General features: G+C 40.4%; 1 protein-coding gene across 2 annotated transcripts; it reads right to left on the bottom strand.

Moving 5' to 3' along the window:
- Positions 1–35,792: 35,792 nt before the first annotated feature.
- Positions 35,793–67,692, bottom strand: SLCO4C1 (solute carrier organic anion transporter family member 4C1). Of its 2 annotated transcripts, none has more exons than XM_063321249.1 (13): positions 67,435–67,692; positions 61,885–62,148; positions 55,271–55,465; positions 52,533–52,629; positions 51,513–51,634; positions 50,487–50,602; positions 50,032–50,176; positions 48,261–48,456; positions 43,435–43,588; positions 41,251–41,438; positions 39,120–39,184; positions 37,779–37,916; positions 35,793–36,643 (listed from the first exon to the last, which is right to left on the bottom strand). In XM_063321249.1, the coding sequence occupies exons 1-13, from the start codon at positions 67,646–67,648 to the stop codon at positions 36,519–36,521; spliced, it is 2,019 nt and encodes a 672-aa protein (XP_063177319.1). In that variant the 5' UTR covers positions 67,649–67,692; the 3' UTR covers positions 35,793–36,518. The 2 variants fall into 2 exon arrangements, with proteins under 2 accessions (XP_063177319.1, XP_063177320.1); XM_063321250.1 differs by lacking the exon at positions 67,435–67,692 and adding an exon at positions 66,282–66,380.
- Between the last annotated feature and the right edge of the window lie 4,397 nt (positions 67,693–72,089).

Genomic DNA, 72,089 nt, shown 5'->3' with positions numbered 1-72,089 from the left:
ACTTGTTTACGGTCAGGTAATGAGTCAAGGTTCATATATATAGGGACTGCCAGTCCAAAGTACTGCTAAGCACTTAACTGGGACTTGAGTAAGCAACACTTAAGTCGAGAAAAAAAAAAGAATGCTGGTTCATTCATGATGGTGCCAGTTATCAAGACTATGTAACTCCATAGAAGTACACTACTGTGGGAGGTACATTACTGGAAGCATGCACAGACAGTAATTATTTGAATGCTACATTAAGTTAACTGTAGCACAGACATCACACCAACAAGAAGAAAATATAACACTGAAGGAATTAACACTGAACAAAACTTATGTCAGCAAGTATTAATTTAATCTTGTACACTTCTCAGAAGATCTTCAAATTAATGAAAGTTTGTTTATCTAAAACAGATTCCAAAAGTCACTGAAGTACATTTCCTTGAATCTCTTTCTTGGCAATAGACCTACTAGTATTTGAAGTAGATTCTGACATATAAAATCATCTCTGTGTTATAACACATTATGAATTCCTGTTTGTAATATCTATGGCTTCGATATCCCATAACGACTTCTCTGTATGCCTGGATATTTTTTTACACTTTGCTATTGATACTTGTAAATATGATGTTGATAGCCTCTGATGGGGTAACCAAAGTTGATGACATCTGTTGGGGGGAAAGACTAAGCAAAATAGTCCCCATTAACCTAGAAAAGAGATGACTGAGGAAAGTTAAGACACATGCGTAAAACCATGAATGGCATGTAGAAAGTGAATAACAAATGCCTGTTCAGTATTTTTATGGACTATCCATCTTTTATTCTTGAAAAAAATGAAAATCCACTGAAGTTTAAATCACAAGATGCATAATCTTAGATCCTACTCATTGTAATAATTTTACAGCAACAGAATCTGTGGGGCCTAGACCCCAAACAGTAAAGCTTGTCATGTTTTATGTGTGTTTCAGCTGCCATAACACTGAACACAAGGGAAAGTCAAAAAGGACAAGCTTATACTCTAAATCTAAAAAACTGTGTTATCATGAGGTTAATCAGAGGTTTCAGAAACTCGAAGTGTGACAATTTTAAGCCAGAGTTTACATTAACTGTGTGGTCGATTTAAGTACTAAATTGGTTTATTAGCCAGTTGTGAGGTAATAGAAACAAAAATATGACAGGTTTGCATGGTACTTTCTGAATTAGGACAGGAAAATATATATATCAAATATGGGTTAATAGATAGGAAATTTGCTTATCATTAACTTTTCTTTACTGCCCTTTCCCAGGCTAATTAAGGAACAATTTTTCAAATCAAAATTTTGGAAACAGACCTTAGAGCATCATCACAAACCTCATTTCTGTTACTGAGATGAAAAGAGTCATATTATGCATCAATCTTTTGTTGCACTTTTGTTGCACTTTTATTCATCTGTGTGCTTTAATGAGTGCATAAAGTACATCATCTTCTCGCCAAGTTCTGTAAATAAAGATCATAAAGTTTATTATTGCTTAACGTATATTTCACTAGCTGGAAAACAAACTCTAGTTGCAAGGCCACAAATATTGGCATACTTCCATTCTTTCTCTTTACATTGGCCTGCATTCATTATTATTTAGTTGCTTCAGCCTTGTTGAAAAATGTGCCACTGCACCAAGGAAAAATAAATTGCCTGTTCGCTGCAAGTCCTGTTTGCTTTCAGAAAAAATGGCAGCAAAATGGAGCTCTTTGATGTAGCAAATACAAGCACTCTCCAAGTCGCAGACAGTCTTCCCTCACAAAATGGGTCAGACTATTAAAGAACACATCTGAGCTAATTAAAAAAATGGTAAGCCTTGTTCTGTTAATTAAAACATATTTTATTTAAGTGGGCAACTTTGACCTCCAATGTGCTCTGGGAGTTGACTCGTTTTCAAAGACAATGTAGAACTATCTCAGTCCCAGTGAAAAGGTAGCTGAAACTTACAGCCATCATATTTTTAGATGACTGGTTTTACCATCAGTATGTCTTCCTCTGGGGGCGGGGAAGGGAAGCATGCATATTTGAGTATTTTAATCCTAAAGGACTCAATTTTTGCAGCAAACTTCCCTGAAAAACAGGACATTGTTTCATGTTGTAGGGTCAGAACAAGGGATTGGGAGGAGACCTGTCAATACAATTGAAGATAGTATCTGCTCTCCATCGATATTTTCTAAGAGATATTTTCCATATCCCTTAAATGATCCTTCGTCAATATCCAGGAAGTTTGAATGATGAATGCGAGGTTCAGCTCCAGATGAGACAAGACTCCACGCTCCGCAAATCTTTGGCATCCTTGTTGCAACCATTTGGTTGCACTCTGTGCCGTAATTCATTTTCATGTCAGTGAAATACCCATCCCAAAGATCTGTGCAAAAATGAAAACAATAGGATCCTACTTGTCCAGATGGCCTCTCTCAACAGCAGCAACACCCAGTCCTGAGGTACTAGAACTTCAAATATCAGGACTACCTTCTGCTAGCTGCTCTGGAGGGGTGCAACATACAAACCCTGATCTCTTCAGAGTCCAGACCCTACTAGTCCCCAGGAAGGATGTGAAAACACCTACTGATGAAGAGGACATCACACAGGGCAAGACTCAAGAGCCACCAAGTGGTCAGGGATTCACCAGAACTTTCCCCTAGAGGGGAGAATAAAGCCCCCTTTCTGGCATATATCAGAACATTGCTTGATATTTGAGGGCACTTTATCCAAACGAAAAACACTCCATAAAACATCATACAAATTTCAATGAATCATCATGATTGTGTGGGAAAATTCTGTATCCATGTTCTCCCATGATTTCCCTGCAAGTAATGCCACTCTTGGTAATCAAATGTGTGTATCGTTGGCAGGTGGAAGGGTGTTGTTTTATTTCATTTTTCCTTAACTCCCGGCACTGATTGGATGATTTCCTGATATATGCTGCTGCAGGAAGAGGATACATAGCAATACTAAAAAGCATGCCAGCGGTCCTCACTTAGTACCTCATAGAAGCTGACACAGAGATAATAGAATCAATTTTCTTATACATAAAGCAGAATCTCAGTTGCTCTGCTAACCTGCGTATCTCGGCTCCTTAGTCATTACAAAGACAGTGAAAAGACATCACCACTTCTTCCCAAAACCCTTCAGAAAGTTCATGTTTAAGGAGGCTGAGAATCTGATGCAGGAATTCAGACATGTAATCCATTACTTAAACATATGAAGAAGTTATTATGGTTCTGCTACTGTTTTAGAAGAGAGTCCTATAGTCACAGCTGTGATCTGCCAGCCATAACATCTGTAACCTATAGATTTCTAACATGAATGAGGCAGTAATTACTTTTTAGATGGCAGTGGGGTCTTTAAAATCTGTAAAATGCAATTATTGGTGCTACAGCCTAAGTAGTTGTATATTATTGAACATACATTATAGCCAACTGCGATAAGTACTTATGTTGTAAAGAAGTTTATAGAGTTCAGTAAAGTTGTAAGCAGAAGCACAATAATGACTGTGTATTGAGATAGCCTAAATGGACTGCTTGGACCAAAGCCAGCTGCCAGCAGGCTATCTTTCAGTGCTATCTATTAGAGTCAGCTTCATTATTGCTTTTCTGTTTACTGCCACAGGAGAGAATACATAGTAATTTACAGATCCATACCTTCATTCAATTATCTGCGCAATCTAGCTTCGCTTGAGATTCTCCTGTGCTTTAAACTAGTGCATCACACTGTTATGATTAGCTGCTTAAAAACTTACTTGTTGCGTTCATAAATTCAGCCCACAATCAGCATCTGCTTATCAAAAAAAAAAAAAAAAAAGACAAAAAGACCAAGGTTTGGTAGTTCTGTATTAATATTTCTCCCAACACATACTTTCCCACTTTAATTACAAAGTCTTTGGATCATTTCAAGTTGATAAATGAAACTACTACTAACAAAAGATTGTTTAGACTCTGCTGAAGCTCTCTTATTTACTTAGCAGATATTTCAGCACCAATTAATCTCAAGGACAGTTCAGTGCTTTAAATTCAGTGGTTTATATGATCCCTGGATATAACTACCATGTCAGCTTGTTAGGTCCTGCGGTACATTCAAGAGAGCCACTGCTGACACACTAATGTAAGATCAGTACCATCTTCATATACCTATTTCAATTTCAGTAGGAGGTATTTCAACATACACTGTTGGCTGCGAAGCTCAAACTTTTTACTTCTTTAAAAAACTCCAGAAGATCCTACTAGAAAAGAGAAGCAGATGGCTAGTCACTGGTTGATAAGGAGGAATATAGGAATCTACCTACCTCTAAATATAAAAATATCTGTTCATAACACTTCTTTATTTATTTACATTTTAGTATATGCAAAGAGATAACCTTGTATGTCCCATCCAGACATTAGACACTTTCGATATTTATAGCCAAGTAGTGAATTGGCTTACACTACTTACACACTTACAAACTTACAAAATTACAAACACACTTACAAACATACAAACTATACACCATTAACTTCTTTTCAATGAATTTACTTCTATGCATTTCATAAGAAGATTTCAGCCCCTTCAGGTAGTCGTAGTTACTCTAAAAAGACAGTTCCTCAATAATCTCTGCGAAAATCGTTTCAGCATGTAAATTATGGACAAGCCATTAACTATGAATATTCACTCTATTGGTTTTGACTGAACATGAAAATGTCATTATAAGATTTTCCTTATTACAGAGCTGCAAAACAAATGTGCCACAGCTTTTCTTCCCACAGCACATATGCCAGTGACTGCGCTACTATTGGCTGAAGAGGGGAAGTTCAGGCTGCTTTGCAAATCTTTTCCTAAATACAAAATACTAAAGACTTAGTTCCAATTATTTAAGAGTTAATAAGGGAATTTTATCTCCACTTGCTATGTCACACTTTGAACTAGTAGTCCTACTACGACATTAATATTGCTGAAGATACTACAGGATTACTTATAGCAGGTGAATATCTAAAGTCTTATAACGCTGGCAGTCCATTCCAGTGCTGCAGTCATAATCTACTCAACAAAATGCAACTGAAAGCAGATCAAAGTTTCCCTACGAAAAAAAGAAAGGTACTTGTATTTCACTAATTATTTTATTCCAAAATCTTGGAAATTGTTATTGATAAATGACAGGGGGCCTGCAGGAAGGACAGGGAGGGACTCTTTATCAGGGAGTGTAATGATAGGACACGGGGTAGTGGCTTCAAACTGAAAGAGGGGAGATTTAGATTGGATATCAGGAAGAAATTCTTTATGGTGAGGGTGCTGAGGCACTGGAACAGGTTGCCCAGGGAAGCTGTCAATGCCCCATCCCAGGAAGTTTCAAGGCCAGGCTGGATGGGGCTTTGAGCAGCCTGGTCTGTTGGGAGGTGTCCCTGCCCACCACAGTGGGGTTGGAACTAGAAGGTCTTTAAGGTCCCTTCCAACCTGAACCATTCTGTGATTCTGTGATCATGTCATTGAACACAAAAAGTGTATGTTGGGAGGAAGCTAACATTTAGATTTAGAAGTGTAAAGCCCTGTATAAAATGTATCCATTAACTTAATGCACAAAGTGCCAAAATTCCAAGCTCCCAGTACATATCCACATGTATTTGAACTTCATAAGTAGTGTCATTGCAGAAAATAACAAAAAAATTTCGGCACAACCCTGAGTATCACAACATGTTCTTATATAGCGTACACGACTGACACCTTTTACAGAAGTATGTCTGGCAGTGCCATTTTAGTGCTTACTTACTAAATTTCATGCTATGCAAAAAGACCAAGCACCAGCTCTGTTGGATAAATTGCACTATATTACTTAGCTAAAGTGGTTTTAGAGAATTAACTGTCATTGCTGGGTTTTGCATTGTCGTTTTAGGGTCTTATCTCCACAACTCTGATATATTCAGCATGAACATGAAACTAGTCAAGTTTATAAAATGTTTAAAATATTAAACATAATATAGTCATTTTATGCCCAAAACCAAGTAAAAATAAATCTAAACAGGTAACACTAACACTAGAATTGAGGTCAAGCCATCTGACAAGCCATAATTCATTTTATACCCTTAAAGTACTGTTTATAATACTACTCTCTGCAGTTAGGCAAGCAGCAACCCCTAGTTAATAAAACATACAGTAATCTCTGTCAGTTACCTCACCAATAACTCCAAAAAGCTAAAGTACATGAACAGATTTCACATGGAAAAGACAGTCACTTTTAAGAGAAATCCCAGTAACTACCATAGCCAAATGATCAATTACCCACCTTCAAACAAGCTTAATCTTTAAAATGATGGATAAAATGAAACCTAAGTCTGTATTTACCAACTGTATTTTTATCATTCACAGTGGAATAGAAATATGAATTTTATATGAGTACATCAGTAACATTGAAGTGTCTCAGCAGTAGTAAGTACCTATCCCAAAAAAGGTTTAATCCTTGCATTTGCATAACATCTCTGCCTTACCAGGGACACCTCAGTGAGAATAACTGTTTAGTCCACAGAGGATGAACAAAAATACTTTAAAATATGTGTATACACAAAGATCTGGGGGTTTGGGTTGATGGCAAGTTGAATAGGGGTCAACAGTGTGCCCTAGCAGCCAAATGGGCCAACCATGTCCTGGGTTGCATCAAGGACAGCATAGCTAGCCAGTCAAGGGAGGTGTTTGTCCCACTCCACACTGCACTGGTGTAGCCCCATCTTGAGTACTGTGTACAGTTTTGGGCACCTCAGTACAAGAAGGACATCAAATTATTAGAGTGTGTCCAGAGAAGGCAAACCAAGATGGTGAAAGATCTTGAGGGCAAGACTTATGAGGAGCAGCTGAGGTCAATTGGCTTGTTCAGCTTGGAGAAGGGAAAGCTGAGGGGTGACCTCATCACAGTCTACAACTTCCTCAAGGAGAGCAGCAGAGTGAGAGGTGCTCCCAGAGGTGATCCCAGCAGAGGGAGGGAGACAGTGAAAGGACACGAGGAAATGGTATGAAGCTGTGTAAGGGGAAGTTCATATCGGACATTAGGAAACATTTCTTTAATGGGAGGGTGGTTGGTCACTGAAACAAGGTCCCCAAGGAAGTATTCGTGGCACAAAGCCTGTCAGAGTTCAAGGAGCATCTGGATTACACTCTTAGTCATATGGTTTAGTTTTAAGAAGTCCTAAAAGGATCACAGAGTTGGACTTCATGATACTTATGGGGCCTTTCCAACTCGAGCTATTCTATGATTCTATGCATTTTGAGGGGTGTTGTAAGCAGGAAAAGGGAGGTGACTCTATCCTCTCAACTCAGTCCTGGTGAGACATGGGTCTCACCAGGGTCTCACTCCATGGGTGCTGCATACAGGTCTGGGTGGCCATGTGCAAGATAGACATAGACGTACTGGAGCAAGTTCAGCAAAGGTACACAAAGACGATGAAAGTTCTGTGAAGCTTCTGTCGTATGGGAAAATGATGTTCAGCCTTGAGAAGAGAAAGCTCAAATTCTCAATGGGTGCCAATAACGAATGGGGAAAAGGAGACATAGTGAAATATAAGCTATCCCACTTAAACATGAAAATTCCATTTAAACATAAAAAACCTTTTTTTTTTCTTTTATTGTGCGGTGGTCAAACACTAGAACAGGTTTCCCAGAGAGTTTGTGGAGTGTCTATTTGCAAAGATATCGAAGAGTGACTGGACAGCAGCATGGGAAACCTGTTGTAGGCCCTGCTTGAGCAGGAGGATGGAGTATGCAATATCCAGAGTTCTCTGCCAACATCGGTCACTCTGTGATCTTGGATCCGAATTCTGAGATATGATAGTCATCTGTGATGAGTTTTGAAAGTTTAGCACTGAAAGGAGTCTGAATTGGTTTGTAATTACTTGTTTCTTTCATAATATTAAGAAAGGCGAGTGTGTCTACACCTAGTTAACTGGGCTGCCATTTTCTCCCATTTATCTTGAAATTTTTTTGCAATTTTCACATTGAAATATGTAAACTAATATTATTGCCATCATTCCATAGTAAAAGAAAGTAACCCATCAGAATTAATCAAGCACGCAGAGATGTTAGACATACTCTTATGAGAAAAAATCCTTTTTAATATTTTCAGACTAGCAGACTCTCTTTAACAAAACAAAACGAAAAAAAAAGCCCACACGACGTAATTCAAACAGGGCCCCTGCAAGAGCACAGGGCTAGGCGCTATGGCACTTGGCTCAAGGGAAATGGGCCCTGCAAGAGCAGAGGGCCAAGACCCACGGGCCTGTGCTCTGGGAGAGATGCGCCCAAAGAGCACAGCTCCAGGCCCCACGATAGCCAAAGCAGGGCAAGGAGATTGTGACAGGCCAGATGGAGAAACTCCATGGTGTTCCTCTAAGAGCAAAGAGAGGAAACAGTGGGCACAGGCCCAGGAAAAAGGGGAGAAGTCAGCACGGGTGAGGACAGCAATGCCACCTGCATTATTAGCAACACTGAGAGTTCTTCTGTAGCTTTCATGCCTGTATTTTGTTTCTCTGAGCCTTAGATCTAGACTACTAAGGAGAGACTTCTGATCTTCTTGGGGGCCAGCTGATGATGCAGCCCTGGTTTCAGCAGCTCCCAGGATGTTCTTCTAGTGCCGCCTGAGGGCTGGCCTCATGTTGGGTGGTGAAGAGGCCTCAGGTGATGAAGCAGCCCTGGTTTCAGCAGCTCCCAGGATGTTGTTCGGTGGTGAAGAGGCCTCAGGTGATGTTCTAGTGCCACCTGTGGGCTGGCCTCTTGTTCAGTGGTGAAGAGGCCTCAGGTGATGATGCAGCCCTGGTTTCAGCAGCTCCCAGGATGTTCTTCCAGCGCTCCCTGCGGGCTGGCCTCATGTTGGGTGGTGAAGAGACCTCAGGTGATGATGCAGCCCTGGCTTCAGCAGCTCCCGGGATGTTCCTCTAGTGCCGCCTGCGGGCTGGCCTCTTGTTAGGTGGTAAAGGGGCTTCGGATGTTGATGCGGCCCTTATTTAACCAGCTCCTGGGATGTTTTTTAGCTCTCCCTGTGGTCTGGCCTCTTGTTTGGTGGGGAAGAGGCCCCAGGGCTGCCAGCCCTCCTCTTTCGCGGTCGCCGTGGCTCCGCAGGGGAGCGTTCCCTGCCCTCGCTGGAAGTGGGGGGGATCTGGTGCGGTCTCCTCCTGAGGCTCTTCTTGCTCCCCCAGGATGGGAACGGGGGCAGAAGGGCGGCTGCCAGGATCCCCACCAAGGGCAGCCGTGGAGGTGCTGGGGAGCTCATCCACATCGTGCCCCGTGGCAGGGCTGCTGGAGGGGGCTGGGCTGGGTGCGGGAGAGGCCCCTCGGGAGGCAGAGGGGCTGTGGGCAGCTGAAGGGCTGCCCTCCTGCTCTCCAGCAGCATGGGCATCCTCCAGCCCCAGCAGGCGGTGGGCCTCCCTGCTGCAGAGCCGCACGACGGCATCAATCAGGTCGTTCACAAATGCCGCCGTGCGGTCATGCAGGAAGAGCCCCAGCAGCCTGCCCAGGACCTCTTCATCCAGGCCGACGAGGACTAGGCTGGACATGATGAAGTCCTGCACGATGGCTGCCTGCAGGTGGTCGTCCTCAAATATCAGCCCCAGCACCTCGTGCAGCCAGGGCAGCAGGGGCTCGAGGAGGGCTGGGGGGACCCAGAAACGTGTCGCCCAGGTCTCGGCCTGGAGGCTGCCCACTGGAGCCCTGGGCACCTCTCCAGCAGCCGGTGGTGGGGATGCTGCAGGGCTGTGGGGGACGTGGTGGACGGCCAGTGGTGATGCCAAAGGTGGTCTCACGACATACTCTTCAAAGTCATCGTCCCCCCTCACTGAGTGCACGATGGACTCCACCTTCCTCTTGCAGAGGGGGCACTCAGGCTTGGTGTCAGCCCACTGCCGGATGCACGTGAAACAGAAACGGTGGCAGCATGGCATCACGAAGCTGGCCTCGTCCCAGCTGTCCAGGCATATTGGACAGCAGTTGTCCAGCTCCGTGGCCATGCTTTCCGTCTGCTGCAGTGGGCTGACGAGAGCCGGCGATCACGAGCCGCTCCTTCTCACTGGTGCTTGCAGCAGCCGGTGTCGCGCTAGAAGAGGAAGAGAGGCCGTGGTCATTGGCTGGCCTGGGCAGGGGTGAAGAAAACGCTCAGGTCCCTCAGGAAGCAAACCCTCCCAGCTCCCCAGGGTGAAGCTTCCCTGTACAGCTCACCTCTGCTGCTGCAAGCGTGCCTGCGTGTCCCGGCTGCCTGACTCTGGCAGGGCCGCGGAAAACCACAGGTAATATAAGTTGCCTCGTGTCATCAAGAAACAGAGAGAAAAGACTGAATGCATTCCATTATCAAAAGCCATAGTCTAATTTGATGGTGGACTTATAACTTGCTGTGCAGCACAGTCACAAAGCAACCAACAAAGACAAGAAAAACAAGCAAGCAAGCAAAGTCCCACAAGCTCTCGCCACACCCCAGCACTGCTGGCCAGTCCTCTGGGTTCCCCTGGTTCCTCCGGTGGGGAGTCAAGGGCAGCACTTGGCTCTATTGCAGGGAGTTTTTCCCGTCTTTCTTTCCTAGCCAGAGGGCACAAGGCTGATCCTCTCTCTGCTGAGTGCCCATCAGGCCTCACCTGGGCACTGTGTCCCATTTCAGGTCCCTCCTTCAGCAATGGGCCCACATGTTCTCTAGTGTTCTGGAGAACAGAACTGTAACTGTAGCATTACAGCATTGGCAGGTAAGGGAAGAGCAGCTGATATGATCTACCTGGACTTATACAAAGCACATCCTGATCTCTAAACTGGAGAGACATGGATTTGACAGCTGGACCACACGGTGGATAAGGAATTGGCTGGATGGTCGCACTCAAAGAGTTGCAGTCAATGGCTCGACGTCCGAGTGGTGACCAGTGATGAGTGGCATTCCTCAGGTGGTCGGTATTGGGACCGGCGCTGTTTAACATCTTTGCCGGTGACATAGCCAAGTGCAAGGTCCCGCACCTGGGTCAGGGCAACCCCAAGCGCAAATACAGACTGGGCAGAGAATAGATTGAGAGCAGAACTGAGAAGAAGGACTTGAGGGTATCGGTTGATGAGAAGCTCAACCTGAGCCAGCAATGCGTGCTCACAACCCAGAAAGACAACCACATCCTGGGTGGCATCAAAAGAGGTGTGGCCAGCAGGTCGAGGAAGGTGATTCTACCCCTCTACTCTGCTCTCGTTAGACGCCACCTGGAGTACTGCATCTGGCTCTGGGGCTCCCAGCACAAGAAGGACATGGGTCTGTTGGTATGAGTCCACAGGAGGGCCACGAAGATGATCAGAGGGCTGGAGCATCTCTCCTATGAAGACAGGCTGAGAGAGTTGGGGTTGTTCAGCCTGGAGAAGAGAAGGCTCCAGGAAGACCTTATAGCTGCCTTCCAGTATCTGAAGGGGGCCTTCAAGAAGGAATGATTCATCCCCGAGTTTCATCATATGGGGCTTTTTTGGCCTGGAGGAGCTATACACATTGTCAGTGGCAGGGTGAATTTTCTTAATGGCACAGGAGCACGAGTCTGTGAGTTAGACAAAGCAACTGTTCAGCTGGAAAAGCTTATGAAAAAATACTAGTTGCCTGAGTCTCCAGGCTCAGGCGAACAATTTGAAGAAAGATGGGGAGGGACTCTTTATCAGGCGAGATGTAATGGTTTGAAACTGAAAGAGGGGTGGATTTAGATTTGATATCACAAAGAAATTCTTTTCTGTGAATGTGGTGAGGCACTGGAACAGGTTGCCCAGAGTAGTTGTGGATGCCTCATCCCTGGAAGTGTTCAAGGCCAGGTCATACGAGGCTTTGAGCAACCTGGTCTAGTGGAAGGTGCACCTGCCCATGGCAGAGGGATTGGAACTAGATTATCTTTATGGTCCCTTCCAACTCTAACCATTCTGTGATTCTATGAAACTCAGAAGTCTTCAATTTTTATCATCTTTAAGCCCACCCACATAAAATTTTTCCTTTTTCCTGCAAGACACACTCCCATGACTACTTTAACACATGATGCCATGGATGCAAAAGGTTTCTAGAAGTTAAGGAAAGAATGGACATGTTAATGGAAACCTCATCTGCTAATAAACGCAGAGTGCAGTCAGAGAAACCACTCACAAAATCTCCATGTCAGAAAATTGCCCAAGCCTGGGAATAGTCCATATGAAGCATTACTGTTTCCTGTACTGACTTTTTCCCTTTCTATTGCTCCTCCGTAGATTTCCGGTTTGGACCATTACAGAAGAGAGCAGAGGGAACTCAGCTGGGCCCGGCAGGGCTGTCTTATAGAACATTTGCCTTACAGAACATTTTAGTTTTCTGTCGGATGCAGATAGAATAAGGAACCAATGACGAAACACAACTACAACAGTGAAATAAATGTCTTTGAAAAAAAGTTGCAAGCCCTAAGTTGCAATATTTGCTATGCTTTCTCAATAAATTCTTTACTCTTTCCTTCAAATAGCACAGTATGATACATTATGATACAATGGGATGAAATATAATCAGGTGGGGTCCAGGTACAACAGCATTCTGGTCAGTTCCTGTATGTCCCATTCCAACCTTCTAGGTCCACTTTGTGACATTCCTGCCACCTTTTCCTCTGATTGTTTTCTACTTAGTGCAAGTCCACAAGATTCTCTCTGGGGCCTGTCTCAATTTCTGCCTTTAGATCTATGGCAGCACAACAGTGATTTGACTCCCTTTATTATTCCAGTGCTGTTCTTCAGCAAGGATGTGTCTTCCTTCATCAATATTTTGCTTAGTAGCTCAACCAATTGCAATTTTCCAGCAGAAAATACAAGTTCCCATTTCCTTCTTTCTAGATTTTGCTTTACTACTTTAAGACTGAATAACCCAGGCATATGATATTCTGCTTCAACCCCAAACAGCAAGATATTTTTTCATAAGCTAAGTGTTTTCAGGTCAGCCATAAAGCAGACCAGACTGAACAGGCCTTCTCTAATTTTAAACAGAACTGTTCAGAGTTTGTTACATGTTATAGTAAAAGAAAAGTGATTACTCTTACTATACCTCTCTCTCAGCCAGGATAGAAGTGTTTAAAAACACCTTTACATCTTTTACATTTTTACACATCAAGCTCAGCATAGAACTTCAACTACAAAATAGTCTCTTATTGTATTTTTTTTTAAATCCATCATTTGGTTGGGTCTCCTATGAAGAGTAAGTCAATGAAAACAACGTCCGGGACTACATTTTGCCATATCATTTTCAAAATTGATATGGGAAATCTGAAATATGGAAGCCGTTTCATTATGAATTATGCTATGGGTAGACATATTGTAATATTATGGTGTAGAAATACTACCTTTTATACTAATTGAAAGAGGAGGGTTGGTCTAATGTTTTAAAGGAAGGAAAGAAGGAAGGAAAGAAGGAAGGAAGGAAAGAAGGAAGGAAGGAAAGAAGGAAGGAAGGAAAGAAGGAAAGAAAGAAGGAAGGAAAGAAGGAAAGAAGGAAAGAAGGAAAGAAGGAAAGAAGGAAAGAAGGAAAGAAGGAAAGAAGGAAAGAAGGAAAGAAGGAAAGAAGGAAAGAAAGAAAGAAAGAAAGAAAGAAAGAAAGAAAGAAAGAAAGAAAGAAAGAAAGAAAGAAAGAAAGAAAGAAAGAAAGAAAGAAAAGAAAACCACCGGTAATTTCTAGGGCCTTTGTAATTTCCAGGGCCAGTAAATAGAACTATTAATTACACGAAAGATACTTGCTTTATGTGAAAATTTTCCAGAACGAACTCACTTATAAATCTAAGACTTTCCCCCCACTCCCATCTTTTCTGTCATTAGGTACATCTGTTGATTTGAGACAGTACAAAGATTTCATGATTGTGCATCTCAAACTTATTTGTACAGCTGTTGCCAATAAGTTATAAAACATGAATGTAACGGAAAAAAACTATAATACATTGAGTCCATTTATGTGCAGTGTGCATATTACAAAGTTATCATAGATGCTGCACAATCCCAAAATACAACAAACCCAACACTACGCAAATTATAGAGATTATCACCATCCTTGTCTTCATGCTATCCCCAAGCACACTGTGAAGGACAGAAGTTGACAAGGGTTTTTTAATACAAATGTTTCTTCCTTGGTCAAATGGATTAAAAAGAATGGATTTCAATCCCAATTACAGAAAATACTTTTGAATATTGACTCCTTCCGTTTTTAAACTGGAAGGAACTTTCATTTTAGTGCTTTCTTTGTTGACAGTTTAAGTGGTATCAAGTAAAAAGTTAAGTTTGGGCAATGACAACACATGGACAAAACAAGTTCAGGGAAAAAAACCACAAGCATTTCAGAAGACATTAAAATACATTTAGCTTGTAATAGTAAAATTCTTAACAGCAAGCACTTACTAAGAAATAATCTCCTCAGCGGTTAATGGTCCAAGATGCAGCTGAGGACCATTAACTCCTCCCAACTGGTCATTAACTAGCAAAAGAACAAGAATCCAACTGTGATTAAGAATCATTCATTGAGCTCTTTGGATAGTAAGTCACCTTATTCACACCCAAACATTAAAACAGAAGGAATTTGTCTTTCCTGTTTTGTCAATTAAAGAAAGGATAATCACCTTCCACAAAGAGTCATCATCATTAAGCTGTCAACTTTTGCAGCTCAGCAAAGAGGATTAAAGGGGAGAAAAAAAATTTCTAATGGTTAGGTTCAGATCATTTAGTAAAGAAAAACAGATAGACTGCACACAGACTACCTCCCACTGAATTGTGAGACATGTCTTCTCTTGGAGATCAGGGGAAAAAAACCCCAAATTTTACCACAGCCTTATTATATAATCTTGGAGAGGTCACTTAGAGCATTATCATAGGATCATAGGCTTGAAAGGACTTCTGAAGGTCATTTAGTCCAACTTCCTATTCCAAACACTAGTTCAAAACCTAGACTAATTTGCTCAGGGCCTTGTCCAGTCAAGTTTTTAAACCCCTTAAGGGTTCACAGCCTCTCCCAACTACCCGTTCAGAGTCATGGCCTCCTCTCGTTAGAAAGCCTTTTTTATTCCTTAACGTGCATTTCACTTGCCCCCTTAGAGACCAACAACAGAAAGCTTATTTTCATCCACTTTTATTCCTGTTTAAATAGAAGGTTTTTTAAACATAAATCAACAGTCACAAGTGAAATAAGATTTAGCAACATTAAATGATAGATGAACAAGTTTACATCTTCACTTGGTCCAATAAAGCACTAATGTTCTCCAGACTTCCCACCTTCCATGGCAGGGTGGGTATCATTTCACTGATGCGGAATGAGCTTGCACTAACTCCACCAAATACCATCAGAAGGTCATCCCTACACCCTCCTCCTCACTCACCACCCCTCCCCAAACACCTTTGTTTGTCCCTGCAACAACCCCTTCTTTTTTGCCAGCATAACACTTTGGTCAGGAAATCAAGTCAGAGAAGTGACCGGGTTAAAACTATTCATCTGAGAGACAGGTAAATTTTGGGGAATGTGACGATTTCAGCTTAAAGTAACTGCAAAACTGCATCCCTGCCCTATATGTTCTTTCATACTGGACTGAACCTCTTAGCACACAAAAGGTGCTCTAATCTGATTCACGGTCTCTCAGTACTATTGCAGTATAATAAACATAATATTGTACCATGTTTAGAAAGTAGCATGTAGATTTACTTTATATGTAACAATGACCACTATCTTTCTAAATATTCTCATTACTTCCAAACACTAATTGGAAGGAGGAGCTAGGCTACATTTCTGAGATTTTAGTCATTCTCTGCACCATAAAGTAAAAGCTTCAGTTTGATTTTGATTTTGAACAGGGACAGACAAAAAGTTAGGGTAAGCACTGAAGTTTTCGGTGGCTGTGAAAAGAGATTGTTATATACTGTCTCCTAATCAATTTGTTTTGTTTACAGTTTTTGTCAAATGATTTTGGAAAAAAAGTAGCCTTGTCGTTTGAACGTATATTCTTCTTTTCTACCTTCTGCAATACAACTGTTTACTTCAGTGTCCAAATCAAGTTCATGATAATGTATACTGCCAATGTCTTAGAGCCAAAATAGCTGAGAAAAAGAAAAACATTTCATTGCAAAATGCATCAACAGGATTGCCAATTAAATTCTGACTCCAGACTGCTTATATTATTGGTGATGTAGGAAGAGGAATGAACTCAGCTTGAATTCCAGATAAATCACTGGGCATGTTGTGTGGGCTGTTAGAAAAATCTTGCTTTGACTTATTACCTGAGCACATCTGATCTAGAAGAACTTCAACAGAAAATAAATATGGAGCACCAAAACATCATTTTCACAGAAATACTTTTCCAACCATGCTTTACATGGTTGTTTTACAACATGTTGTTATTTCCTCTTTTTATTGTATGTTTTATTGTATGTTATTGTATGTATTGTATTTTCTCCTAAGAGTAAAGTTGTTTCCCCATTTATGGAATATGAAGAAAAAAAAGGAAAGAAAGAAACTTTGCAGCAGATAGATAGAGCATATTTAGCATTATGTATGGAACCATTCAGTATTTGCTGCTCAGGGAGATTGGACGTACCAGCATTGTAGACACATGAAGTGCTCTGTGTGTCCTGAGCCATGCAATCATGTTAACATGGTGCTAAGCCTGAGCTACAATGTCTTTACTTTTCAGCAAAGCTTATTAACTTGAGTTTAACATCACATTAATTAAAATCATGTCTTTTGGTCAAATCAGGAAAGGAGCAGAACTAGTTTCCAACTGCTTGCAACACACCATGACGATGCGGTCATCAAAGCTTTTGTTACAACAATTAGCTCGAACATAGGAGATGTGTATTCCAGACCCAATTAGCACAGAAATACAGTTATTTCAAATACAATTAATGAGACTTATCCAAAGGTGCATCTTCAAGCATCTGGAGAAGCTTGCAAACAGAAATTGAGGTGTTTCTAGACTTTGTACACTTCCTGAGATAGACAGCAACCACTCAGGGATTTCAAGAATCTAAAATTTGGACTTCTGTCAAAAACACAACTTTCTTCCTGCAGGTCCTACTTCCGGTTTAGTGTTATTAGCCTTGCATAGACATTGCACTTCTCTCAGGCTGCATGAGTATGGCTGCCCCCGTGTGCTGAATCGCTTTTTGAAATGGGCAAAGGTTTTTCTGAATTACACCAACAACTAAAGCCATTATGGCAATACAAAAACCACTCTTGTGTTTTTATTGTTTTTCCTAAACTAACGAGGAAGTGAATATTTCCATCAATGAGTCTTCTTGTAGATGCAATGTGGACAACTGTCACGAAAGCATGAAAATTAAAACAGATCCATCACTGCAACTGAAGACAGGCAGAACCATGGCTGCCCCAAGTGCTGCTAAAAGCCCAGATAATATTTGCACGAGTATGAGATGACTGGGCAAGTTTGCACTGAAGAATGAAGGAAAGAATCCCCGATCAAAACCCACACATCTCTTCTCTAACTTTGTCTTGTGAAGTGGAAGCATGCTGCTATCTACCCTAAAATGTAGATACTATGAACTGGTCTGCATTCAAAGGTATAAAATTATCCCCCATGGAATGGCTTAAATCACCCACAAATGACAATAGCCGCTAATGAACTTGGTTATTAGAAAAAACATGTTACAATCAAGACCATATCCTAGCTCATCTCTCTAACACAGTACTGCAACCATGTCGTTTCACAGTAAAGCCCAACACCAAGCAAAAATACTTCTACAGTACCTAAAGGTTGCTCTAGCCATTCGCTAACTTGATTATATTTGCAGTATCCTCAAGATAAAATCAGGAGATTATAAAAGATATCATAGAATCACAGAATGGTTAGAGTTGGAAGGGACCATAAAGATAATCTAGTTCCAATCCCTCTGCCATGGGCAGGTGCACCTTCCACTAGACCAGGTTGCTCAAAGCCTCGTATGACCTGGCCTTGAACACTTCCAGGGATGAGGCATCCACAACTACTCTGGGCAACCTGTTCCAGTGCCTCACCACATTCACAGAAAAGAATTTCTTTGTGATATCAAATCTAAATCCACCCCTCTTTCAGTTTCAAACCATTACATCTCGCCTGATAAAGAGTCCCTCCCCATCTTTCTTCAAATTGTTCGCCTGAGCCTGGAGACTCAGGCAACTAGTATTTTTTCATAAGCTTTTCCAGCTGAACAGTTGCTTTGTCTAACTCACAGACTCGTGCTCCTGTGCCATTAAGAAAATTCACCCTGCCACTGACAATGTGTATAGCTCCTCCAGGCCAAAAAAGCCCCATATGATGAAACTCGGGGATGAATCATTCCTTCTTGAAGGCCCCCTTCAGATACTGGAAGGCAGCTATAAGGTCTTCCTGGAGCCTTCTCTTCTCCAGGCTGAACAACCCCAACTCTCTCAGCCTGTCTTCATAGGAGAGATGCTCCAGCCCTCTGATCATCTTCGTGGCCCTCCTGTGGACTCATACCAACAGACCCATGTCCTTCTTGTGCTGGGAGCCCCAGAGCCAGATGCAGTACTCCAGGTGGCGTCTAACGAGAGCAGAGTAGAGGGGTAGAATCACCTTCCTCGACCTGCTGGCCACACCTCTTTTGATGCCACCCAGGATGTGGTTGTCTTTCTGGGTTGTGAGCACGCATTGCTGGCTCAGGTTGAGCTTCTCATCAACCGATACCCTCAAGTCCTTCTTCTCAGTTCTGCTCTCAATCTATTCTCTGCCCAGTCTGTATTTGCGCTTGGGGTTGCCCTGACCCAGGTGCGGGACCTTGCACTTGGCTATGTCACCGGCAAAGATGTTAAACAGCGCCGGTCCCAATACCGACCACCTGAGGAATGCCACTCATCACTGGTCACCACTCGGACGTCGAGCCATTGACTGCAACTCTTTGAGTGCGACCATCCAGCCAATTCCTTATCCACCGTGTGGTCCAGCTGTCAAATCCATGTCTCTCCAGTTTAGAGATCAGGATGTGCTTTGTATAAGTCCAGGTAGATCATATCAGCTGCTCTTCCCTTACCTGCCAATGCTGTAATGCTACAGTTACAGTTCTGTTCTCCAGAACACTAGAGAACATGTGGGCCCATTGCTGAAGGAGGGACCTGAAATGGGACACAGTGCCCAGGTGAGGCCTGATGGGCACTCAGCAGAGAGAGGATCAGCCTTGTGCCCTCTGGCTAGGAAAGAAAGACGGGAAAAACTCCCTGCAATAGAGCCAAGTGCTGCCCTTGACTCCCCACCGGAGGAACCAGGGGAACCCAGAGGACTGGCCAGCAGTGCTGGGGTGTGGCGAGAGCTTGTGGGACTTTGCTTGCTTGCTTGTTTTTCTTGTCTTTGTTGGTTGCTTTGTGACTGTGCTGCACAGCAAGTTATAAGTCCACCATCAAATTAGACTATGGCTTTTGATAATGGAATGCATTCAGTCTTTTCTCTCTGTTTCTTGATGACACGAGGCAACTTATATTACCTGTGGTTTTCCGCGGCCCTGCCAGAGTCAGGCAGCCGGGACACGCAGGCACGCTTGCAGCAGCAGAGGTGAGCTGTACAGGGAAGCTTCACCCTGGGGAGCTGGGAGGGTTTGCTTCCTGAGGGACCTGAGCGTTTTCTTCACCCCTGCCCAGGCCAGCCAATGACCACGGCCTCTCTTCCTCTTCTAGCGCGACACCGGCTGCTGCAAGCACCAGTGAGAAGGAGCGGCTCGTGATCGCCGGCTCTCGTCAGCCCACTGCAGCAGACGGAAAGCATGGCCACGGAGCTGGACAACTGCTGTCCAATATGCCTGGACAGCTGGGACGAGGCCAGCTTCGTGATGCCATGCTGCCACCGTTTCTGTTTCACGTGCATCCGGCAGTGGGCTGACACCAAGCCTGAGTGCCCCCTCTGCAAGAGGAAGGTGGAGTCCATCGTGCACTCAGTGAGGGGGGACGATGACTTTGAAGAGTATGTCGTGAGACCACCTTTGGCATCACCACTGGCCGTCCACCACGTCCCCCACAGCCCTGCAGCATCCCCACCACCGGCTGCTGGAGAGGTGCCCAGGGCTCCAGTGGGCAGCCTCCAGGCCGAGACCTGGGCGACACGTTTCTGGGTCCCCCCAGCCCTCCTCGAGCCCCTGCTGCCCTGGCTGCACGAGGTGCTGGGGCTGATATTTGAGGACGACCACCTGCAGGCAGCCATCGTGCAGGACTTCATCATGTCCAGCCTAGTCCTCGTCGGCCTGGATGAAGAGGTCCTGGGCAGGCTGCTGGGGCTCTTCCTGCATGACCGCACGGCGGCATTTGTGAACGACCTGATTGATGCCGTCGTGCGGCTCTGCAGCAGGGAGGCCCACCGCCTGCTGGGGCTGGAGGATGCCCATGCTGCTGGAGAGCAGGAGGGCAGCCCTTCAGCTGCCCACAGCCCCTCTGCCTCCCGAGGGGCCTCTCCCGCACCCAGCCCAGCCCCCTCCAGCAGCCCTGCCACGGGGCACGATGTGGATGAGCTCCCCAGCACCTCCACGGCTGCCCTTGGTGGGGATCCTGGCAGCCGCCCTTCTGCCCCCGTTCCCATCCTGGGGGAGCAAGAAGAGCCTCAGGAGGAGACCGCACCAGATCCCCCCCACTTCCAGCGAGGGCAGGGAACGCTCCCCTGCGGAGCCACGGCGACCGCGAAAGAGGAGGGCTGGCAGCCCTGGGGCCTCTTCCCCACCAAACAAGAGGCCAGACCACAGGGAGAGCTAAAAAACATCCCAGGAGCTGGTTAAATAAGGGCCGCATCAACATCCGAAGCCCCTTTACCACCTAACAAGAGGCCAGCCCGCAGGCGGCACTAGAGGAACATCCCGGGAGCTGCTGAAGCCAGGGCTGCATCATCACCTGAGGTCTCTTCACCACCCAACATGAGGCCAGCCCGCAGGGAGCGCTGGAAGAACATCCTGGGAGCTGCTGAAACCAGGGCTGCATCATCACCTGAGGCCTCTTCACCACTGAACAAGAGGCCAGCCCACAGGTGGCACTAGAACATCACCTGAGGCCTCTTCACCACCGAACAACATCCTGGGAGCTGCTGAAACCAGGGCTGCTTCATCACCTGAGGCCTCTTCACCACCCAACATGAGGCCAGCCCTCAGGCGGCACTAGAAGAACATCCTGGGAGCTGCTGAAACCAGGGCTGCATCATCAGCTGGCCCCCAAGAAGATCAGAAGTCTCTCCTTAGTAGTCTAGATCTAAGGCTCAGAGAAACAAAATACAGGCATGAAAGCTACAGAAGAACTCTCAGTGTTGCTAATAATGCAGGTGGCATTGCTGTCCTCACCCGTGCTGACTTCTCCCCTTTTTCCTGGGCCTGTGCCCACTGTTTCCTCTCTTTGCTCTTAGAGGAACACCATGGAGTTTCTCCATCTGGCCTGTCACAATCTCCTTGCCCTGCTTTGGCTATCGTGGGGCCTGGAGCTGTGCTCTTTGGGCGCATCTCTCCCAGAGCACAGGCCCGTGGGTCTTGGCCCTCTGCTCTTGCAGGGCCCATTTCCCTTGAGCCAAGTGCCATAGCGCCTAGCCCTGTGCTCTTGCAGGGGCCCTGTTTGAATTACGTCGTGTGGGCTTTTTTTTTCGTTTTGTTTTGTTAAAGAGAGTCTGCTAGTCTGAAAATATTAAAAAGGATTTTTTCTCATAAGAGTATGTCTAACATCTCTGCGTGCTTGATTAATTCTGATGGGTTACTTTCTTTTACTATGGAATGATGGCAATAATATTAGTTTACATATTTCAATGTGAAAATTGCAAAAAAATTTCAAGATAAATGGGAGAAAATGGCAGCCCAGTTAACTAGGTGTAGACACACTCGCCTTTTTTAATATTATGAAAGAAACAAGTAATTACAAACCAATTCAGACTCCTTTCAGTGCTAAACTTTCAAAACTCATCTCAGATGACTATCATATCTCAGAATTCAGATCCAAGATCACAGAGAGACTCAGGGCTGCTCTCAATCCATTCTCTGCCCAGTCAGTTTTTTTGCTTGGGATTGCCCTGACCCATGTGCCAAGACCTTGCACTTGTTCCTGCTGAACTTCATGAGGCTGGCATGGGCCCATCTCTCAAGCCTGTCCAGGTCCCTCTGGATAGCAACCCACCCCTCCAGCTAGAGGAGGGCAACTAAGAGGGAGGAACTAATTAAGGAGCAAAAACCCCAACCTATGCACATAAAGGATGGCATGGCTCATCTCACTGTTTTGAGCATTGAAAGAACAGATACAGATTTGTTCTTTCTTGTCACCTTGAGGCCTATTATTGCATCCTCAACAATCATTTTCATGGGATGCAACTCTGAATACAAAAGGGTATAGTACCTTATGAAAGGTGTTTGTAGCCTATCACCAGAAGAATACTTTTAACTTGCAGCATATATTTCCAGCTCTCAAAGCCAAATTTTTTAAGAGATACACTTTAACATAAGGTAAGTTTTCTATCTGTTGTCCCAAGATCTGAAAGAGGCTAACTAGCTACCTGGCATTCTGAAAGATTTACTATTTTCTCTAAAATTAAGTTCATTATGTAAATGAAGTAAAAAAAAACGTAAAAAAAAATACAGTATAGCATAGGACTTGTGCTCATTAAACTTCTATGCTGATGGACCCTTCAAAAGTTTAACCTCCCAGCTTCCACTGCTAATGCAGCAAGCCAAACATTTTGAATCCCTGTTAAGCATGCAGTATCAGTGTGTGACACCTTCCACAGCTTCTCAGGAGCCATTTGGACCACACACACACACTGGGCCTGACAGAGGGTCACCTTCACACTGGGTGTGTGGACACAAGTACTGCATGAAGCATTGTCAAGATTTTTAGCACTGGGTCATTGTTGAACTGTACACCATTACAGTAACGTTTTAATTTGTCAAGGAAAAAAAGGCAAAAAACCTTTCTAACATGCTGCAGCTGACATGGCATGTTTTAGATTTGACTCTTTTTCAGTCTGTGAAAAAAATAAACCAAATCTTGTAAGAAGCTTTATAGGGCTAGAACACTCTGTGAGAATTAACAGGAAAATTCAAACCCAAGAATCTGAGGCTAATACTATAAAAAGGAAGGGACATTTTCTGCAGGAACATAATTCTTTAAAAATAGTCTCTGCAATAGAGTTGAATTGGAAGTGTTAAAGAATGTCATCATTATCATCATTGCTTTCTCTCTGCAGAGAGAACAGAACAATAAGATTTAATGGTTACTGGTGTACTGCTCTGCATCAGACGCTGACAGTTACAATTTTACTTTCATTTTAATTTTCTGCTACCAATATGCTGCTCTCAGCAAATTAATTTGCTGCTTGAAGAAATAAACTCTCATTAGGATCATAATTTTAAGAGAGCAGCAACTGCTTATACTTGTGTTGTTAGATCACGTAGCCACTGGACTATAGTTAATACAATAATTTAGAAGTGTATGGGGGGAGGGGAAGAAGGGGACCTCAGTGCCCCATTTTATCTACCTCGGTTACTGTTATTCTCCTAATACCCTTTCTGTAAAGAAATTGCTCTCCCAAGAACAACTAGGCATGGCTCCCTGGGACAAAAAATACATGCTTATAATGCTATATAGAGGAATGTCAGAAGGCTTTGCTTTTTAATGCAAGTTGAAGTTTAGGATCCCCTGAGGAATTCCCTGACTATGGAAAATGTGAGCCCTCTTAGGAGGAAACAGGAAATTTGGTTACCCCGGATATGGACAAGGCTGAGGTACTGAATGACCTTTTTGCCTCAGTCTTCACCAGCAAGGGCTCTAGTCACACCACCCAAGTTGCAGAAGGCAAAGGCAGGGACTAGGAGAATGAAGAACCACTCACCGTAGGAGAAGAGCAGATTTGAGACCATCTATGGAATCTGAAGGTGCACAAGTCCATAGGACCTGATGAGGTGTATCTGCAGGTCCTGAGGGAACCTGGAAGATGAAGTTGCCAAGCCACTCTGCATCATATTTGAGAAGTCGTGGCAGTCTGGTGAAGTTCACACTGACAGAAAAATGGGGAAAATAACCTCCATTTTTAAAAAGGGACAAAAGGAAGACCTGGGGAACTACAGGCCAGTCAGTCTCACTTCCGTGCCCAGCAAGATCGTGGAGCAGATACTCCTGGAAACTATGCTAAGGCACATGGAAAATAAGGAAGTGATAGGTGTCAGACAGCATGGCTTCATTAAGGGCAAATTGAGCTTGACAAATTTGGTGGCCTTCTACAATGGCATTACAGCATTGGTGGATAAGGGAAGAGCAACTGACATCATCTACCTGGACTCATGCAAAGCATTGATGCTGCCCTGCCCCATATCCTGATCTTTAAATTGAACAGACATGGATTTGACGGGTGGACCACTCAGTGGATGAGGAATCGCCTGAATGGTCGCACTCAAAGCATTGTGGTCAACAGCTTGATGTCCAAGTGGAGACCAGTGATCAGTAGTGTTCCTCAGGGGTCAATACTGAAACGAAAACTGTTTAACATCCTTATTGGCAAAATGGACAGTGGAATTGAGTGCAGCCTCAGCAAGTTTGCTAACATGACCAAGCTGTGTGGTGCAGTCGACACACTGGAGGGAAGGGATGCCATTCAGAGGGAACTTGACAGGCTTAAGAGGTGGGCCTGTGAGTGGCCAGTCCTGTCCTGCACATGGGTCAGGGCAACCCCAAATACAGACTGGGCAGAGAATGACTTGAGAGCAGCCCTGAGGAGAAGGACTTGGGGGTGCCGGTAGATGAGATACTCAACATGAGCCAGCAATGTGTGCTCACAACCCAGAAAGACAACCACATCCTGGGTGGCATCAAAAGAAGCATGGCCAGCAGGTCGAGGGAAGTGATTCTACCCCTCTACTCCGCTTTTGTGAGACCCCACCTGGAGTACTGTGTCCAGCTCTGGGGCTCCCAGCACAAGAAGGACATGGATCTGTTGGTGTGAGTCCCCAGGAGGGCCACGAAGATAATCAGAGGGCTGGAGCATCTCTCCTATGAAGACAGGCTGAGAGAGTTGGGGTTGTTCAGCCTGGAGAAGAGAAGGCTCTGGGGAGACCTTATAGCTGCCTTCCAGTATCTGAAGGGGGCCTACAAGAAAGATGGGGAAGGACTCTTTATCAGGGAGTGTAGTGATAGACGAGATGTAATGGTTTTAAACTGAAAGTGGGGTAGATTTAAATTCGATATCACGAAGAAATTCTTTTCTGTGAGTGTAGTGAGACACTGGAACAGGTTGCCAATGTAGTTGTGGATGCCTCATCCCTGGAAGTGTTCAAGGCCAGGTCATATAAGGTTTTGAGCAACCTGGTTTAGTGAAACATGTCCCTGTCCATGGTGGGGAACCTGATGACTATTAACATTCCTTCCAACCTAAACCATTCTATGATTTTATGATTCTGTGATGTATACATTGAAGAATTCTATTCACCTAAAGTTGCCTGAACAACATATTCATTAACAAATAGCATATAATAATATATTCTAGCTGAGTAGGAAACACCACTAGCACAAAGTTACTTAAATATAAAAACACCTAACTGAAATGTGTATAGATCTTTTTCCCTGTTTATTCAATCATATTATCCTGGGAATATAGCTCTTGATTGGTTCATATTCTATTCTTGAACATCTTTTATCTTCATGGCCGCTATGTACTTTGATTAAGTAATAATGTACTAAAACTTACCTATGTGTTTCCAAGTCTCCATTATTTAGGTAGCTTTTGTATATAGCTAACAGAATTATGTCTTACTTCTAGTGCTCAGGACAGATGTTCTACTGGATCAAATTCTATCCAGTCAACATTGATTTCCATCACATTTTATTGTCAACAAACTGTTGCTCTGTAGCTTAAGGGCTTCAACACGCACATCAAACCATCCCATTACATGATACACTTTCTGGCCCAGCAGTGATATCTCCTTAAATATTTCAGGCAGTGTTCATAGCAGCTGCTCATTATGGTTTTTGAGTTTTACAGAAATTTTATTTAAACATCTCCATGCTGTTCCAAGCAGTTTTATGTTTGTTATTTTAATTAAAAGGGGAAGGGAAAAAAGCAAAGCTTTTTTCTCAGTTAATGCATGTTGCCTCCAGCAACAACCATCTTACCTGCTACAAGCACTGTAGCACAAAAAAACCCCACACAAAACCAAAAAAAAAAAAAAAAAACCAGAAAAGAAAAACACCACACAACTGTGAACAGCAAAAAAATACAAAGAAATGCAAAACTCATTCAGGCTAGTAAGTGGAACTGTTATTTAACAACATTGTGCACTCCATACATCTGTATCATCCCAAACGCATCCATTATAGCAATTCGTTTAGAACAGCATGATTCTGAATTGACTTACAAAAGCTTTAAAATTACTCTAAACCAAGTACATGTTCAGCACAGCATGCACAGTGTACAAGTTCAAAGGGAAAAAAAAGAAAATCAAAATACTTAGCATCTACTACGGATTGGCTGAATTCTTGCCAATCTTACCTACTTAGTCTGATGCTACTTGACTGTTGCACTCTGAAGGTTTATTTCACAGCATGTTTGGATAGCATGTTTTTTCTCCAGCAGACCACTTAACACAGTTGTTTGATTGTAACGCAGGAAACGCCAGAAAACATGTCTTGTTTGCTTTTCACACATAATCTCAACTTTTCTTTCAGTTCGCATGCCTTGAAATGAAGAAAAATAACAGACTGATACATAACACTGGAAAACTTCCATTGTATTAGTCAATATCCTTCCAGTTAATTTGACTGCTCACTGGCACCTGTGCAAAGCACTCCAAAGTTTGCATGGGAGACCAAGTAACAACGCACAAAAAACTCCTGAGTAGCGTCTTAGACTGACTGGGCTAAGACATTTAGTCCTCTTCAGTGCCTTAATGCCTGACTCTCACTATTTCGTTAGACATGGGTAATTTTTGAACTTAGCAAAGCTGAGGCACTTTTTAGTTCTTTTCACATACATAGCCTCACATTTTTGAAAAATAAAAAAAAAGCTAAAAAAAATATCTATTTAACTATTCTCTGGATTGTAGCTTCAGTATTCAAAACATGTCCAATATACTTCAAATTATTAATAAAGAAGGTAAGAAAACAAAAGAGTGCTTGTTGTAATACAGCAATAAAAAAATTATAACTCCAAAAGGTTCTGCAGTAGGCTTTCCATTTCCATTCCATAGGCTCAAGTATTTGAGAAACCCCAAAAGGTTGCAATAAGTCCTACTAACAAATGCAGGAAGAACCATAAAGTAGGAAAGACTTAATTATACAGGAACGGCATTAATTAATTAATTAGTAATAGATTTTGCAATTTTTTTTAATATCTTTGTCTTTTTTATGAGCTTTGTGCTTTAAATAAGATCATGTTTGTCTGAAGGCATGAACATGATGAGAAAACCATTTCATGGTAGAAGCCACTGCCTCAGTAGCTCAGAGTTGCTTATATCATTTTCCTTGCAAACATTTATGCACCTGCTTGGCTTGAAATCTATAGATATTTTAAGTGACTGAAGTTAAATATTTGTACACAGAGTGGTAGGATCAAAACACTAAGCAAGACCTTTTCCACCTATTCCAGTGAACAGGGTGTGCAAGAGACAGTTCTTCCATAGTAAGTGCTAAGCAATGGTAAAAATGGTACTTGCATAAAGTCAGAGCCCTGTTTGAATCAAAATTAAGTGAATCTGAAATTTTTGTTATTAAGTATAAAAATAATTGCCTGGATTGCTCTCAGTATTGGTTACTGAAGATTTGAAGCAGAAAACTTCATTTTGTTATCTACTTCTTAGGGAAGTATTTTGAAAGAATAAAGTTGCTCTTTGTAGTGTTCTTAAAATTCTTTTTTTCTGGGGAAACAATCAGAGTAAGGAAAGAGCATAGATGTATACGGTCACACAAGAAAGTAAACAAAATCTGTATTTAAGTGAAAGGAAAGTAAAGGCGTTTACAACTAAAAGAAGCTGATCCATGAGCTTGGATCAACTAAGCCTGTTTTCCTGTGGACTTCTCCTACGTCCTCAGCACAGCTCCTAGCCTCCCCAGTGTGGCCTCACTGGGCATCTGTGAGCAGCATATTCTCCTCCAGATCTACCTGTCTGACCTCTAGCTGTAAAAAAAAGGCAGATGGCTGAGTTATAACTCTCTTTAGTGCGTGGCACCCGCACCCAGCTATCCTCTCTGATGAAGTTCGATGAACTTTTCTGGAAGTTTCACATATTTGTGTCTTCTGCATGTGTCAAATTTGGTACAGATTCACAGAGTCACAGAATCACAGAATGGTTCGGGTTGGAAGGGACCCTAAAAGACCATCTAGTTCCAACCACCCTGCCATGGGCAGGGACATCTCCCACGAGACCAGGTTGCTCAAAGTCTCATCCAGCCTGGCCTTGAACACTTCCAGGGATGGGGCATTGACAACTTCCCTGGGCAACCTGTTCCAGTGTCTCACTACCCTTACAGTAAAGAATTTTTTCCTGATATTCAATCTAAATCTACACTCTCTCAACTTGAGGCCATTACTCCATGTCCTATCATAACACACTCTGATAAAGAGTCCCTCCCCACCCTTCCTGTTGGCCCCCTTTAGCTACTGGAAGGCTGCTATAAGGTCTCCCCAGAGCCTTCTCTTCTCCAGGCTGAACAACCCCAACTCTCGCACCCTGTCCTCACAGCAGAGGTGCTCCAGCCCTCTGATCATCTTCGTGGCCTGCTCCAATAGGTCCATGTCCTTCTTGTGGTGGGGACTCCAGAGCTGGACACAGTACTCCAGGTGGGGTCTCACTAGAGCAGAGTAGAGGGGCAGAATCACCTCCCTCAATCTGCTGGACACACTTTTAATGCAGCCCAGGATGCAGCTGGCTTTCTAGGCTGCAAGTGCGCATTGCCTGCTCACGTCGAGCTTCTCGTCTACCAGCACCCCCAAGTCCTTCTCCTCAGGGCTGTTCTCAAGCCATTCTCCGCCCAACCTGTATTTGTGCCTGGGACTGCCATGACCCAGATGCAGGACCTTGCACTTGGCCTGGTTGAACGTCATGAGGCTCTTACAGGCCCACCTCTCAAGACTGTCAAGGTCCCCCTGGATGGCATCCCTTCCCTCCAGCGAGTCGACCGTACCACACAGCTTGGTGTCGTCGGCAAACTTGCTGAGGGTTTTCCTGAGATTGATTCACAGCCAAAAATTCTGAAGGACATAGAGCAGAAGGGAACTGACAAGAATAGGTCACATCCGTCCTTTGTTCTTAGATGGTGAAGTTAAACAGATTCCTCATTGCAGTGTTCTTTCAAATGATGGGGCAACCAAAGAAAAGCTGACCCACACTCAATAGAATGTTGTTGAAAAATCAAACCCACCTAGCTGGAAAGGAAACACGGGCATATTACCTGGTAAGCGAAAATCACAAAAATTAAACTGGTACATGCACATGGAAGAGCCAGCCTTACAAAAGGGTAAATCATTTTTACAGCATCAGAATTTTAAACTTCTTTAAATTGCCTGTAATGTTATCTTTTTTTCTTCTAGCTATCCCAGCACATATTGTAATGTGCACACACTACCTGATTTGTTTCTAGGGTTTGTTTCCAGGAGGTTATGCCCTTATGCAATCAACCACTGTATGGCCTTGTGTTCCCATAGGCACAAATATCTGATTTACAAAGCATTTCAAATCAAGGTCGTTCACTTCGACTAGTATGAAATACAATAGCAATGTAATCTTCATCTCTTGTATGAATTCCCTTCCATGTGTCACATTTTCAGCCCTCATTTCTTTTGTCTCATTTCATGTCTCCTATTATAGCCGTTTTAGTATGTTTATTTGCCAATATCTTGCTGGAACTGCTTCAGTTCACTTATTGCAGGTAATTACTTCGGTGTTTTGGAGCCTCTATTATCTGTAGCCTGACAGTTTGCCATTTGGAAGAATGGCAACAGATGCCTGGGAAAAGCAAAGCGCAAAGGTGGAGATGTGGATTTGCATTAATTGGTAGACTTTTCCTTATCTATGAAACCAATCTCTACATCAAGCCAATTAAAACATGACAAGTGAGACATTTCTAAAAGATGACTAGGTAGGAAAAAACATTCTGAAAAGCACTAATTTTCTCTCTCCAGCTTGTATTTCTGTCATAGCTCAGTCATTTCTTAAAGTTTTATAGGTTACCAAATCCTTTCAATTTTGTGACACCAGCTTCCTCCATCTGGATAGATGGTAAATGCAACAAATATTAAACAATTATCTTGCAATTCATCTGAGCACCCTGATTCCCTTTAAATAAATAGCAAAACCTTCACTGGTTTCAGACCAACTGAACCTATTTCATTATTTTAGTTTTCTTTACAAACAAGATAAATATTTACTCACTTTGCTCCTTTAAAGACAATCTCAGAACAAAATACTGGGGGCAAAGCAGTCTCAAGGTCTCAAGTTCGCCCAGCCATCATTAGAAGTTTCTGAATAATTTGAAGGGAATGACCATCTCCATACTCAGCTTGGAATTTATTTTCCTGGTTTATATTTCACCTCTGCTCAAGAGCTCAAATTCACGCTAAAAATTCACTTATTCAATATGAATGTTTAAAGATTAATAATGATCAGAAAAAAGTATGTATGTGCCCCTGGGGCTTCCATTTTGTGCGTTTACTGAGGTATTCTGTAGACTGGAGAGGACTGGGTGTTTTATAACCACTTACCAGCACTCACATTACACAGATTTTGAAATGCATACACAGGAGTAAGCAGGCCAAAATCATAAGACTCCTCTGTACAGCAGACTCACTCTTCTGGGTACATTTGCCACGGGAGCAGCACACTAATAATGTATTCCAGCTTTTTTGCATCATTTATTACTGAGATATAAGATTAATTGGCTCCCTCTGTATTTTTGTAAAGCTTCTCTAATCTAACACTGACATTGTTGCCTGGGGATTTCTGTCTCTGGGGAAAAAGAAACACAAAACATACAAAAATAGAGTGCATAGAGTGCTGCGAAGACATGTCATAAAAAGAAAAGAAATCATAAACAGGAATAATCATGTATTTACCAAAAGAATAAAGTCACTGCCACTGCAAAACCAGAAATCAAGAAGACAAAAGACGCCAGTCACACTTCCGTTAACAGAATATTTTTGCAAAAGCTGCATATTTTCTGCTCCGCATTCTAAAGACCCATAATGTTCATAATGTTCAAAAAAAAAAAAAGTCTGACTTTTGTTAGCAGAAACAGAGCCATCTGCTGGCAAAATAAAAACAAAAAACAAAAACAAAACACAAAAAACCCAAACCAAACCACCACCCAAAAAACCCCAACAAACTCACATAATCAATAAAAACAAAACCTAAAAACACCCGATCCCAGTCACGTTAAATCACAACTGTATGTTCTGCTACTGTACCAAAAGATTATAGAAGTATTTCACACTCATTCATTCCCAAACTGAAATACTACTCAACCCACAGCCCTTTTGAAGACTTTCAGACCTGAAAGATGCTTTCTCAGCAATTTTCTTACACTTGTTTATACCTGATCTACCTTTAATATGTTTTAGACCTGGAAGCAGCGCAAGACCCATTGTCATCACCTCAGTAATTGTCAGCAACTGAACTTCATATATATAAGGGCAGCTAGCAAGCTGCAGCACTTCAAAGGCGCCCACGTTTACGTCCATAATCTATCAGCACACATACTTGGATCTGCTCTGTTTACAACCAACCCATTTCAGATCATTTTGTTCAGATACCTTGAATCACGTGCAAAGAGACTCTGCAAGAAAGGTATAGATACAAAATATTTTACACTTCTAAGTAATGACACGTACGGTAGACACATGCAAAATAAAATGCTGATTTTCCCCTTTCTCAGTGAAGGCTTCTCATGAAGCCAGGAAGAATGTTCTCTTGCCATTGCAGTGAATTTTGGCATTAAACTATTCACTTTGGAGAAGTGCTCCAATAGAAACAAATAGCTTATTGTCCTGGTTTGAGGTAAAACAGAACCAATTTTCCGTTTTGTAATTTTACTTTTTAGCTGGGCCTCTTCTAACTGACTAAAGTCTGAAAGTAACAGCATATTGTTCAGAAACTGTTCACTCTCAAGAGTGGTAAGACCTGATTATACCAAGGAATGGTGCGCACAGAGGCTCTTGCTTATACCTATTGCTATAACAACCAAGGTCAGCTAACGTCGCTGCTCCCCCCGTTAGAGGGTCGGAAGCGCAGAAGCGTAGAGGGGTCCCACCTGCAGGGAGGAGCAGAGGGGACAGGTGACCCCAAACTGACCAACAGGGTACTCCGCCCTATCTGCCATGCTCAGTGTAAAAGCTGAGGGATCAAAAGGTCAGCTCTCTGTTCTTCAATGGCCATCGTCTGAGGAGGACTCTCTCTGTTCATCTGCCTTTGATCCCAATACGTGCATTCCTGACTCCAGATCCAGAATTCAGCTCCTGTCCGTCGCTGACTCCAGTCTACGACTTTCCCTGTGTCTGCTGGTGTTGTCATCCTGGGAGCTGGATACAGTTCTGTATATATTGTATACTTTTTAAAAAATTTTATTATTATTTCTTATTTCCTTATTTGTAATATTTTCATTAAAGTAGTTTAGTTCTTTCTCTAAACTCGTAAATCTCCTTATCTCTTCCTCTCCTCTCTTTGGGGGGGGGCATCTGTCGTTCTGATTGGCCAATCCGGCCAAAACCACGACACTTATTTTAACAGGGGCTCCAGCTTCCATTCTCCAAACAGAGCTTCAGATTACCTTATCATCCTTCCTCTGCAAAACAGAGAGAAACGCAGTCTTGATTTTGAGATAAAAGAACACAAAACAACAAAGAAAGTTTAGATGAGAAGTTTAGTCTCAACTGTAACAGCTAATTACTGTCACTCCCTTGTAAGACCCCTGGAATCCTACAGATTTAGCAATCAGAGGCTCCAGTAAAGTTTTGGAGACTTTATTTGCGCTAGCCATGCAGGGCAATATACTTAGGTTTAGAAGCTTACTTCTGGCACATAAATGAATGAAAACTTATACTCACCTACTTTTAGTTGGGCAGACTCAGTTGCACTAGGATATGTTTCTAAAAATAACCATCCTACTTAGAAGATTCAACTTTCAAAAAGTTTTAAATCATCTTTATTTTGGACAATACCTGAGATTCTTCTTAAACCTCAAATCTGTGGTAATTAATACAACATCAGGGACATGAGTTTGTGCATTTAGCAGTGCAAGCACTCTATAAACAGTAGTTCACAGAGCATGTACAAATCACAGAAGACTGTCAACTGCTGTTTGAAATGTTTTGTCACTGTTAGCATTCTCATGTTATCACCCAGTCAGACAGTCTTAGTTGCTAAATGTTTTTTAATGTGAGATACAAGCTGATACTAAAAAAAAATAAAATCCAAAACCAAAACCCCAAAAAAGAAGCCAAAGGACACTGCACAAGAACAGACAGGTCTTCCCTTGCAAGAATCCTTATAGAAGTTACACATCAGATGGTGCATGGGACAAAGGCCACACTGAGGAGCATCTCACAGAAACACAGAACCTTTTACGTTGGAAGGGACCACTTGAGATCATCTAGTCCGACACTCCTGCTCAAGGAAGGTCAGCCAGAATAGATTATTCAGGATCATGTCAGGTTTTAAACATCTCCAAGAATGGTGATTCCACAACTCCTCAGGCAACCTGTTCCAATGCTTGATCACTTTCATAGTTAAAAAAAATAACTCTTGTGTTCAGATGGAACTTCATATGTTTCAGTTCATGCCCGCTGCCTCTTGTTCAGACAGTTGGACATTAATAAGAACAGTCTGGCTTCCCCCTCTTCAAGGCTCAGATCCCCCTGAGCCTTCTCTTCTCCTGTCTGAAGAAGCTTCCCCAGCTCTCTCAGTGTGAAAGATACTCCAGCCCCTTTATCACCTTTGTAGCCCTGCACCACACCCCCTACAGTAAATCCGTCTCACTCTTGTTCTGGAGAGCCCAGACCTGAACCCAGCACTCCAGGTGTGCTCTCACCAGGGCTGAGTAGCGGGGAAGGATCACCTCCCTAAACCTGCTAGCACTGCTTTGCCTAACGCAGCCCAGGATGCTATTGGCCTTTTTTGCAGACAGGGCTTACTGCTACCTTGTGGTCAGCTTGCCCACCGTGAAACCAAGGACCTTCTCTGAAGAGCTGCTTTCCAGCTGGGTGGCCCCCTGCATTTTACTGGTGCATGGGGTTATTTGTCCCTGGCTGCGGGTCTTTGCACTTCATGAGGTTCCCATTTGCCCATTTCTCCATCTTGTCAAGGTCCCTCTGGGTGGCAGCAAAACCATCTCTTCTATCAGCCACTCCTCCAGAGCACAACCTATCCCATCATTCAGGTCATTAACAAAGAGGTTGAATTGGATTGGCCCCAGTATTGATCTATGGGGTACAGCACTAGTAACTGGACTCAAACTGGACTTTGTGCTTTGACCCTCTGGGCCCATTCATTTGGTCAGTTTTTAATTCACCCTCTCTGTCCAAATACCTAACACACACTTGTTCACCTTTACTCAGTAAAGGTAAACCTTTAAAAGATGTTTACCTTTACTCAGTAAAACCTTTGACACAATATCTACTGCCCTCCGCTATCTATCACACTGTACATAGCAATGTAACATTGCTATGACACAAGGTAAAGTTACTCAGTTCTAAATATTTGGTCTCTCTTCTAATCATTGTGCTGCTCCTCCTAAACTAACAAGGGTAATCTTTAACAAGTCACAGGCTAGATTATAAATTGCAACAGCCTTTAGCATTAACTGTAATTTTACACCATGGCAATACTTCCTTCCTTCTCCACCCAAATACCCACTCCAATGCAACTAAGTGCTGATAACTTCCTCAGAAGAGGAAGCTCCTGTTGCTCTGCCCCACAAGTTTTGTAATCCGTGCAATCATGTTATGCAGCAGAAACTGTAAGCTATGATCTCACAGCCTAAGACAGAACAAGAGAAGCAAGTTTACCAGTTTAGCTACCATAGCGCATGTCTTTACTATGATTAAGTGATTTGATATAACACACTCCGTGTTAGAGCTGGAAACTGAATTCAGAGTTTTGGGCCTTATTCCCAAACTTTATGGAAGATCAGCATTTAGTTCTTCAAGGGCAGTTACCAATCTTGCTCCAAGATCATTTATCAGGAAATTATGTTATCAGGAGACATTCAGATAAATAATGCAAGCATTAATTCAGCTGTTGTATTCCGCCCCTTTCCTTCTCTGACTGAAAAGCCATGAAGTCTTCTGGCTTTCAGGAGGTATAGTCTATTTTGCTTCATTTCCTGAATAGTTCTTTCTAAATAGTTACAGAAGATCCTCTTCTTGAGTTGTATACTTAACCTCTACCTAGTTTAACAGCTGCTGCATTTAAAGAATTAGATGAGACATGACCCATATGCCATAATCCTTTGCCATAGCACTTGTTTAAAACAATCTTGGTAGAGTCAAGGTGTAGAGTCCATGTAACCAGATGAAAAGGGCACACATGGCTACGTAAGAGTGACATGCTTAGACAGTGCAACAGAAAGGAAGTTTACATTAATTCAAGCAAGTGCAGAGGATACCCTGCTCATTAAAAATTTCCAGTCACTATTGAACAATATTTCAGCAGCAGGCAAATATAGTTTAATATCTGGTAAGAGTGGCTAATTTGTGTTGTGCTACATAAACACAGCTTTAATAGCACGCAGTGTCTAAGTCAAAAGCTATATTTTTCTACTTTTGAAGATTGCACACATATTCTTCGCAAGCTTTCAGCACTGTGTTTCTTGCAGTTGAGAAGCCTAGTACTCAGTCACTTCAAAATGACACAGTATACACAGAATTAGTAAGAAAATAGGTTTTATTTTCCAGTTTCATAGAAAAATGTTAACAATGCTTAAAGCAAGCAGCTGGACAGCCACTTTCTATACGAATTCCAGATAGAAACTCAGGCACTTAATTTAACAAATATTTTGTTGTTACGAACCCAGCTCCCCTGTAATAACTATTTACATTTTTCTACAAATACTAAAAAGTGAACTCATGCCATTGAGATAACATATAAAAATATTTTTAAAACATGTTCATACTTGCACATTGCCAAGTGTATCTACACTCAAAATCCCCAAATAAGGCAGTAGCCCAGATTATTTGCACATTAAAATAACTCCATTTTAAAACATCCACAGTTCCCTTTAATATACCAGGTTACTTGTTTTCTCCCACTACAGTCTTGCTTCAGTATTACTTTAAGAAGGGAAATGAGGCTCACAGTCAGCTCAGTTCAGTTCATTTTTCCTGGTTTGGTTTCTTTTTTTGATCAGAGTGTCCCAACTTGTTTCACTTATAAATTAGACATTTAAAACTAGACTGCAAATTTAAGTGTCACTTTTTGGATAAACACAATGTATTACTAAAAAGTATGTTTACAAAGTTAGAGAACACTACACATTCACAAATATTCTAAGTTGTTCAAGAATTGAATATCATCTTTTATATTTAGGTAATGGTGTACGAGAACTTTGGTACAAGAGTTGTAATAATGCTTATTCTTATTGGCTCTTTCGAAAGCCCCCAATTTGCTCATGATTTATGTGCGTATAGAAGATACCATTTCTGAATCCTTTTGCGACAGGGCTGCACTTGCTGGTGGAGGCTTATACAAATATACTGCCATAACCACAAAGATGATAGTGATGATTTTGCAAGCAGCACCTAAATGCAAAGAACAGAAGAGTCCTTATTGCGGTCACCTTCAATAGTAGTTAAGAGCATTTCAGTCATTTACAAAGTTTCACATGGTGAATTACACTGATTTAAAACAGATGCTGTGAATTTCAGTGTATTTTGCATGAACCACAAAGGGCAGGTAAAGGCAGCCTTACCAACTTCAGACCCCTCACTGCCTGCCAGTTCTTGCTTGCAGCAGCTATTGCCATTACTTCAGTTCTGTATTTCTTCACCCCATTCTAGCCTGCAGTGCGTGTCTTCCTTATTTCTTGCTTCAGTACTGCTCTTCATTGCATCAATATTCTCTCTGCCATAAACTAAAACTCCCCAAATACAAGCCTGTTAAGTATTCTCTCCTCAGCTACCTTAAGAGGTTGTTTCATTTACTCCTCACTGGTACACAATGATGTTTGTGCAATTTGGGGGCACAAGGAGTCAGGGAAGAGGAGGGATTGTATTTGATCACAAATATGCCTGAGATACTGAAACCTGAAGTTGTGACGCCTGCTTTTTCAATTTCAAGATTAGATGTTAGCAGTTCATTTTATGCACTGTAAGTGTCACAGTTGCTAGAAGACAGGACAACAGCAGTTACCACAGATGCAAGCTTAGCCTGCCTTTCTTCCCCCAGACATACATCTGTCACATACTTGAAGGGAACAGATTGTTAAACGGGTTGGGAAAAATTTTGACTAGTGTTCAGAGATATTTTCAAGACCTTGATATTAATTTAGGGAAAAGAACTGAAATACGACAAGAGGAAGAAAGCTCTTCAGACCTTAAGCTGCCAACAGACCAAGCCAGGTAAGAATGAAATGTGTGCCAATCTCTTAAAATTCAATGTGGCAATGAAGAAAGACTGAAGAGTAAAAATATTTTGATTATTGTTAAAAAAAAAAGTCTTGTGGGTAATTTTTAAGAGCCACTTAATGTGTTCTTGCTCCTTCCATGATATTTTGCTTGTCATTATTTATGAAAAAAATAAAGTGCTTTTTTAAAAAAAATACTGCTGCTAAAAGATATGAGTTTAAGGTTCTATTTTAAAGTAATTCCCATCGAGCAATCAAAGTCTGTATATCTATTACTTTGTACACGTACTTAATATTAAGAAGTCACTTACTTATCCCCATCAGCAGATAAGCCATTTTTTCATTGTCATACACCCAACAGGCTCCTTTAGTATTACATTCATCAATATCCCACAGAGTGCAACTGTTGTCTATAGCAACACCAAACAAAATTGGTCCGGGAACAGTACCTAAAAATCACAGTAACATGTTAGAACATTTGAGTTACTTGGAATAGCCTTACCTGGCCTTAATGCATACAGTAAAATGCCAGGCTGGTGGGGAAGATAAAATGGGAGAGCCACACACTAAACATAACGTTTTAATCAAAATCATATTACATAGCAAGTGTGCCTCTTCCATTGCTCTCAATTAACAGGCAGGATGCATAGAGTGTCAGTTAGTTATTTATACTGCTCTCACTTTATCAAGCAAGAAGTTTGTTCAAAGACTTGAGCTTCTCATAACTTCCTTAGTTTTCATTGGAAAAGGAATCAAGGAAGCAGGAGTTCAACTGAAGGAAAACAAGTCTCTTTTCTCAGATCATATACACTAACCTGTTCCAAATGCAGAGAACTAAAATATTATGTTAATAAGTTCAACTACACATTTTTTCCCATCCCTCAGATGCAGCAAACCTTCAAGGAAAAAATCCACATGAAGTGAGTAGTGTTTAAATTATTCCTGTGTAGAATTTATTGGATTTGTGTGATATTTGTTACAACAGTGCTTCATAAAGCACAAGTGTTTTGCATCCAGGTATAGCTAATTTTATAATAAACACTCCAGGTACATCATTGCATGTCTATTTAACCTACTCAACACCTAAACTGTTCTTAAGCTAACAATCAGCTATGTCCTCACTGCAGGTTTTCTGTTCAGGACCCCTCGAGTCCACACCCTAAGTATCTTGTTGGTAGTAACACTGTTAGTTACTGCCTTTCCACTGCCTGTACTGACTGCGGCTGAAGAAGAGCTCTCCTATTCTAAGCTCCACAGCGAAGTCAAGATTTAAGACTCTGCCATAGATATCTTCTGGATCTTCAGATATCAACTACATGAAGCTGTTTTCTATTACTTCACTTTTTCCTAACTTTCAGAATAGGCCTCCTTCTGGGGGAAGTGGCAGCAGGTGCCTTTTGCTGAAAGGATGTCAGTTACCTGTATTTTCTTCCTGGTGATAAGAACAAGAATGGCTAAAATGAGTACACGTGCACTATTTAAAGAGGAATTTGAATCCAGATGGCATCTGCCTTAAAACAAATGTATTCTATAAGCCAATAACAGGCTATTTCAAGCTCCTCTGAAAGCTTCTTAATACATTATTTTTTAAGTCTAGAAAAACATCAAATGTGTATCACTCAGAGGCAGGCATTTCAACAAGAAAGTCATACCCAGTAGTCGTAGGAACACTGACTGTACTCCAAGAGCAAATGAGCGCTGTTTATCTGGCACACACCTGCAAACAAGATTTACAGTTTAAGACCTAGTAAACAAGTTTTAACCATTCTATTTCTCTGCTTTGTCCCTCAGGGAATATGCTTTGTCTTAATATACTGTTTTAACCTGTTAATTGCAGAGTGTTTTAGAAATCCAATGTGCAGAACAAGTAAGCAAACAACTTCAAGGGATATTTTGACAAATGATAGGGGCAACTCCAATAGCTCATCAAGGAATTTTAGATTGAGCTAGTTTAACAAAACAGCATAAGTAAAAAGCTAGCTAACCAGTATCACCCTGATATACTGTTGAACATTTTTTCCACAAAACAACCAAGGATTTAAGGACAGTGCTAGGATGCAATCTTGAACTACTGTTTCTAAAGAAGCAATACACGAATAGGCTTCAGCACAAGGTGTTGTACTTCCCGTAACCTTTACATGTAGTCACCTGACAATGAATCAGTTCCGCCCTACACTATACAAATCAATATACTGATTTAATAACTAGCAGAATTTACGGCCTTACCTCCTACCCATTTCTTTCAGATATTTCTCCAGCAACAAACATTTTATCCTGACAGTGTCTTAGTGATACTACCGTGAAGATCAAATATAACCTATCTTAATTTATACGATTTAGTTTCATCTCTGTTTTCTTTAATAAACTCTAGACAGTAAACTTTTAAACAATATCTAAATACTCTGGAGTTATTCCTTCATTCTGGAGTATGTATGAGGATTACCCATACAAAAATATCCAAGATGAGCCGTTATCAACAGTCACTGTTAGAATCTCCTTACCCATAAAGGTAAGTAGAGGAAGGAGAATGAGTTTTGCATAGTGTGGGTAGTTATTTCTAGCACTAGAACACTGTCACATACATGGGTTTACACTTGAAGTTGCACAAAATAGGCCCACTGAAAAGATCTCAGAATATACTGTAGTAACTTAGCTCACATTTAGCTATTTAGATTAGGTTTTGCACATTTAAACAGCTCTAGTCTTCCATAAAAACTAATTCACTATTTCAGTTGAAGCGTAGAAGGATCCAAGATTCCAAGCGTTATTGCTTAGAATTATCTAAATAAAACTATTGCAGCTCAGTTTTGAAGATAATTCAACACTTCACATTATTCTGCCCCCACAGTAACATGACAAGCTGTTAATTCCAGATTTACACCAACTCTGAACAGAAGCCTATTACAAAGCACTGTTGCAGTGTATCATTCCCCTCCTCAACCCCATGCCTAGAAGGTTGGAAAAAGAGCATCTAATCACACCCTGCCAAAACATCTTGTGTATAGTGCATGTACGCCTATGCATCCTGAACATTTTCACTCTAGAAGTACCAGAGGTACGAGTCAGATTTCAACATAAAGTGAAATAGCTCTACTTTCAGAATAGGGACCATGTATCAAAGGAAAAAAAAAAAAGCATATCTAGCTTTCATGCATCTGAAAGACCACCAAACCATTGGTTAACAGCCACGTACAGGCTGTCACATTTTATATTAATGACTGCCACAAATACAACAGCAGTATCACACAAAAGGTAGTCTACAGTTCTTGACAGACTACAATTTTGCAAGTCAGAACTCTGACCTGAGATAAGAACCAAAGGTTGATATTATGAGACTGAATGCAGTTTTGTTTGTTTCTTGGTACAATCTGAAATTCTGGCACTACCAATATACAGGCTAGTCAAATATTTTCTTCATCCAAGCACATGGCATCTTTATTGCTTCCTGCTTTGACTAAAACAGTCATGAGTGCTCCCATAAAAGAGTGATTTTGCTAGAAGTAGGAAAGTTTTTTGGGGTTGTTTTTTTTGCATTTGTTTTGTTTTGTTTTTTAAAAAGATTCAAACAGTGTCTACTAACCAAATGTAATTAGAGAGAGAGAGTGAACACTGGTATGACTGTCCCCTGCTTCAAATATGTCTGCTTACCACACAGAGTACTACAACAGGAAATCCCTTGCACATTGGTTTAAGTTCACATTCCAAAGCAAAACGGAATTAAAGTATTTCACTGATATTAGTTCTCACAAGAATGCTACCTATTTCTCAGCCCAAAAAACGTACCTGAGAATCGCCACAGTTGTTGGAGTAACAGCCATAAATGTAAAAACAACAGTGAAAAAGAAGAAGGTCAGGAATAAAGGTAAAAATTTGCATCGTGTTGGACATTTCCCAGGGACAGCTTCGAAGATAAAGTCTTCTGAATCATTTTCTCTTTTTGGTCTCCCAATACAGGAACAGTTCTGGTACATCTACAAGTAATTTACAAAACAAAATTCAGCTCTAAGAATGACACTGAGTGATGCTAATACAGCAGATGGTCATTGGGTCTGCATCACACTGACTTTACACTATGGGAAACAGTCTACTTCCTGATGATCATATGACACTAACCCTAATTTTTAAAACTGGTTCAGAAGAACTTGACTGATCCAGCACACCAGAGGAAAAGTCATTTTTGATTTTGTGATCTGAAAATACAGTAATAGTCTCCATTTTGTGTGGAGCAAGTTTTTAGGACAAGCATAAAAAACATGAAAACTAAAGATCTGGGAGTTAGAGACACAAACATATGCAGTACATAACTTTGTATAAAGACACCAACAGAGCAAGCCTTGAAGTGACAACTTCTGCATTCAAATCTTATTACAAATCAGTGAAGATAACACACCAATAACTGTGTATAATTAAGAAAGGGCAAGCCACAGCATCCAAAACAAGATTTTTCAGAGATGTTGGCAAGTCCCAGATCACCTAGCTTGACAGCCTTGGCTACAGACAGGCTGGTTTTTACACTGAGCTGTACTTGACAGGAAGAGAGGTGAGCTCTACTGACAGAAGCAATGCGGGATTGCTTTTGTAAGCAGGTGAACAAATGGAATAGTTTTATGGTCTTCGTTTAAATCCACCCAAGTCTGTTTTCAAAGGAAAAAAACCCACATTTATCAGTGCAGTATGAAGTTTTCACAGCAATAAGTAGTCAGACCCCTACATTTTCTTCTAGATAATACTTCCTCTCATTTACAATTGTTCTTTTCTGATATGAAGAGTCCCCCGAGGCATCCCCTGGTTCAGCTTGCCTACCTTTAGGATCTTCCTACACTCCTCCACATTCCTGCTCAAGAGTTTGTTGTAGTAGTAGAGACAAGCACAGAAGGTCTTTCAGTTCTGGAAGGTTTGGTAATAACCAGCCACTTCCATGGCTTACCATTCCTACATCAGGGGCAACTGACATTCCAGGTTTGGAAACTCACAGAAGCAGGTTGCCATGCATACAATAAGTGTTACATTATGCTTATAAGATCTAGATAAAAACTGCAGTTTAGTGTCAAGGCAGTTGCTGATTTCTACTTTTCTGATTGTCAACTCCATTTAAAGTACGTTCATGTTTAATGTATTTTCAGCATTAGAAAGTTTAGCAGAAATGAAGATGACAACTGACCAATAAACCCCTATAATGGAAGGAGGTTCAGAGGAGACAGGAAAGGGCAATGTGCCCATGAAGGTCACAGAACAATGCACACTGTGAGTGACCACAGCTGTTGCACAGAAAGCTATGCAGAAAAGAAACAGCTATGTCAGTTGAGTGAATCAAGTGGTGGTGTAAATGTTTCTCCCCGAGTTCATTAAGAGAGTGCGAATGTCTCTCTAAATCAGCCAGACCAGCATGGGGTGAGCGTGGCTGAGCCCAACACAGACTATAAAAAGCCAGACAACTAGCAGAAGAATTTCAAAGGGAGCAATGGGCTTGAGCGTGCTTCAAACCACGTATGCCTTCCCAACAACTGGGGAGGCCGAGCATTGTGATGGTGAGCAAGTTACAAAGACCAATAGTGGGAATCACACTAGTATTATGACTGAACTGTGTATTGCAATTGCTGTATTTTGCTAAGCATAGCTTGCATCTGTATTGTTTTCAGTTTTCATTCTAAGTCAGAAATCCTGTGTAACATCAACTGTCATCAAGTAAGTAAATTTGATATTAAACATTACACCCTCCCCAAGGGTATGTAAAAGCACCTGGTCAAAGGATATCAAACTTTGACACATACCAACATTCATCCTATTTAGACATGTGTTTCCAATCCATACCTATTTTTCTTGTAGTAATTATCACTTAGATTCAGAAATACTGTGATTTCCTGTCATACTAAGAGAAGAACGGGGGGGGAGGTGGGGTTTAATATAGAATGCATTTTGCAGGGAAGCAGAACAGACCACGTCAGCAATCTTTGTAGCATGAAGTACCTTTTTCATGTTGTTGAAAAGATGTGATGAACATCCTGCGAAACAGGGAGAAAAGTACTGGACTTCATCTCTGCCACAAACTGGGTAGTACATGGAGCGCAAACATCCACAGTTAGCATTGCATGGCGCTGTTAAGTTATATAGCGTGCCTGTTCTGAAAGGTAAAAATAAATTGACTTAATTTAAAAACATCGGATATCCAAGTAATGCAGTATTTATAAGATAATAAATCTCAAAATATTCAATTCTGGTGATTTATGCACTTAATTGTTTAAAAATAAACAATGCTCCTAGTTGTTAGGTAATCCCTAGGTAACTCGCATTTGTCTTATACCTAGATATTTTTGTGCTATTATTCCTTCCATAGATTACTCTTCCAATTTCCATTCACAAAACAGATTATTAAATTCTGTGTCTCAACCCAACTCTTTTCTTAGATCATCTCCTCCCTCACACACATTTATACATCTGAATTTCTTCAATTTACAGTTTAAAGAAAAAAACTAACAAGATTCAAAAGCAGTATTTGGTGTTGTTTATTCTAATGATCATGTTCCAAGGTTTTTTCCCTGTTTTGGATTCAAGACCGGTTGCAAAACTCTGCATGTTTCAATATTTAACACTGCTATGCAGACATCTAGATTGTTCCAGCACCAAGATGACTGCACATGCTAAATGCAGAGTGCCATGACATACAAACAAAGTTTTATCACACCCAAAAGGACCTTAAAGACTTTCTGTGACTGTTCAGGGAATAACTAATGAAGAACAGAGTTTAAATTTAACTCTTACTTATAATACTACTCTCAATTTAGGCATTTACTTCTAGTATAGGCCATAGTATGGTTGCATTTGAAGTAGTCCCACTATATTAGTAGTATGAAAAAATAATTTTTGGATGTGGGGGTACCTTCTTAAGATATAATTGGAGAGAATAAGAAAATCTTTGATTTTTTAGTAGTAGTGGATTAATAAGTAAAGAAACCTCACAGGTTCAGAATTCTGTGAGATGAAACCAGGATATCGACACTGCCAGTAGTTTAAGTATTGCACTGTAAACTTAAAGTTACAGATTCATTACCTAAAAGGTTGGTTTCTTCAAGGGAATTAAAGATGTTCAAAAATACTATTAGGAGAAATAGTTTATCTAGGAATTAAGCTGATTACTTACATAGAATTCAAACTGCACATGGAATATTTGGGACATCATAACTACCTATACATTTCATTTGGTTGTAGTACAGTTAAACCCTACTGAGTTACATTAGTTCAATCTGCATACACAGAAAAGTCAAAGTTAGTTTGCTCTGGCTTAAAGCACTACAGTACATGATAAGCAAATTCACTAATCATAGGTTTGTTCGTACAGTTTCTTGTTAGCCTATGAGGCATGTCAAGCCTAAAAGTATTTAATCAGTTCAGTGGCAACATTTGTCCTGTTTACATGTGCAGATAATGTCCCTCTTCCCTGACCTACAAAGTGAGACTGAACCTTTAGTTACGCATGGTCAGAAAAAATTTAAAATACAGAACAAATGCAGTTTAGTGCACATAGGTTCTATATGAGATGGAACTTCTTGATCTAACATCACTTTTCTAAAGAAGCCCAGGAGATGAGGCCATTAAATGGTCTTTAAAAGCTCTATAGGTTGGGTATTCTTTCACAGCAAAACAAGTAGTCCCAGAGATTTGTGGGAATGAAGAGAACTACAGAAATAGTCACTGCATTTCCGATATGGCAAGTTTTAAAGGAAATATTGGGCAAAAGAATTAGGCTAAAGAAATTCTTTGAAGTGTTTAGTAGATGGAGTAAACCACGCTAGTTCTTCTTATAGCTTCATTCAGTAATAAACAGTTACTAAAAAACAGTATACTTCGTTCATTAATATATGAACTCAAAAGTGATCCTGTACTCATGTGATTGTGGTATTAAACTTACAAAAAGCTTTCCCCACACACACAACCCCCCAGCCTCCAGTCTATTTCTGAATACAAAGAGAATGCTTGCCATGAAAGATTTCTTCAAAACCTCCACAAAAAAAAAAACAGTTTCCAAGTCAACTCACAGAGCACTCTCATAATTTATTCTTTCTGAATCATTTGTCCAATAGCATAAGGAGTCAGACTCTTGGCTATTTTTCCAGAAGCTTATAAATTTGTTAAGCTACTACTACATATTTTAGTTGCTTATTCATTCATGGAAAGCAGTTTCAGAACTGGTAGTATATTAGTGATACTAGTCACATGTCCAACATGAGAGTGAATTAGATAAAACTAAAGCTTTTTTTTTCTTTTTATAATGGATATTGAGTGGAGAGATTTATTTCAGGATTGGTTAATTCCAAACTGCTGTAGAGAAGAGGTCTTCAGCAACAATTAAACTACATAACTGCTGAAGTTACACAAAACTATTAAATACAATTTAACTGTATTTAACTTAGAACAACAAAAAAATCAATTCAGCTGTACCTTTTGGTAGCTGTTCGTTATCATTGGGCATGATATAGAAATATGGATATCTTCACATACTATTGTCTACACAACCTCTTCAGTATTCAACTGCTACATACAGATTCTTTTGCTCAATACGTAACTACAGACTTCCCACAGCCAAAGCCTACATCCTAGTTTTCACAGTTCTGAAGTGTCCACAGTAATCTCACAACTAGCATTTTTCCAGACAATGAAGCAGAGCCATGTTTTAAGTGTCAAATGTTAACAGTGGCCTTTGAATGTACTGTCAATTGATACAGCAAGTTGTAAAGATGGAATCAGAATGAGTGGTAACTTGGGTTTTAAGAATTATGCCCCGCCCGCCCCCCCTTTCCCCCCTCAGTCATCAGTGTATTAAGTTTGGTTTATTCATTTTGTATGCCTTCTGGTAAAAGCAATACAAACAAATGCTTAAGGTATCATGGCATTAAATTTCTACTGTTAGAGAACTGGAAGCCTCACTGCTTCAATCTATTATCTGTCTCCTTATGTATTTTACCGTTTCCATATTTACCTACATGAGAGACCTGAAAAATATCTGGTTAGTCTTTCATGCCACTCTTTGCATTTTTGGGAAAATTTCATAATATTTGTCAGTTATGTTTATGACAATGATTCCCTTAAAGGACCTAGGAAAATGAATAGCCTTCATATTTTATGGTATTTGTGCATGTAGTTGCCTCCATGAGTAAGATGTTCTATGTTCTTCTATTTGTTATACATTAATTTTAAGTCAGTCAAAAAGCATGATAAACATCAAGTGAAGAAACCGTATAAGCCTAACTGTTGATTAGATGTTTATCTTTTTTTTCCTAGAAGCATTACCAACTTGCACATGCCTTGGACACTACAAAACCAATTTCACCCCCCTAACCCATCTTCTGCATTTTCATGGTGCAGTTCATGCTACTGTGTCAGTAAAATGCAAAGATCCTCTTCCCCATCCTATATAGGTTCAAAAGCTTTTTTTATGCATTGCAGCATAAGTTACACATGCTGCTTTTGAACAAGATAGTGTACCTAACCCTTTTCTAAAATGGGGGATTTGGAGAAAACAACAAAAAATTACTGGTAAGTTATTCACTCAGTTGCACAGCATGCTGTTCAAACTTATGATTTTTTCAAGTGGCAGCTAGCAGTCCCTAGCTACCAGCCTACTAGAGTTATTTTGCAAAACAGCATCTGGCTCTTTGGCAGACCGTCAAACAGCTGGAGCTGCCTCTGGCTCTGTCAATTCACAACAGAGTAACCGACCACTTGAGAGCACAGTTTTGTCACAGCTAGCTGCCTTCCTCCTGCTTTTAAATACTTGTCATGCTACAGAAATGCATACAATTTAAAGCTACAAGAACTGAAACATTATAATCTTATAGTTAATTCCTTAATAAGGCATGATTGGGCTTTTTATACAACACGGTGGTTATTTGATTTCATACATTCAATGTTGAAGTTTTAAAAGCAGACCTAGAAATCCATTTTCTAAAGAATGTTTATCCTTGCAGGTATTTATTTTTAATCTTGCTTCATTTTTACTTTCGCTTTTGCGACTTTTTTTTGCCCTAGAATTTTTATCATCATACTACAAGTATCTAAAAATGAGTGATAGATTGCGTTCTCATTAGGAATGAGAATTGTGTTGTTTAAGGGAAAGAAAAGTACATATTGCTTAGAGAATTCTTTCCTACACATTAGCCGAAAATGTTTTGAATTATGTTTCAGTTAACAGTGTTACTCTCCCTGTTTTATTCATCCACTCAGGTCACTGAGCTATGCTCTTTGCATTAAATTTCTACCTCTAACAGCTATTTTACAGGGAAAAAAGAAAGCCTCCTTCGTAAATGGAGGCTAGATGTCCTAGAACCTGATGCTACAATAACATCTTTGTTTTCTAGGGAAAAATTTGCAATCAGTTTAAGCTGCAGCGCACCTCATCACTCTCTCATGAAATTGTTGCATGTGGCAGACTCCTTCCAGGAACAAACTGCAGATATTGTCAACAGCTAGTTAATAAAACAAGATACAAAAGACATGCTACTTCTGCAGAGATACAAAATTAGCTGTAGTCAATACAATTACAGAAGCTGGGATATTTTGTTGTTGTTTTTGAGGACCACCAGGCTGCTCAGAACATTTTGCAAGCAATGTATCATTACATTTTCTTAGTCATCTACTACATAAAGATTCCAAGAACAAGGTTTTAGAGTTCCATAAAACATTTCAGTTTCATACATCAAGCTAAAATATGACATTTTTAAAGGTTTTGTATTCTGTGATGTAGCTTATCTATTTTAAACATTAACACCAAACCCAAGAGTGCATTAAAATATATTTACCCATTATACGTTTCAGAGACACCTGCGAAAGGTTCATTCCCACATTTAGCAAATAAAAACACTGTGTTTAACAGTAGGGCCACTGAACAAGTGCCTATCATGAACTTGATTATGCTTTTGCAATCCAGTTTGCACTTGGAAACCAAGATGCCACTTATGATTTGGCCTAGTGCTGCTGCTGGAATTAATACAAGCCCTAGAGGAAAACAAGACACCAGCAATTACACAAAAAAAGCAAGATATAATTAATGAAGCAGTTTAGAGTGTAACTTTATGCTAACAAAAAAAAAAAACAATCACAACAGTTACCTGTATCTTAAGATGTAGTCCACGTGATGTCATTTTCAAACCATCCTACCAGAATCTGACCATATGAGTAATTTATTCTACCCTTACATTATCTCTAGCCTTTCCAGGAGTTCAACTAGACAGCATAATTTATAATTGCTCAAAACCCAAGCTCAACACAGCAAAACTAGATTATTTAAGAGTACTACATACTGGGCAGGAATCTCTGAACCAAGGCAGTTTAAAGAGTTATCATGGTCCTTGGTAACACGTAAGACTATCTAGCTCAACATTAGTTCAGGTACAGCTACCTTTCAACATTAGCGTAGGCATTTCCTTAAAGCTGTACATTTGATTGACACTGTCAATATTTTCAAGTCAATATTTTCAAGTCAATATTTTCAAGTCAAATCAGAAGAAATTCAGACAAGGTCCATAGACAAAAAAAGGAACACTCAGTTTTCCACTTCACTGCTGATTACTGTTTAACAATTGAGCACGTATTCCAACTTATTTCTGTTTAAAACTTGCAGATACTTTGTTTTGAAGCAATGATGTCTGAATAGCGATAGCACTGCCTAGTATTATCCAGGGGAGTAAGTCATTCAGAGTCTCCCCCAAACATATTTTTGTTGGAGAAAGAGCACTTCAACTAGCATATGTCTATTATATTGCAGCACTATATGGCTGAAGTAATTTAGCAAGACATATTCCAGGAATACTAAGTCTGCCATATTGCAAGCAGCTGTCGGCCTATCTGCCTTGATTTGGCTGCTGTTCTTTAGAAGTAATTGTATCAGAGTTAATGATGCAACCCTACCGACTGCAGCTCTTCCATCAGATTTCTTCTATTTGTTTCTCCAGCACTTAGCTTTTCATAGCCTTCCCCTGTTCTACCTATTACTGCTGCATATGAGATAATACAAGTAAGCAACAGTAAGGCAACAAGCAGCAGTTACACAGTAGTTTTATAATATATCCTAATTATTCATTTTGTTGTAAGCTCTCTCACTGTAACGTTATGGCGGATTTGAAGAAGGGAAAGGCCAAGTCAGCCCCTTACTTGTGGTAAGCACAGCTTTCTTTCCAGCTGCCCTTCATCTTGCTTCCTTTAGTAGGGACTAAGGCTTAATGCTCCTTCAGCTGATTTTAAATGAGTAAAATTAATTGGTTTTCACCAAGAATAAAAAACTAAATAAATTACAGTTTCAGCAGCACACAAAATTTCATTCTACTTGGAATATGACTATCAAGGCTTCTGAACCTACAGACAAAAATTAGATTTGCACCCCTGATGAATTAGGTATCAGGGTTTTCACAGGGCAGGCAAGAATAATATAAAAATACTGTTTCTGCTGTGAAAACTGCATTTCATATAAGCATATTCACAAATACCTCAAAAAACACAAGATGCCTATATAAGCTTCCACCTATAATGTTAATAAGGTGTGCAGCACAAAATAAAAATGAAAAGCCACATTACCTCCAAGAGTTGCTGAAAAACTTGATGTCTTTCCAAACTGATTTTCGATAAACTTTGGTAGAAATGTGGCAAAGCCAGTGGCAACTAAGGCTTCTGAAGAACTGGCTATTATTAGGCTCATAAGTACTGGATTCTTCAACAGTATCTATGGGGGGAAATTAGCATAACACTCAGGAAGTCATTTCATTGTAGTACCATGTAAACTAGAAGTCACATTTTAAACTAGAAGTCATGATTTAAAGCAGATATTCTCATGCAGAACTTGACTAATACGCTTTTCTTGCTTTAACAATCTTAAGCATCAACAAATATGCATTAAATTATTAGTAGCACTAGACACTTCCCTATTACAGCACAATAAAGAAGCAACTACCTTTCTAAACACCTGTGTACTACCTGAAAAAGAATTTATTTTCTCAGAACATATCAGTTCCAGTAAATTCAAGATTTCTTACCAGGAGAGCCATGGGAAAGTCTTTAAAACTTTTTCCAATATTCTTGCTCTCAACAAGCACCTCACTGCCGTCATTATGAGTTTCAGAGATTTTTTCAGCCTGTATTTTTGCTGTTCCTAAAAATGAGCACATTTACTGACAATGAAAACATTGAATACCTGTGCTTTTATACTTCAAGTCAGAAAAAGCATCAAAATAAGCGTTTCCTTTCCTTGGTAAAACTAGTTCAGACATTGTAAGCCTTCTTAAATATTTTATCAGTACACATCCCTATAAAGATCAATAATGTATTGCTGCAGAAAGAAGAACTCGGCTGAATGCATCAGGGTTCCCTTGGAAGGCCTTGGCTGTAAGAAGACATAATCAGGGATATCCTAAGAATTTCAGACTATCCTGAAGCCCTTTCAATATATATATATATATAGTTATTTTTTTTTTTAGAAGTGTCTTTACATTCTCCACAGTTCCCTACTTCATTTTTCCTTTTCCTTCATCATTTCTCTTTCCAAATAAACAGTAAGATCTTTAGATGCTCTCCCAAGGGACTCCTAGATAATATCTGCCCGAACAGAAATTATACTAAAATTATTATTTTTAGAAGACTGCTCTGGGATATTTTGATTCATGCTTTGTTATTCCACCCAAAACAGGAAGGCAACAAAGACAACAATGCATGAGTTAAGTCAATGGAATTCCCTCATGATTCTTGGTGGGTAACATAGCAGCTTTAAATACAGGCCTGGATGATTAGCTGCAAGCCTCTTATAAACTTTTACCATCAGTTTCCATGCTGTACCTGTTTCTAGTCCTACCGTACATCCTTACATACGCAAGATCCTCCCTCTAGCCCATTCACCTTGTTTTAAAGGCTGCATATTGGAAGCAATTTATTTATCATCAGGTTTTAGCCAAACACAGTTTACTGAGAAACAGAATCAAAAAGGAATCACACAGTCCAGCAGTCTAAAATTCACAAGTGTAAACAAGTCTCTCTTCCAAAGTAGCCCATTGTTGTTAAACAATTACCTGGTAGGTGTTTCGGAAAGCACGAAAAAGGTATTATAAGAAGCCAAATTGCAAAACAGCATGCAACAAATGCTATCCACCATGCTCCAAGCCAACGTGGGTCATCTTGATCCATCTTTGTACTGGGAAAGTAATTTGGAAAAAGCAGGTTTACCATTCATTAATTTAAATCAGAAATTTCAGAAGTCAGTGAGCTGGAATTTATTTTTTTTTTAATACTGATTTAAGAGAAAGACTTTGAATATTGTCATTTTCTTGTTTTTTACATGAATTAAATTTATTGTTTGCTTGTTTAAAGCACATTCATCAGCTTTATTATAACAATATTGCATTCTATACCAAATATAGCTTTCAACTCATTAGTCGAATTCATTCTGATTTAAAAGCCATGACTTGGCCCTGATTTGCCTGTAACATTCTCAAGATACTGAAAAAGCTTTTTTTAGAAAGAATCTTCATAATCAATGAGTTATGTGAAAGCCAATACAGAAGTTCAGAATGACATTGCATTGATCCAAAGTCCCTAAAACACAGGAAATAAGTGTAAATGAAGTTGTTGGTTTGGACATCAGTACAATTTATAACATTATTTTTTGAGTAGTCGACTGTTACTCAACTGGTAGATTTTCTAGCAAGCTCTTCCTGAGGAGGTAAGTACGGGTATCCTACCCCGCATATCCCACCTCAGAGAAACTTTGCACAAGAAATCAATAGTTGCAATCTAAACATAAATGAACAACTAATCAAAAGACAAAGCATTTTTTCTGAATCAGCTTTAAAACAGTTAATATCTCAAAAAGCTAGAACTAAGCATTCGGTCTACAGAAAAACTTTCACACACAATGGCGTGACTCACTGTGGGACGTAACTCAACTTGTTACCAAGCTAAAGAAGCTCTTGAAGATGCAGTATTTTCCAAAGAAAAGCTCTTTCTCCTCCTTACATGGAGAAAAGCTGAAGATTTTAATCTGAATTATTAGGAAAAGAAAATAGAAAGCAAAAGACTAAGTTGTATCTTGCCTTTCTGGGATCTGGATATCAATATAAATATTAAGTAGCTGCCCTCCTAAGACGTAGCCAATAGCAGGACCCAGCAGTGACATGGCATAGCCAATTCCTAGAAGAGAAGATAAATACATCAAGTTCACCGTAAATTTTTAAAGCTTTCTTTAAAAAAAAATTCCAAAATCAACTTCAGACCAAGTGGTTTCTGTAATTCAACCTGTTCTTTCACTTTCATTACTTCCACCACAGCATGCAGAAGAAAAAATTGATAGTTGTCCCTTGACAAGAAAATTTGCAGCTCTCATTAAAAGCTGCAACTCCAGAGGTTCAGCAAAAAACACTTCACTGAAATCGTCTTTATGCATTACTAGATTGCCTTTTGCACATCTTGTGCCTGCAATCACAATCCAGCTCAAGAAAAAGTTTAAGTGAGGTTGTTATGAGCATCAGTTACTAATAGTACATGCCCAGAACCTTTAAGAACCTACTTATTTTATTTTTATTTTGAGTCTTGTTGATTTTTAGATCTGCCAAGACCAGAAGCCAGGGTACCATTAAAACTTTTGGCATAGTATCTGCCACACATATGCATTACAATTTATCGATATAAGCCTTAAAATACAAAGCCAGGGCTCTTAACAGCTCCTGACAGTTCTAAAAAACAAACAAAAAACCCAACAAAAAACAAAGTGCAGGTGTAACCATATCCTACTAAAGAGCACTCTTAGGTTGACCCTTTTTTTTTTTTTTGGCCTTAGGACAAGATTTTCTCAGTGTTACAATAGTCTCCCTGGCCAGCCAGATTTCTGTTGCAATGCTGGCAGGAGCATTGTCTCCACCAATAAAGGTTTGCAACTAATAGTAAAAAGCTGTCTAAACAATTAGTAAGACAGGCATCCTTACTGCTGATATTCTATTGAAGGTTGAAGAATCTGGATTTTTCCAGAGCACCTGGATTCTGAGTATTTAGTATTATTTCACTCTCTGTAGACAGCAAGAAAGAATGACAAGAGGATGGGGTGGGAAGGTGCAAGAAGGGGAAGGGATGTAGAAGGGGCCACTCAATTATCAGTAAGCAACCACTGATATTGAATTGACATATCCCAGATTTTTCTGTATTTTGGAAATAATGACATGATCATAGGATCTTACGAGTTAAGTCTATATTCCACCTACAGAATTTCAAGCCTATCTTAAAAGGTGTCTATTCCCTCCTACATATCATTCAATTTAAATTACCATTTGGAATTGCTTAACTTTTCATTGGCTTTAAACATAGATGCCTCAGCTCAGCAAGAGAAGAACAGTCATCATGAAAATGCACCCAGTTTCAGAAGAGAAAGAAACTACTAACTTATGAATTGCAAACTTATAGTCTAAGATGCTAGCAGCTATTTACAGACACTAGCAGAAAGTTTTAGGGTTTTTTTTTTACTGCCTTGCACAAGCCTTCTTGCATTAAGCAAAGAAACACAATATATTTTAAATCCTCAATAAGTTGCATAAAAGCAAGAAAAAGAAGTGAAGCTTAATGTAGCTACCTGTCCACTCACTTGCATTCTAGTTTTGTTACATTAGGCAGAATACACTGTTTTTTTGAAGTCAGCAGTTGTCTGAAGATTGCACAAGCACTGATTTATTGTATTGGTCAGTTACATTTTAAGTACAAACAGAACACTGAAACCATTTTCCTGAGTTTTCAGGCCACTTCTTGATCCTCTAATCATGCAGACAGCCCTAATTCTGCTCTATTTATTTCACTGGCCTCAGAAAAAAAGTGTAATAATCTTCTCCCTCAATATAAAGAAACAGCAAAAATAAAAGCTGTCTTTGTTATTTAAGATTTAACAAATGCAACTATTCTATTTATTGGAATCAAATGAAGTGGCTTACCTGGAACAACTAATCAAGAATTGTGTGCAAATAGATGATGATTTCAATTTTGCCCTCTAAAATATTGATTCAGTCTGGAAAACAGTCCAGGAACCTAAAAGCTTTTAATTCCTCCTGTGAGTTACCAGTATGGCTAACATACTTTTACCAGGTTACACCTAAAATTTAGGGAAAATAGCAAACGTCTTCATACCCATAGAAGACACAGACTGCAATGAGCTTGGCAGTAAAAACACACATAACCCAGAGAATGCTGACTGGAAAGACTAAAAGCCAGTGCTGAGAATTAGTATTCCTTAGCTTTCAAACAGCCCTACAGTAAGACAAAACACATTCTCCATGTTCCTAGGCAATCACTTTACTTTCAGTTAAGGAACGATACTTCCAGTATTTACTCTATGTGGCTAGAGGACTGTATTGATCACATGATCCACAGGAGTGTCCCTGCACTGAGGGGACAGCCTACTGACAGAAAGTAAATAAATAAAACCATTAAAGGATACAGTAAGGTCTGGCTACGACCTGATATACAGTAGTTTTCAACACGTGTAACACTAAAAAGCAAATTTTTTCTACAAATAGTTTTGTTGTTAATGGACAGGCTATTTAACCACTTAAATCACTTTCAGTTACTGACATGAAAAAACAGGACAGGTGCAAAGTAGCCTTACCAAGCTCTGCAAAATAACTATAGAAAAGACTTTATACTTATAGCAGACTAACTTGCACAGTAACTGATAAAGAAACACTTTACACACATAAGTAAACAATAATACTGATTTAATTAGAGGAATTCATAAAAGCATTTGAAAGGCTTTGATCTACCCAGACAATGTGTTATAAACAGTTTTAAAAGTTACCTATATAAAGGGAAGACTTGTGTTTTGGGACACTATCATCAATAAAAGCTGTCCCCAAAGTATATAGTGGAGTTCCTCCAACTCCCAGCAGCAGCTGTCCAAGGATAAACACATACAAATAGTTGTGAAGTGAAGACTTTGTGCTGGCATTGCAAGTGAAGTTAGCAGAGCTTGCTCCTGGAACTTGACATGTATCTGAAAGACAGAGACAGCAGGATTTTAAAATTCTGTTACCCAGCTCATCACAGTCCAACTGAAGAAAAACCTGTACTGAAAGTTAAACTACATACGAAGTGCTGTTAGTGCCAGGCTCCCATTATAGTTTCCAGGCCTACTAATATATCCTACATGACAGGGCCAAAACCTTCTATGACATCATATTCCCCGAAAGAAATACTATCATGGCTTGGTTTTTGTTTCCTTATCGATAAGGAAAGATGGATGCAATTGTCTTATTAAAACATTTTGCCTTATTGAAAGCATTATTGACCAGATGTATGCAGAAAAAAAACACACTAAAAACTGCACCAAACTGTCAAACGGTCATTCAACAGGTTAGTGAATACTCCTAGGTAACAGACACTTCGTTTTGTTCTTGTACCTTATAATGATTCTGAGGAGCACTAACAACAACTTCCACTCTTAAGTGACAGAGCAGCCTGAGCAACCTGAGTAAAGTTGGACTGCTGGAGAGGAAAGCACAGTCATCAGAGTCACAAGAAAAGATAATCCTCCCTTCTCATACACTGTTTTGAGAAGTGTTTCCCTAAAAAAAAAAGAGAGAGACACCTTAAAAAACCACACCACTATCTCTTGTAGGGCATACAACGCCGTATGTCCAGAATTAGAAGTCAATGTAAAGCCTCTGTAGTTGTCCAAACACACAGACAAAGAGGGAAGCAGAGGTAAAACAGCTTAAGGTTGCATCTGCTCCTGTGATGTTTGGCACTATGAGGAGGGAAGAGAAAAGAGGAACTGAAGACAGGGAGTATGTTTTCTCTTCTCCTTCCTCTTGCTATTACTGCATTTTTAGTAGCAGACAGTCCCAAGTGACAAGATGAAAAAGAGGACTGTGGTTCTTTCCAGGTTTTTCCATAGAAGAGGGTACAACCCTAAAGACAACAATAAACCCTTTGGTGGAAACAAGCCATGCTGAGCAAATGTATGAAAACACCCTTCAGGTCAGATGAGTAGACCGCTTGATTCTCAATACTTTGCTACAAAATTATCACATTGTTTTTCCCAGGTCCTTTTCTACTTAAGAGCACTTTTTACTGAAGCAAACAAAGGGCAAGCTTGTCCACACTTCAGGCCCACAGGACATAACACACAAGAAAGCGCTTGCCACACAGCAGATATTTAAAGAGAGCCTCCTACGCTGATGTTATAAATGCATCCATGGGCTTCACCCTGTTTTCCTCCAGAAGGAGCAGCACTATAGTGGTAGTAGAATCATGTAGCACACAACAGGTAATTCAGTGCTGTTGCACAGAAACCGGTCAACGTAGTCATGCAAAAACTTCAAGAGGAGGAATCATTAAAATTTTCATTCATTTCCACTTAGGAACAATCCTCATTTTAATGCTCTAATGAAGCCATGCAGGGAACATTTTATTATGAATTACTACTCTGAAAATTAAGTTTTTTAGAGTGTATTTTCCACTTATTGTCAATCTGCTATCTTTAGCAAGATTCCTCTTTTCTGCAGGAAATTAAGTCTTAAACCAGGATAACTTCATACTATTTACATGCACAGTTTCTAAAACTGACTGTAGAAGGACATCATGTCCTACAATATCTTGCTAATATACACTTATTCGTGTATAGCACATATATACAATATACCTGCTGTCATAAATTACATTCTAATATTCATTGGGCAAGTCCAAAACAGCATTTAGATAGCTATTTTACTGGATTGCACAAATAGTAGTATCTTGTTAAAACATACACATCAGAAAACAAGCAATGCAGAGCAAGAAAATGACACGAACCATGTTCAACGACAAAAGTGTAGCCTAATTTGAGATCTACAAATAGCTTCATGAAATAAGCAGGTTACCTATGCTTGGTACTGGTGGTCTAACTCTGGCAGACTGTGGTTCTTCATGAATCCCCATCCTCACCCTCAATGTCTCAGTTCATGTCAATCTAAAAGCCTGTGCCACTGTGTAACTAATTGATTATAGCCTCTCTCCTTCAGTTTTCTAACTCTTCAGTTTATATGCCCTAGGAAATTTATCCTGATGTTGAGAGGAGAAAAAGCTTATCACAGTAGTTTGTTTTCAGAACCACATAATCAGGTATAACTACAAAATTAAGAGAACAATCGATATGCACTTTAATACAATTAGAATACTTTTATTTGCATCAGCTATCGGGCCTCTTTTTTTTTTTTTTTTTAAGATCAGCAAGTACACTTGGTCAGTGCAGTTAGACCATATTTCATATTTTCAAGAAACACTTTAAAAGCAAAGATGATTTACCACAAAACTATGAGATTAGTTTAAACCAGCATGTCAGAACTGCCATCAAAGAACAGTTTACTCTCTCAGCCATTCGTGTCATCCCCTTCTTGTACCAGCCCAAGGTTTAAGCAGATTGGTAAAGTGACACAGGTTAAATCTAACCTGAAGTAGATCCAGAAGCCTGTTTGCTGCTGTCATAAGAATGGTGGAGAGGGAAGGCACTGGCTTTTACACGGTCAAGAAAGTCTAACCTGAGATAAGCCAAGCTCTAAGAGAAGTTCAACATGTGTGACTGGCCATGTTTAACTACTGTTTCCTCATTAAACTTGTTTTCCCTTCTATAAATCAGTGAATTAGACTTGCATTTTAAAGAGCACAACTGCATTAAAGGCAACGCCATCTAACAGAGTTAGTCATTATAAACCTTCTTGCGTGCTTTAATCTAACACATCTACCTGAATCCAAGTTATGTAAAGACCAAAATATTACCAAATATCTAATGCAACACACCACCCAAGAAGGCGGAACCAACTGTGAGAAGCTTTAGCAATTACATTAAATAGAAGACAGGTCAAGACTAACCTTACTCACATCTCAAACTGCAGCCAGTAGGTGCGGGGGGGTTTTGTCTTTTGAGGGGTGGGGAATAGTTTAAAGAGAGTTGCAAGAAATAACACACAGCTTGTTTTCTAGTTCTTTTTAAACTTAAAAATTTGTGCACCCTTTAAGTCTTGAATAGGAAAGCCACTCAAAGCTTCAATGAATATGTTGAATGAAGACTAAGTTCTTGGTTTCTAAGGACAGATGTTACAGTATTACACAACATCTAAGTAGTACAGAGAAACAGACCAAACAGTGTAGAGAACAGCAACACTATCCATTATTCAACTAATGAGATAGTCTCTTCAGAGAGCAAAATCAACAGAAAAAACACAGAGATAGTAATGGTACATGACAAAACAGTCAAATTAGAGGCTGGCATCACACATATTCTATTGACATTAGTACCCAAATGCCATAGTCTTTTTCACTCTTTAAATGTCCTCGACATGTTCTGGGAAAAAAAGATCAATTAATGCCCTCCTGAGAAGATTCACTAACTCTCAGACTCTAAATGACTTATCCACCATCTCAGTTTCCAGTAAAACAGAGAACTGAAGAAAGGCATTCAAGTCATTCTTCCTCTTCTCAAATCAAGCACAAACATTTCAACTCAAATGGGTAAGACTTGTTATTAACAAAGATATTTCTTTCTTCCAAAGACATCATTCACATCCTGTAACTGAAGAGACTCATGGAATAATTCAAGTTGGTAGAGGCAACAGGGACTCATGTAGTTCAACCTCCTAATCCAAACAGCGTCAAAACTGAATGCAGACCAAATTGCTCAAACCTTTATTCAGCAGGGTCTTAAAACCCCTAGAGATACAGACTGCACAGTCTTTCTGGGTAATCTATTGCAATGCTTGACTGTCTTCACAATAAAGTTACATTCCTTGTGTAAAGTGAAGAGCTACATTTCAAATTTGCTCTGACAGACATCTTTTACAAACTTAAGCATATTTCAGTAAGATCCAAGATGGAAGTTTAAAAGTACATTGCTTATAGTATCTGCAATTTTCACAGTCCTTTGTACTGTCTACCAGTAATAAAACACAGAACCGTTTCATTACAGATAAACCACTAGATGGAGCTTCTGACTACAAATATCAGAGCCAGCTGAGACACTGACGACCCTATGTAACCTAAAAAAAAAAAAGTTTTATCAGAACAAATAACTGGTTACATCTAGATTACAAATTTGAGTCTGAAGCCTTTCTGGAGATTAGACAAGACATGTTTGTTGTGGCTACAAATTTTGGTAAATAGGTAGACCACTGGTTAACTGCTCTTTCAATATGAAAATGGATTAAACTATTTCTAAAGAATGTTTATTATGATAAATAATTCAAATTGAATAGTTTTGTAGAGTACGATACGTATATACTCAGAATAAAAGTAAATTAATACCTGGAGGTAAAACAGTAAGTTCCGGGAAGTCTGTAAGCCTTATAGTGGAGGCTAGATATATTTTGCATTCCAGCCTAGATCTATTAAATGTTAAAGTAGCCATATTAAATGTTGCTCTGAACTATACTTTGAAGTTGTCTTGCAAGTGAAACTCATGGTACTTACATATAACAAATGAACATAAGTAATCAAGTAACCAACTAGGAACTGTTCAAAAGTAAATTAGGTGGTAGATTTTACACTTAGTACAAAGCATCAAACAAAGGAGCCTAGTCCTAATCCATTAAAATCTCTATAAACTACTCATCCAAACAAATAAGCAAAGAAGCTTTTTTGGGGGTGTTGCTATTAATTCTGCAACCAAATGTATAGTTAAGACGCTTCACCAACGTCAGAACTAGCTAAACCAGACATTCTATAAAATCATGTACTGTGGTTCACTTAACTGTTAAAGGATGCCATTGCACAGCACGTGCAGGTTTACATTGAGTCTGTCATAGTGCAGACATTTCCTACACTCTGCAGTCATTTACCTTTGATAGTGTTTTGTTTAAATCAGCTTAACTGCTTAAATCTGTTCACCACAGTCACAGCATAGGTACCTGCATTACAGCATTCAAACCAGCATGAGTTCAGTCAGATTATAGTGCCATGGAGAAGTTACATGTTCCATTTAAAATTTTTGCTACAGCTTTTAGATTTCAAAAGTCCATGTAGAACATGATCTCTAATAAAGTATCAAGACCCCTACAGCATCTTTAATGATGGATGAAGTGGCAGATGTTTGATGAAACAGTAACAGCTTCTTTGAGATTTCAACCCAAATTGGTAGGACCAGTTGCTATAGTTGGCCATCTCCCGTCACACTCCCACCCTGTCAGAACCTTGTTTCAATAAAAAAAATAAAATCAGGTTGGAATTTTTTTTGTATTAAATTCAGCTTCTCTTCCATACTAGAAAAGCAGGGAGTATAATACTGAAACTGAAATTGTAGAGAAATGGGACTGTAATACAGTCAGGAGTAAGTTGTTGTCCCTCTACTAAGGGGTAACAATCATCTGCTTATAGCCTCCCAACACTGAAGAGTTTTTTCTTTTGGCATTGTTCAGTTAAAAGTTCAATTGACTTCTGCCTCATATCCTCATTTATTAGAAGGTGAACAATTGCTTACCAAAGTTATTTAACTAATGGTTGATTTCTGGACAGCTCATGGAAGTGTGTGATGTGATTAACACCTAAACTAATTTGAGAATCAACAACCGGAAGACTGAGAACCTTCCATGAGATTGCCTAATAGCTACTGATTTTTTTTTAGTGACCACCCTAATGTGCTTAGTCATTGAAGACATAAGTCTGATTAAACACTACAATAACAATTAAGACAATCCTAAAAGATTAAGTCATCCTGCTTTAAAGATATCTAGATGTTTCTTTATTAGTTACAGGTGTGCCACTAAGTTGAGATGCAAATAGTTGGCATTAAGCACACTACACTTAAAGCTTTGTTTTATAAGGAAAGATATGCAAGATCCAAGAGCAAGCTACTCCCACAATTTCAGTACTACTTTGTTCACTATTGTTCAGTACTGTCCCCTCTTTATTTCAGAGACCCACAAGTTTCAATCAACATTTTAGAAGAACTTAGTGAAACTTGTTAATGAATTACTCAAGACGCATTTAATAGTTCAAAACCCAAAACAACTGTAACACATAGCCACCTTTCAACAAGAAGACTGTAGGTCTAACAGCCTTCCTGTAATATTTATTCCACACCACTGACCTAACTTGCATGCCTATTCACAAAGAAATGCCAGATATTTTTTTTTTTGTACACAAAGTGAGCTTTAATTGCATTAATCAATGCAAGTCAAAAAAGCACTTTATTCAAACATTGCTTATGAGCAAGAACTGACATTGACACTCAGATCTGTTCTGAAAAAGAAAGTTCACTGTGCAGAGAGACAGATCTTGAACGTACAGATTCCACAGAACCATTTCATTGTCATTGTTAGAGATAATACCCTATTTTTAGGACTTTGACAAAGATTAACTAACTTGTACCAAATCAAGAGTTGCACCAAGTTGCTATAGAGATTTTTTTTTTTAATCATTTTCAAAACATAAGGATAAACTTACCTTCAAGTTTAGCTCCATACTGGTATTTTCCACTACTGAAGTGTGGTAAGGAAAATATAAGTGAGCCCAATCCTAGCATAAATGCTGAGAAAGCAAGCCATCGTGGTTTGTGCCCTCTTTCTCCAAAGTAAGATACAAACAGTGACAATATACAAAAAGCAATGTCATAGCTTGCAGAGATTAAGCCAGTGAGGGAACTGTTCAACTCATAACGCTTCTCAATTGTTGAAATACTAATGTTAATCAGGCCATTTACCACAATACCTACAAAAAGAAAAAAGGAGATAATTAGTCAAAGATACTGTAATTTGACAGACTTGCAAGGGTAAACTTACCATCATGTGATGGAAGGGTTAAAATGACTGTACTTACAAAGCTACACTTTAAGGTCTTTATTAGCTTTAAAATGCAAGTATATAGTGGATTGATAGAGCACCAACTTAAGCCAGCCAAATTGCACAGGACCTATTGAATTTTGTTCTCTCCTGTGGGCATTAAAGATGCAACACTCAAGTATTAAGACGGCACAATACCATGTCTCAAGTTCTGTTCATGTATTAAGGTTCCAGATTCAGTTTGAAGTACAAACAGATTTCAAATAGAATGCATTACAGTATCATAAGATACTGTATAAGCTAAAAGGAAATTAGTCAAGGTTATGACTTGCATCAGAATACAAGCTACGACTGAAGCAAGTTCAGGACATAGCTTTCAAATAATGATTGTCAAACAAACATCATTTCTTCCCTGCCATCATAAAGAGAAGATACATGAAGGCTTTTGAACGTCCTTCCCCTATAATATAAAGAAGTGTAAAGCTTTTTAAAAACACTTTGTAACTGTTTCAGCATAACTGAGGTGATCTACTTTAACTGAGAAAAAAGTTCGCCCTCTGAATCTTGAGGTTCCCTGAGGCAGAAATATCAGGCAACCTGGAGAAAAGGTCATGCACAAGCTGTCCTACTTAGGCACACGAGAACTCCCAAAAACTGATCCAGAAGTATAAGCAAGTAAGCTACAATTGCCAGTGCATGCTTATACACACTGTCCATGTTTACAGAAGTGTTGTCTCTAGACACTAACTAAAATCTCCCATCCTGCATCACATTCTGTTCATATGTGAAACACCAAGTAGTTAAACTCACAGGAGTTTACTTTTAACAGTCACAAAACAGGATTCTGTTAAAAACGAGGTGAATAGCTGTACTTCATGACAGTGACAGATAACTTCAGGGTAGCCTAATTAAACTGTGCCCATAATAAAATATTTACCCTGGAAAAAAGTTAGGAAGTCTTGAAGTCACAGTTGCAAACAAGATTTAAGAGTTCTGTAAACTCAGAGGCAACTGATTGAGCATCTCTCATGACACAGGCCCTACAGTTATCCTTCCTCTTTCTAAAATTCAAACACGATTCTCTACTGTCATTCCAAAACCAGATGAGAGGGACACATGACTAGGTACACTAATGGATTTAAGTTAGCTTTCAAGAAGAATTGCACCATCCAGAAGAGCAACTACACAGGCTGAACTTCAACAGATCTGCTTAAAGTGCTCTACATAGTAAAAAAAAAAATATTACTCCAAATCTGTGATCAACCAGCTGTTTTCTTATCAGTCCAATTCCCACCATAACTAAACACTACAGCTTTCTATAAGGAGGCAGTTCTTGGCACAATCTTAATTTTCTAATACCCTGCTACAGCCGCTTTATTAAGAATGCCAATTTCACCTGTCAGTCTGACCACCACCTTTAAATTCACAAGGGATTCACAGAAGTATTCAGGTGTTCCTCCACTGCCTTTTTTTATACATTTGGCAGCTTGCTTCTTTTCTTCTTAAGGGAGCATTAACCAAAGAACAATACTAGCATGAAGGAATGAACAAACAAGCATTTCCCATTTGCTAACACTTGAAACATTTACTAAGGCCTTAAAACATTCACATGAAGTAGGTGTGCTATGTAGCAAGTTGATTACAGAACTAGAAGACAGTCCCTTTTACCTGTGGTTTAAGTTGCTACCTTTAATTTACATCCTAAAAGCCATAAAACCTTGCAGTTAATTTTATCAAATAATTAGACTTCATCCGTAAAATGTAGATATGATGAATGGTAGCATAACTTCTCTAATGCCATCATCTAGCAATTAATTAGTCTCTTCAGATACTGGCTGATCTCTTCAGATCTCTGGCTGATACTAACTTGATCTGAAACACAAATCCTACAAGGCCATCTCAACATTTAAATAGTAGTATAGAGATTATTTTTTAACTATTCTCACCCAAAACCTTCTTCTCCTGCCCCATCTGTTAGAAGTTTAGGTACAGTGTGTACTGACCCACAAAATCCAGATTAATCATAAACCAACTTCATTTGCCCTAATGAAAAACAGGCATATTTTTCCTTCATCCATTTAAAAAAAAAGTTGCTTTACATTTGTTGTAAGTATGGTAGCTTTAAAGTAGTGGTTCGCAGACACCAAATTAAAAAAAGAAAAAAGAAGATAAATTTAAAAGTCCTTCCAGCAACAAATCTAATCAGAGTATAAAATATTAGTGCTATCCAAAGTTTTCAGACAAATTAGACAGACCAGTTTCAGACAGTGGTTCTGTTGTTTTGTTTAAAAAAATTATTACTGACATGAGGAATAAACAGTCCTTCTTGTACTCAAAGAGTGACATACCTTCTGTCTTGTTTGCTACTACAACTATGAACAGCAGTATATCCATGTTCTGTATTACAAGATGCAATCATAATTTTATGCAACTCCAAGTGCCATACAGAAAGGTATCAGTCATGTAACCATGTTCTATGCAAAAAAAAAAAAAAGTGTTTTCAATTCTGGAAATACAGGTTTTGCACACACTTGAAGCGGAAACGGCCAGAAATGAGGAGTTATGTTTCACTTGGGATCTTCTGAGAAGCTGAAATACAGCAAATCAGGTGCTAATGATAACGATAACCTTTTTCCTAGGGCAGCCCGAAAATGGCCTGATAAATACATTCCTTCAGTTAGACACACACATACAAAAATCTACACACATATCCCAGGTCACTGCAGATAACTGCCCACTATGTTCATTCATTGTTTCTAGTGTAACAATTTGTATACATCACAAGTGTGTTAAGGATTACTTCATTACTCCAGTGCATTAGGAAATAAACTTTCATCGAGATTCATTACCATTAGCAAGTTTTATAGATATACTTTATCATCCTCAGTGATGGTTTCTGTAATTTGGAGGGTAAATTAAATAATTAGATCCAAAGCTAAAGCACAGTACTAGCTCACATAACTTCAAAACCACAGTTGTTTTTTGTGTGCTTTTATCTAAACTCTGAAGCTGCAAGACCTGAATATTTTCACAGTCCACATGCAGCACAATTTCTTGTCTGAAAGTGATTCTTGTTTTTTCTGCTTCTCAAAAAGACTTGCAACTTGAGTCTGCAGTGCCCAGTTTCCTTTCTATGATCTAGCCAAAGGAAAGGTACTTGTTCAGAAAATCCAGATAGCACATCATTAAGAGTGCCACAAGGTCTACATCAGCTTTCAAAACAAGTATCAGAAGTTTCCTTACATTAAGGCCCTAAATCTGAACTAGATTAGATAGGTACCTCTCCTGAGGTCTGGCACACATCTCCAGTCAGATAACAGGAACAAGACCTGGATAAGTGGCATAACCACCACCCATAGCATCCTACAGGGTCAGAGATTCTTATAATACAAGAGCTTTTTGACTGTGAACCTATCTATACTACTACAAGATAAAATTTAAATGATACTGAATTCATTATTCAGCTATGCAGATGATCAAATCAGCACAGCAAACTGGATTTTAAGAAATACTACTACAGCAAATTTAGAAGTGTTGGAAATATTCAAGATTTTTTGACTAGTGTAATATAATCTGAGACTTTTCAGTGTCACATTCAGGGCATTTTTGATCACCTATCCATATTCTTAAACTACAAAAATACACACACGTGATCTAAAAGTCTTCTACCACTCAGCTGCCATTGAAATCTGCTATGTAAGAAGCTCTTCCACCCCTCCCTTTCTTTTAAGTATGTTAGAGAAAATAAATTTGAGCTAACAGCAGGACAACTGCAACAGTAATCACCTCCTAGTCCTACCAGCTGTAGCATGGCCTTTCAAATACAAGCAAGAAACAACAGGCTCTGCCCAGAATTCTCTAGATGCTTCTTTCCTAACACAACACGTGTATGCCAAGAAAAGATCAGATTCTGAACAGGTCGAAATCAGAAAGAGTTCATAGAAACACATACTGAGACACACCAGTTCTTCTAAGGATTTTACGAGCAACACAAGTAGGAATCAGATCCTTCTAGGTTTTAAGCAAACTCCTGCTCAGTTCTCCTCAGACCATCCCAGTTACCTCAGTGTAGTTCCAGGCAGGAATGCAGCCATCCACATCCCACATCTCTTCAGCATAGGCTGCCTGCTCTTCTAGCACTGAATCTCTTCTCCTACATGCCCACCCACCACTCTACAACAGTCTCATTCTTTATGAGCAACAAGGATGAGCTTTAAAGACTCCTAGTTTTTCAGGGAATAGTTTTCTTTTCTAGCTAGTCCAATGAACTTGAAGGGTTCTGAACATTAATCCAGTATCTCAATTTGACGGACAAATACCTAACCTCAAGTTTGTACATTTTGTACACTACAATGTCCTCTCTCCCTCAGCCATTATCACTGTTTTCTAAGCCTAAGGCTTGCCAAAGCCCTAACAAATCTTATTACATAAAACCAAAAATACGGGCAAGAATATCTGAAGCTGAACAACAAAAAACCAAGAGTAAGATAAACTTCAGGTTCCCCACCAGGTTAAGTTAAACTGTTAGCTAAGTGTTAGAAAGATGGCTGCACTGGGATCCACAGAAGAAAACCAGATTTTTTTAAAGCCATCTTAATTACCCTAAGTCCCACCCAGCCATTCCAAGGTACCTTTTTAATTGGCAGGCAGGTAACAAAGCACATGCAAGGGCACTAACGCTTTGCCTGTTGTTTTGTATCATGTGTTTCACACCCTGGCTCATGTGTCTCAACCCGTGAAGCGCATATGGAGCACTGCTCCCCTGTGAGCAATGGGGACGCAGCACAGACAAGAGCATGAAGCACAGAGCTCACGGAGCCATGGACTCAGCACTGGTCAAAAAGATAGGTGGGAAAGAAGGAAAAGAGGAACAGAGTGAGATACAGAGAGTAATATTGTATGAGCAACTTCCCTATCCAGGGCACTGGGCTACTTACTTCCCCCAGTGAAGCCACTACTGTCACTTTTCAGCAACAGCACCAGACTTGGGCAGCTGGAGGAACCCTGCCTCCCCCTATCCACCACCCAAATCGCCAACACTCTCCCACTGTCTTCCCCAGCCCGGGCTCCCACCTGGCTTCCCCCGCAGCTCCGGGATGGGCAGGAAGATGCACCCAGAGCAGCAGAAGGCCAGCAGGGGCCAGGTCCCAAGGGGAGGTGGAGAAGAGGCAGGGCAAGGCCTGGGGCTCTGGGCAAGGTTGTAGGGACGGGTTACCTTGGAAGATAGCCAGGAGGCTGTAGGCAGCCAGGTAGCCCTCAGGGTTGTTGCAGAGCTGCAGAGCCTTAGGGGCGCAGCGGCCCCACCCGCAGGGCCCCTCCTCAGCCGCCGGGACGCTGGCATCCACCTCGGTGGGACTCGCCTGGCGCTGGCGGCCGAGGTCGGGGCTGGACGGCTCAAACACCGGGTTCTCGATACCGCCACCCTTCATAGCGCTAAGAGGCCGCTGCCCGGCACCGGCTGCAAGCGACACCCGCCCGCAACGCTCCTCTAAATACCACGAGGGCGGGTCGGCCCTGACGGGGGCAGGTGGCGGCGCTTTCCCCCTCCTTCTGAGGAGGGCGGTGCGGCCCGGCCCCGCCCCGCCCTGGCCGTTGGGGACCGTGTCCCCCAGCTTCCCGCCGGCCGGCGGGACCCCTGGCCTTGGTGGTTGCCGCCTCTGAGCCCGGGGAGGGGGCTGCAGTGGTGGCTGCCGGTGCCTCCCCCCCGCACCCGCTGGGTGAAACGGCCTCCAGCCCCGCCGGGCCGTGGCCCGCCTCTCTCTGCCGGCAGGGCCGGCCCGCACCGGCGGGACCGGCCCGCACCGACGAGGGCGAGCCGCACCGGCGGGACTGATCCGCACCGGCGCAACGCTCTCGCTGAGGGAAGACCCCCCGCACAGTGAGCCCACGTAACGTTAATGGCAGCCATTCAGACGAACGTCGAGGGGGGGCATCATCCCGGGGTGCGGCGAGGGCCGGCGTGTGTTTTCGTTTCAAGTTCACGCCTCCCGATCGAGTTCTGCTTTGAACTTCCCGGTTTGCGGGCGGTGGGAGGCGGGCGGCGGCCGGGCACAACGGGGCAGGGCGGCCAGGGGAGTCCCGCTGGGGGGGGAACGCGGGGGACAGTGGCACCAGCACCAGCAGCCCCCGCAGCAAAAAATAAGGGGACGCCGATTTTGTCTAGCAACGTTCACCCTGAGGGGAAAAAAAAATATAATAATAAATCAGGCACCTGAAAAAAAAACGTCCTCATGAATGTTTCTTCCGAGAAACCGAAAAAATTCAAAATGTGCTGGAAAAAGTGAAAGGGATTTCCCCGCCCCCCACCCGCCCCAGATACGGTGCTTTCCCACTTTGGGCAAGTGAGTTGGCAGATGACCCGGTTGGGTGTGGAAACCCATCTCCATCAAAAGAAACCCTGGACATTTGCAAATGTCATTCTTTGGAAATATTCCCCTACTGTGCCACAGAAAGTTTCCACCTGCAGGAGCTTCCAGTTAATGAACAAGTTCCTTCAGTTGCAGACATCAAGAATCTGTCAAGTGTACAAGGAAGTACCAAATTTGTTTGCGTATAGTGGGAATTAATTTTACTCATCTGCACAAGAACAACTAGGAAGGAGTCCAGGGATCAATTAACCACCACCACTGGTGTTAATCTCTGGGCAGTACAGGTTTGTCCTGAAGAGTCCTTCCCCTTTCAAGAGTCCAAAACCTTTTAGAGACAACTTGGAGACATCAGCAGTGGCTTTGGTTTCACAGTGAAAGCCAGGACGCTCTCCCGAATTCTCAACCATCCTCTCATCCCCTAGTGCCACAGCTCTTCAGAGAGAAGCACACATTTACAAGTATTGATTAGCAGCGTAGAAACTACATGGAGATGATCTTCTGCACAAAGAAAAGCAGTAGGTTGAAGAGGATGTGTGTCTATTTATTTATATAGATAAATTGCAACTGAGAAATCGGCTGCTCCTGCTGCTGCTGCAGCTTCTAAGGGCAGTGGGTGGTGGCTGGAGATGGAGGGCCATGGGCTTCCCTGGCAGTTGGGCCTTCCCTACCCTCCACTTCAGCCACCTCAGCCACCACCACCGCCCGGCGCTGCCCCAGCTCCACAGCGAGCAGTGACCTTCCCCAGCCCACGGGAGCTCAGGCAGCTGCTCCCCAATGAAACGTTCCTCTGCTGGTCACTGATGGCCCTCAAACTCTGAAATTACCTTCAGGCTATAGTCTGGAATGTTTTTTCTGCTGGTTATCAAGATATATCCCAGTTAACAGCATCTTGAGAGGTCTAAGGATGTGCCTAAACCAGCTGGCACACTAACCTGTTTCAGGAATAGCATATTGGTAAAGTCTTTGCCTGTGTTTGTTTGCATTTTATTGAATTTTTCTTCCCCCTCATTAAAATAAAGTAGTACATGTCATTTGAAATAAGATCTTGATCTTTGCCAGAGTGCCTACATGCTAGAGTTGTAAGAATAATCCATGACATAGCTAAATTATTATACTGCTAATGAGACATAAAAAACTCCCTTGATCTGCCAGGTCAGCTGGATTTGTTGTTACCTTCATCTAGTTGTCACCCTCCCAACTGACAGTTTTGGTTTTATCATCACAGGAAAGTGACAGAAGGGAAGGGAAAAAGAGAAGTGAGTGGTGCTCGCTATGAAAAATAGTGTGTTCAGCTGAAGCCAACATTTTTTAAAAAGTTGTGGAGGGTAGCATTTTGGTGTCTGGTCTAGGCCTAGCCTGGGAATTAAATAGGGAATTGAATAATCCAGGGAATTAAATACTGAACTCTGGAGAGTTTATACATTGATAGCAGAATACAGATTTTAGGAGAAAGCCACAGGCATAGGTAGAGAGGGAGGAAATAAAATATGATATATTTTTGCACTGGTTATGGTGCCTGAATGATACTGTTGTTCCTCAACAAGCAATTTAAAGAGAAATGCAGTAGATTCAACCAGCTTTTATAAAGTGCCTTAATATGAGACATAGCTTAAAGCTATTAAAGAGGTTTAAATTTCTGACATTCAGGACTGGATACACAACCTACCTGAAAACAGCAAAATACAAATGATTTGTAGGAAAGTATCTAGAATGCGCAGATAAAAATGGTAATAGACTGCGACATGAATAATCTGTTGGATTAGATGGAGCTTACTCATGGAAAAGGCAAATATGACCTACAATTTATGTGTGTATTGCTATGACATCTAATGGAGACCTGCTGAAGTTGTTCTACAAGCTGCTATCTGCCATACTGTGTACCACTTGGATTCTCAGCTTCCCAGAAATCCCTTTTAAAGGGGAAGATGTGCAGAAAGATTACTAGATAAATTTATTTTCCAACAGAGAATTGAAAGAAACAAGATTGTTTAGTCTAGCAACATGAAGCACTCCACAAAATAGCAATCATAAGGGGAAGGACAAAAGGCAACAGAAAATTTTGGAACAAATGAGTAAACTGACCGTAATTAATTTTCTCTTAGAAATTAGAAGGCTTTTAATCTTCAGTAGAGGAGAGTTTTGGAACAAACTTCTAATTGATTTAGTGAATTCTAAAACTTTACATGGAGGTTGAACAAATTATGACTAGGGTAAGGACATAAGAACTGATTAACTAGGATGTCTTTTTCTGATCCAAAGCTCCTGTGAAGTGGGAATGGGAAACTATATTCTAGGAAAAAATTGATGGTTAACTCAGAAGAATATAATAAAATTCCTACTGAAATACCTTGCAGAGAGAAAAACAAGAATTTTGAAGAAAAAAAGTCTGAATTTGCGGAAAGATTATAAAATGTAGTCATCTTCTAACTTCACAGTATTGTACTTCATCAGCTACAGCTTCTGCAGTCTCACAAGTTGTAAGAGTTCCCCTGTTGAATGGTGTCATGGTGTGTCACAGTTTTGATCATAGACCCACTACAGGAATTCTAGTTAAGATTATATTAAGAAATAGAGTTGCATTTTAAAAAGTCTGAGAACTGCCATTCTCTGAATTTTGAAAGTCATTGGGTTTTTGCCATCACATGACGGAGATGATAAGGAAAAAAAAAAAGGCGTATTTAAAACATTTTTTTCAAGCATCTCAAAGCCATCCCCTCTCATTTAAAGGCCAAGTGGTGCACAGACCCACTCTCACCTTGTAAGAAGATTATCTCCCAGAAAATGGCACAACATTTTGTCAGTACAATACTCCCTTTGACTCTACCCAGCTATAAAATAAGATGCAAAGTAGATTACCTGGGATCCTTACAACACATTTTCTGGGCAGCTTTTCAATGTTCGCTGAATGTTCCAGATGTCACATTCTTCCACAACTTTGTTTCTGATACTTTGGCACTCTGAATAAAATCCTTCTCCTCTGTGGATTATTTTATCTCTACTATGGTAGCTCTCTCCACATAATTTTCTGTTATTTGGCCTAGGTCAAAATTCACTTAAAGGAAGACGTGTGAAAACAACACTACCTTTTTTAAAGAAGAATCTTCCCTTCTGTCTGCTTTTTTTTTTCCAGTGAGAAAAAGCCTTGGGTCTTGAATTTTTATCTACTTTATGGTATTTAAAGATGCAATTAACACCTCTACCAAGTATATTTCCCTGCTTTGAAGAGGCATGTGGATTGGGATATGTTAGCACTCAGAGAGAGTCATAATAGATTAGAAATTAGCCTACCTGCTTGGCTTGCAGAACCAGGAATTTCATACATTAGTTATTTTTTTCTCTTCACTGTCTTCATTGTTTCATATGTCATAAAATCTTAATGCCATTTAAGTCCTGATGATGTGTTTGTTTTGGAAACAATGTAAAATCAGCATTTTGATTGTGTGTAGTTTTCTAGTTATTTATGCAAAAATTATTTGGGTTTGATTATTTTTTGACTATATTT

Source organism: Chroicocephalus ridibundus, chromosome Z (assembly GCF_963924245.1).
Source record: "Chroicocephalus ridibundus chromosome Z, bChrRid1.1, whole genome shotgun sequence".
In the NCBI taxonomy this organism is placed as follows: domain Eukaryota; kingdom Metazoa; phylum Chordata; class Aves; order Charadriiformes; family Laridae; genus Chroicocephalus; species Chroicocephalus ridibundus.
Note: the sequence above shows the minus strand (reverse complement) of the source record. Positions and strands in the feature narration are given on the sequence as shown.

Bases quoted from the DNA above. Each gene is read 5' to 3' on its own strand.
- SLCO4C1 (XM_063321249.1), bottom strand. From the start codon at position 67,648: ATGAAGGGTGGCGGTATCGAGAACCCGGTGTTTGAGCCGTCCAGCCCC. The intron at 51,635-52,532 runs GCAAGATACAAC...TTACTTTCCCAG, and splicing joins GATATCCAGATCCCAGAAAG to TACAAAGATGGATCAAGATG. The intron at 39,185-41,250 runs GTACGTTTTTTG...TCTTGTTTGCAG, and splicing joins ACAACTGTGGCGATTCTCAG to GTGTGTGCCAGATAAACAGC.